Source organism: Ascaphus truei, unplaced genomic scaffold, assembly GCF_040206685.1.
Source record: "Ascaphus truei isolate aAscTru1 unplaced genomic scaffold, aAscTru1.hap1 HAP1_SCAFFOLD_81, whole genome shotgun sequence".
In the NCBI taxonomy this organism is placed as follows: Eukaryota; Metazoa; Chordata; class Amphibia; order Anura; family Ascaphidae; genus Ascaphus; species Ascaphus truei.
Genome location: NW_027457145.1, coordinates 1,086,112 through 1,151,484, shown reverse-complemented (window position 1 = coordinate 1,151,484; position 65,373 = coordinate 1,086,112).

Below are 65,373 nucleotides of genomic sequence, written 5' to 3'. Positions count from 1 at the left end.
AGAGAGAGAAAGAGCGCAGAGAGAGAGAAAGAGCACAGAGAGAGAGAAAGAGCACAGAGAGAGAGAAAGAAAGAGCGCAGAGAGAGAAAGAGCGCAGAGAGAGAAAGAAAGAGCGCAGAGAGAGAGAAAGAAAGAGCGCAGAGAGAGTGCGCATAGAGAGAGAGAAAGAGCGCAGAGAGAGAAATAAAGAGCGCAGAGAGAGAAAAAAAGAGCGCAGAGAGAGAAATAAAGAGCGCAGAGAGAGAAATAAAGAGTGCAGAGAAAGAAAGAGCGCAGAGAGAGAAAGAAAGAGCGCAGAGAGAGAAAGAAAGAGCGCAAAGAGAGAAAAAAAGAGCGCAAAGAGAGAAAAAAAGAGCGCAGAGAGAAAGAAAGAAAGAGCGCAGAGAGAAAGAAAGAGCGCAGAGAGAGAGAGCGCAGAGAGAGAAAGAGAAAGAAAGAGCGCAGAGAGAGAGAGAGAGAAAGAGCGCCGAGAGAGAGAAAGAGCGCAGAGAGAGAGAAAGAGAAAGAAAGAGCGCAGAGAGAGAGAGAGAAAGAGCGCAGAGAGAGAGAAAGAGCGCAGAGAAAGAAAGAGAAAGAAAGAGCGCAGAGAAAGAAAGAGCGCAGAGAGAGAAAGAGCGCAGGGAGAGAGAGAGCGCAGAGAGAGAAAGAGCGCAGAGAAAGAAAGAGAAAGAAAGAGCGCAGAGAGAGAAAGAGAGAGCGCAGAGAGAGAAAGAAAGAGCGCAAAGAGAGAAAAAAAGAGCGCAGAAAGAAAGAAAGAGCGAGAGAGAAAGAAAGAAAGAGCGCAGAGAGAGAGAAAGAGCGCAGAGAAAGAAAGAGAAAGAAAGAGCGCAGAGAGAGAAAGAGCGCAGAGAGAGAAAGAGCGCAGGGAGAGAGAGAGCGCAGAGAGAGAAAGAGCGCAGAGAGAGAAAGTGCGCAGAGAGAGAGAAAGAGCGCAGAGAGAGAGAGAAAGAGCGCAGAGAGAGAGAGAGAGAAAGAGCGCAGAGAGAGAAATAAAGAGCGCAGAGAGAGAAATAAAGAGCGCAGAGAGAGAAATAAAGAGCGCAGAGAGAGAAATAAAGAGAGCAGAGAGAGAAATAAAGAGTGCAGAGAAAGAAAGAGCGCAGAGAGAGAGAAAGAAAGAGCGCAGAGAGAGAGAAAGAGCGCAGAGAGAGAAAGACAAAGTAAGAGCGCAGTGAGAGAGAGAGAAAGAGCGCAGAGAGAGAGAGAAAGAGCGCAGAGAGAGAGAAAGAGCGCAGAGAAAGAAAGAGAAAGAAAGAGTTTAGAGAGAGAAAGAGTGCAGAGAGAGAAAGAGCGCAGAGAGAGAAAGAGCGCAGAGAGAGAAAGAGCGCAGAGAGAGAGCGCAGAGAGAGAGCGCAGAGAGAGAAAGAGCGCAGAGAGAGAGAAAGAGCGCAGAGAGAGAGAGAAAGAGCGCAGAAAGAGAGAGAAAGAGCGCAGAGAGAGAAATAAAGAGCGCAGAGAGAGAAATAAAGAGCGCAGAGAGAGAAATAAAGAGCGCAGAGAGAGAAATAAAGAGCGCAGAGAGAGAAATAAAGAGTGCAGAGAAAGAAAGAGCGCAGAGAGAGAGAAAGAAAGAGCGCAGAGAGAGAAAGAAAGAGCGCAAAGAGAGAAAAAAAGAGCGCAAAGAGAGAAAAAAAGAGCGCAGAGAGAAAGAAAGAAAGAGCGCAGAGATAAAGAAAGAGCGCAGAGAGAGAGAGCGCAGAGAGAGAAAGAGAAAGAAAGAGCGCAGAGAGAGAGAGAAAGAGCGCCGAGAGAGAGAAAGAGCGCAGAGAGAGAGAAAGAGAAAGAAAGAGCGCAGAGAGAGAGAGAGAAAGAACGCAGAGAGAGAGAAAGAGCGCAGAGAAAGAAAGAGAAAGAAAGAGCGCAGAGAGAGAAAGAGCGCAGAGAGAGAAAGAGCGCAGGGAGAGAGAGAGCGCAGAGAGAGAAAGAGCGCAGAGAAAGAAAGAGAAAGAAAGAGCGCAGAGAGAGAAAGAGAGAGCGCAGAGAGAGAAAGAAAGAGCGCAAAGAGAGAAAGAAAGAGCGCAGAAAGAAAGAAAGAGCGCAGAGAGAGAAAGAGCGCAGAGAGAGAGAAAGAGCGCAGAGAAAGAAAGAGAAAGAAAGAGCGCAGAGAGAGAAAGAAAGAGCTCAGAAAGAAAGAAAGAGCGCAGAGAGAAAGAAAGAAAGAGCGCAGAGAGAGAGAAAGAGCGCAGAGAGAGAAAGAGAAAGTAAGAGCGCAGAGAGAGAGAGAGAGAAAGAGCGCAGAGAGAGAAAGAGCGCAGAGAGAGAGAAAGAGCGCAGAGAAAGAAAGAGAAAGAAAGAGTGCAGAGAGAGAAAGAGCGCAGAGAGAGAAAGAGCGCAGAGAGAGAAAGAGCGCAGAGAGAGAGAAAGAGCGCAGAGAGAGAGAAAGAGCGCAGAGAAAGAAAGAGAAAGAAAGAGTGCAGAGAGAGAAAGAGCGCAGAGAGAGAAAGAGCGCAGAGAGAGAAAGAGCGCAGAGAGAGAAAGAGCGCAGAGAGAGAAAGAGCGCAGAGAGAGAAAGAGCGCAGAGAGAGAGCGCAGAGAGAGAAAGAGCGCAGAGAGAGAGAGAAAGAGCGCAGAGAGAGAGAAAAAGCGCAGAGAGATAGAAAGAGCACAGAGAGAGAGAAAGAGCGCAGAGAGAGAAAGAAAGAGCGCAGAGAGAGAAAGAAAGAGCGCAGAGAGAGAAAGAAAGAGCGCAGAGAGTGAGAGAGAAAGAGCACAGAGAGAAAGAAAGAGCGCAGAGAGAGAGAGAAAGAAAGAGCGCAGAGAGAGAGAGAAAGAAAGAGCGCAGAGAGAGAAAGAGCGCAGAGAGAGAGAGAGGAAGAAAGAGCGCAGAGAGAGAAAGAAAGAGTGCAGAGAGAGAGAAAGAGCGCAGAGAGAGAGAAAGAAAGAGCACAGAGAGAGAAAGAAAGAGAGCAGAGAGAGAAAGAAAGAGTGCAAAGAGAGAAAAAAAGAGCGCAGAGAGAAAGAAAGAAAGAGCGCAGAGAGAAAGATAGAGCGCAGAGAGAGAGAGCGCAGAGAGAGAAAGAGAAAGAAAGAGCGCAGAGAGAGAAAGAGAAAGAAAGAGCGCAGAGAGAGAGAGAGAAAGAGCGCAGAGAGAGAGAGAAAGAGCGCAGAGAGAGAGAAAGAGAAAGAAAGAGCGCAGAGAGAGAAAGAAAGAGCGCAGAGAGAGAAAGAAAGAGCGCAGAGAGAGAGAAAGAGCGCAGAGAGAGAGAAAGAGCGCAGAGAGAGAGAAAGAAAGTGCGCAGAGAGAAAGAAAGAGCGCAGAGAGAGAGAAAGAGCGCAGAGAGAGAAAGAAGGAGCGCAGAGAGAGAAAGAAAGAGCGCAGAGAGAGAAAGAAAGAGCGCAGAGAGAGAAAGAAAGAGCGCAGAGAGTGAGAGAGAAAGAGCACAGAGAAAAAGAAAGAGCGCAGAGAGATAGAGAAAGAAAGAGCGCAGAGAGAGAAAGAAAGAGCGCAGAGAGAGAAAGAAAGAGCGCAAAGAGAGAAAAAAAGAGCGCAGAGAGAAAGAAAGAAAGAGCGCAGAGAGAAAGATAGAGCGCAGAGAGAGAGAGCGCAGAGAGAGAAAGAGAAAGAAAGAGCGCAGAGAGAGAAAGAGAAAGAAAGAGCGCAGAGAGAGAGAGAGAAAGAGCGCAGAGAGAGAGAGAAAGAGCGCAGAGAGAGAGAAAGAGAAAGAAAGAGCGCAGAGAGAGAAAGAAAGAGCGCAGAGAGAGAAAGAAAGAGCGCAGAGAGAGAGAAAGAGCGCAGAGAGAGAGAAAGAGCGCAGAGAGAGAGAAAGAGCGCAGAGAGAGAGAAAGAAAGTGCGCAGAGAGAAAGAAAGAGCGCAGGAGAGAGAAAGAGCGCAGAGAGAGAAAGAAAGAGCGCAGAGAGAGAAAGAAAGAGCGCAGAGAGAGAAAGAAAGAGCGCAGAGAGAGAAAGAAAGAGCGCAGAGAGTGAGAAAGAAAGAGCACAGAGAAAAAGAAAGAGCGCAGAGAGAGAGAGAGAGAAAGAGCGCAGAGAGAGAAAGAAAGAGCGCAGAGAGAGAAAGAAATAGCGCAGAGAGAGAGAAAGAGCGCAGAGAGAGAGAGAGGAAGAAAGAGCGCAGAGAGAGAGAAAGAAAGAGCGCAGAGAGAAAGAAAGAGCACATAGAGAGAGAAAGAGCGCAGAGAGAGAGAGAGAAAGAGCGCAGAGAGAGAGAGAAAGAGCGCAGAGAAAGAAAGAGAAAGAAAGAGCGCAGAGAGAGAAAGAGAGAGCGCAGAGAGAGAAAGAAAGAGCGCAAAGAGAGAAAAAAAGAGCGCAGAAAGAAAGAAAGAGCGCAGAGAGAAAGAAAGAAAGAGCGCAGAGAGAGAGAAAGAGCGCAGAGAGAGAAAGAGAAAGTAAGAGCGCAGAGAGAGAGAGAGAGAAAGAGCGCAGAGAGAGAAAGAGCGCAGAGAGAGAGAAAGAGCGCAGAGAAAGAAAGAGAAAGAAAGAGTGCAGAGAGAGAAAGAGCGCAGAGAGAGAAAGAGCGCAGAGAGAGAGCGCAGAGAGAGAAAGAGCGCAGAGAGAGAGAAAGAGCGCAGAGAGAGAGAAAGAGCGCAGAGAGAGAGAAAGAGCGCAGAGAGAGAGAAAGAGCGCAGAGAGAGAGAAAGAGCGCAGAGAGAGAGAAAGAGCGCAGAGAGAGAAAGAAAGAGCGCAGAGAGAGAAAGAAAGAGCGCAGAGAGAGAAAGAAAGAGCGCAGAGAGAGAAAGAAAGAGCACAGAGAGTGAGAGAGAAAGAGCACAGAGAGAAAGAAAGAGCGCAGAGAGAGAGAGAAAGAAAGAGCGCAGAGAGAGAGAGAAAGAAAGAGCGCAGAGAGAGAAAGAGCGCAGAGAGAGAGAGAGGAAGAAAGAGCGCAGAGAGAGAGAAAGAAAGAGTGCAGAGAGAGAGAAAGAGCGCAGAGAGAGAGAAAGAAAGAGCACAGAGAGAGAAAGAAAGAGAGCAGAGAGAGAAAGAAAGAGCGCAAAGAGAGAAAAAAAGAGCGCAGAGAGAAAGAAAGAAAGAGCGCAGAGAGAAAGATAGAGCGCAGAGAGAGAGAGCGCAGAGAGAGAAAGAGAAAGAAAGAGCGCAGAGAGAGAAAGAGAAAGAAAGAGCGCAGAGAGAGAGAGAGAAAGAGCGCAGAGAGAGAGAGAAAGAGCGCAGAGAGAGAGAAAGAGAAAGAAAGAGCGCAGAGAGAGAAAGAAAGAGCGCAGAGAGAGAAAGAAAGAGCGCAGAGAGAGAGAAAGAGCGCAGAGAGAGAGAAAGAGCGCAGAGAGAGAGAAAGAAAGTGCGCAGAGAGAAAGAAAGAGCGCAGAGAGAGAGAAAGAGCGCAGAGAGAGAAAGAAGGAGCGCAGAGAGAGAAAGAAAGAGCGCAGAGAGAGAAAGAAAGAGCGCAGAGAGAGAAAGAAAGAGCGCAGAGAGTGAGAGAGAAAGAGCACAGAGAAAATGAAAGAGCGCAGAGAGATAGAGAAAGAAAGAGCGCAGAGAGAGAAAGAAAGAGCGCAGAGAGAGAAAGAAATAGCGCAGAGAGAGAGAAAGAGCGCAGAGAGAGAGAGAGGAAGAAAGAGCGCAGAGAGAGAGAAAGAAAGAGCGCAGAGAGAAAGAAAGAGCACATAGAGAGAGAAAGAGCGCAGAGAGAGAGAGAAAGAGCGCAGAGAGAGAGAGAAAGAGCGCAGAGAGAGAGAGAAAGAGCGCAGAGAGAGAGAGAAAGAGCGCAGAGAGAGAGAGAAAGAGCGCAGAGAGAGAAATAAAGAGCGCAGAGAGAGAAAGAAAGAGCGCAGAGAAAGAAAGAGCGCAGAGAGAGAAAGAAAGAGCGCAGAGAGAGAAAGAAAGAGAGCAGAGAGAGAAAGAAAGAGAGCAGAGAGAGAAAGAAAAAGCGCAAAGAGAGAAAAAAGGAGCGCAGAGAGAAAGAAAGAAAGAGCGCAGAGAGAAAGAAAGAGCGCAGAGAGAGAGAGAGCGCAGAGAGAGAAAGAGAAAGAAAGAGCGCAGAGAGAGAGAGAGAAAGAGCGCAGAGAGAGAGAGAAAGAGCGCAGAGAGAGAGAAAGAGAAAGAAAGAGCACAAAGAGAGAAAAAAAGAGCGCAGAGAGAAAGAAAGAAAGAGCGCAGAGAGAAAGATAGAGCGCAGAGAGAGAGAGCGCAGAGAGAGAAAGAGAAAGAAAGAGCGCAGAGAGAGAAAGAGAAAGAAAGAGCGCAGAGAGAGAGAGAGAAAGAGCGCAGAGAGAGAGAGAAAGAGCGCAGAGAGAGAGAAAGAGAAAGAAAGAGCGCAGAGAGAGAAAGAAAGAGCGCAGAGAGAGAAAGAAAGAGCGCAGAGAGAGAGAAAGAGCGCAGAGAGAGAGAAAGAGCGCAGAGAGAGAGAAAGAAAGTGCGCAGAGAGAAAGAAAGAGCGCAGAGAGAGAGAAAGAGCGCAGAGAGAGAAAGAAGGAGCGCAGAGAGAGAAAGAAAGAGCGCAGAGAGAGAAAGAAAGAGCGCAGAGAGAGAAAGAAAGAGCGCAGAGAGTGAGAGAGAAAGAGCACAGAGAAAATGAAAGAGCGCAGAGAGATAGAGAAAGAAAGAGCGCAGAGAGAGAAAGAAAGAGCGCAGAGAGAGAAAGAAATAGCGCAGAGAGAGAGAAAGAGCGCAGAGAGAGAGAGAGGAAGAAAGAGCGCAGAGAGAGAGAAAGAAAGAGCGCAGAGAGAAAGAAAGAGCACATAGAGAGAGAAAGAGCGCAGAGAGAGAGAGAAAGAGCGCAGAGAGAGAGAGAAAGAGCGCAGAGAGAGAGAGAAAGAGCGCAGAGAGAGAGAGAAAGAGCGCAGAGAGAGAGAGAAAGAGCGCAGAGAGAGAAATAAAGAGCGCAGAGAGAGAAAGAAAGAGCGCAGAGAAAGAAAGAGCGCAGAGAGAGAAAGAAAGAGCGCAGAGAGAGAAAGAAAGAGAGCAGAGAGAGAAAGAAAGAGAGCAGAGAGAGAAAGAAAAAGCGCAAAGAGAGAAAAAAGGAGCGCAGAGAGAAAGAAAGAAAGAGCGCAGAGAGAAAGAAAGAGCGCAGAGAGAGAGAGAGAGCGCAGAGAGAGAAAGAGAAAGAAAGAGCGCAGAGAGAGAGAGAGAAAGAGCGCAGAGAGAGAGAGAAAGAGCGCAGAGAGAGAGAAAGAGAAAGAAAGAGCACAGAGAGAGAAAGAAAGAGCTCAGAGAGAGAAAGAAAGAGCGCAGAGAGAGAGAAAGAGCGCAGAGAGAGAGAAAGAAAGAGCGCAGAGAGAGAAAGAGCGCAGAGAGAGAAAGAAAGAGCGCAGAGAGAGAGAAAGAAAGAGCGCAGAGAGAGAGCGCAGAGAGAGAAAAAAAGAGCGCAGAGAGAGAAATAAAGAGCGCAGAGAAAGAAAGAGCGCAGAGAGAGAGAGAAAGAAAGAGCGCAGAGAGAGAAAGAAAGAGCGCAGAGAGAGAAAGAAAGAGCGCAAAGAGAGAAAAAAAGAGCGCAGAGAGAAAGAAAGAAAGAGCGCAGAGAGAAAGAAAGAGCGCAGAGAGAAAGAAAGAGCGCAGAGAGAGAGAGAGAGCGCAGAGAGAGAGAGAAAGAGAAAGAAAGAGCGCAGAGAGAGAAAGTGCGCAGAGAGAGAAAGTGCGCAGAGAGAGAAAGAGCGCAGAGAGAAAGAAAGAGCACAGAGAGAGAGAGAGAAAGAGCGCAAAGAGAGAAAAAAAGAGCGCAGAAAGAAAGAAACAGCGCAGAGAGAAAGAAAGAGCGCAGAGAGAAAGAAAGAAAGAGCGCAGAGAGAGAGAAAGAGCGCAGAGAGAGAGAGAGAAAGAAAAAGCGAAGAGAAAGAAAGAGCGCAGAGAGAGGAAGAAAGAGCGCAGAGAGAGAGAGAAAGAAAGAGCGCAGAGAGAGAGAGAAAGAAAGAGTGCAGAGAGAGAGAAAGAGCGCAGAGAGAGAGAAAGAAAGAGCACAGAGAGAGAAAGAAAGAGAGCAGAGAGAGAAAGAAAGAGCGCAAAGAGAGAAAAAAAGAGCGCAGAGAGAAAGAAAGAAAGAGCGCAGAGAGAAAGATAGAGCGCAGAGAGAGAGAGCGCAGAGAGAGAAAGAGAAAGAGCGCAGAGAGAGAAAGAGAAAGAAAGAGCGCAGAGAGAGAGAGAGAAAGAGCGCAGAGAGAGAGAGAAAGAGCGCAGAGAGAGAAAGAGAAAGAAAGAGCGCAGAGAGAGAAAGAAAGAGCGCAGAGAGAGAAAGAAAGAGTGCAGAGAGAGAGAAAGAGCGCAGAGAGAGAGAAAGAGCGCAGAGAGAGAGAAAGAGCACAGAGAGAGAGAAAGAGCACAGAGAGAGAGAAAGAAAGAGCGCAGAGAGAGAAAGAGCGCAGAGAGAGAAAGAAAGAGCGCAGAGAGAGAGAAAGAAAGAGCGCAGAGAGAGAAAGAGCGCAGAGAGAGAAAGAAAGAGCGCAGAGAGAGAGAAAGAAAGAGCGCAGAGTGAGAGCGCATAGAGAGAGAGAAAGAGCGCAGAGAGAGAAATAAAGAGCGCAGAGAGAGAAATAAAGAGCGCAGAGAGAGAAATAAAGAGCGCAGAGAGAGAAATAAAGAGCGCAGAGAGAGAAATAAAGAGTGCAGAGAAAGAAAGAGCGCAGAGAGAGAGAGAAAGAAAGAGCGCAGAGAGAGAAAGAAAGAGCGCAAAGAGAGAAAAAAAGAGCGCAAAGAGAGAAAAAAAGAGCGCAGAGAGAAAGAAAGAAAGAGCGCAGAGAGAAAGAAAGAGCACAGAGAGAGAGAGAGAGAAAGAGCGCCGAGAGAGAGAAAGAGCGCAGAGAGAGAGAAAGAGAAACAAAGAGCGCAGAGAGAGAGAGAGAAAGAGCGCAGAGAGAGAGAAAGAGCGCAGAGAAAGAAAGAGAAAGAAAGAGCGCAGAGAGAGAAAGAGCGCAGAGAGAGAAAGAGCGCAGGGAGAGTGAGAGCGCAGAGAGAGAAAGAGCGCAGAGAAAGAAAGAGAAAGAGAGAGCGCAGAGAGAGAAAGAGAGAGCGCAGAGAGAGAAAGAGAGAGCGCAGAGAGAGAAAGAAAGAGCGCAAAGAGAGAAAAAAAGAGCGCAGAGAGAAAGAAAGAAAGAGCGCAGAGAGAAAGATAGAGCGCAGAGAGAGAGAGCGCAGAGAGAGAAAGAGAAAGAGCGCAGAGAGAGAAAGAGAAAGAAAGAGCGCAGAGAGAGAGAGAGAGAAAGAGCGCAGAGAGAGAGAGAAAGAGCGCAGAGAGAGAAAGAGAAAGAAAGAGCGCAGAGAGAGAAAGAAAGAGCGCAGAGAGAGAAAGAAAGAGCGCAGAGAGAGAGAAAGAGCGCAGAGAGAGAGAAAGAGCGCAGAGAGAGAGAAAGAGCACAGAGAGAGAGAAAGAAAGAGCGCAGAGAGAGAAAGAGCGCAGAGAGAGAAAGAAAGAGCGCAGAGAGAGAGAAAGAAAGAGCACAGAGAGAGAGCGCATAGAGAGAGAGAAAGAGCGCAGAGAGAGAAATAAAGAGCGCAGAGAGAGAAATAAAGAGCGCAGAGAGAGAAATAAAGAGCGCAGAGAGAGAAATAAAGAGCGCAGAGAGAGAAATAAAGAGCACAGAGAGAGAAATAAAGAGTGCAGAGAAAGAAAGAGCGCAGAGAGAGAGAGAAAGAAAGAGCGCAGAGAGAGAAAGAAAGAGCGCAAAGAGAGAAAAAAAGAGCGCAAAGAGAGAAAAAAAGAGCGCAGAGAGAAAGAAAGAAAGAGCGCAGAGAGAAAGAAAGAGCGCAGAGAGAGAGAGAGAGAAAGAGCGCCGAGAGAGAGAAAGAGCGCAGAGAGAGAGAAAGAGAAAGAAAGAGCGCAGAGAGAGAGAGAGAAAGAGCGCAGAGAGAGAGAAAGAGCGCAGAGAAAGAAAGAGAAAGAAAGAGCGCAGAGAGAGAAAGAGCGCAGAGAGAGAAAGAGCGCAGGGAGAGTGAGAGCGCAGAGAGAGAAAGAGCGCAGAGAAAGAAAGAGAAAGAGAGAGCGCAGAGAGAGAAAGAGAGAGCGCAGAGAGAGAAAGAAAGAGCGCAAAGAGAGAAAAAAAGAGCGCAGAGAGAAAGAAAGAAAGAGCGCAGAGAGAAAGATAGAGCGCAGAGAGAGAGAGCGCAGAGAGAGAAAGAGAAAGAGCGCAGAGAGAGAAAGAGAAAGAAAGAGCGCAGAGAGAGAGAGAGAGAAAGAGCGCAGAGAGAGAGAGAAAGAGCGCAGAGAGAGAAAGAGAAAGAAAGAGCGCAGAGAGAGAAAGAAAGAGCGCAGAGAGAGAAAGAAAGAGCGCAGAGAGAGAGAAAGAGCGCAGAGAGAGAGAAAGAGCGCAGAGAGAGAGAAAGAGCACAGAGAGAGAGAAAGAGCACAGAGAGAGAGAAAGAAAGAGCGCAGAGAGAGAAAGAGCGCAGAGAGAGAAAGAAAGAGCGCAGAGAGAGAGAAAGAAAGAGCACAGAGAGAGAGCGCATAGAGAGAGAGAAAGAGCGCAGAGAGAGAAATAAAGAGCGCAGAGAGAGAAATAAAGAGCGCAGAGAGAGAAATAAAGAGCGCAGAGAGAGAAATAAAGAGCGCAGAGAGAGAAATAAAGAGCACAGAGAGAGAAATAAAGAGTGCAGAGAAAGAAAGAGCGCAGAGAGAGAGAAAGAAAGAGCGCAGAGAGAGAAAGAAAGAGCGCAAAGAGAGAAAAAAAGAGCGCAAAGAGAGAAAAAAAGAGCGCAGAGAGAAAGAAAGAAAGAGCGCAGAGAGAAAGAAAGAGCGCAGAGAGAGAGAGAGAGAAAGAGCGCCGAGAGAGAGAAAGAGCGCAGAGAGAGAGAAAGAGAAAGAAAGAGCGCAGAGAGAGAGAGAGAAAGAGCGCAGAGAGAGAGAAAGAGCGCAGAGAAAGAAAGAGAAAGAAAGAGCGCAGAGAGAGAAAGAGCGCAGAGAGAGAAAGAGCGCAGGGAGAGAGAGAGCGCAGAGAGAGAAAGAGCGCAGAGAAAGAAAGAGAAAGAGAGAGCGCAGAGAGAGAAAGAGAGAGCGCAGAGAGAGAAAGAAAGAGCGCAAAGAGAGAAAAAAAGAGCGCAGAAAGAAAGAAAGAGCGAGAGAGAAAGAAAGAAAGAGCGCAGAGAGAGAGAAAGAAAGAGCGCAGAGAGAGAGAAAGAAAGAGCGCAGAGAGAGAAAGAGAGAAAGAGCGCCGAGAGAGAGAAAGAGCGCAGAGAGAGAGAAAGAGAAAGAAAGAGCGCAGAGAGAGAGAGAGAAAGAGCGCAGAGAGAGAGAAAGAGCGCAGAGAAAGAAAGAGAAAGAAAGAGCGCAGAGAGAGAAAGAGAGAGCGCAGAGAGAGAAAGAAAGAGCGCAAAGAGAGAAAAAAAGAGCGCAGAAAGAAAGAAAGAGCGAGAGAGAAAGAAAGAAAGAGCGCAGAGAGAGAGAAAGAAAGAGCGCAGAGAGAGAGAAAGAAAGAGCGCAGAGAGAGAGAAAGAAAGAGCGCAGAGAGAGAGAGAGAGAAAGAGCGCCGAGAGAGATAAAGAGCGCAGAGAGAGAGAAAGAGAAAGAAAGAGCACAGAGAGAGAGAGAGAAAGAGCGCAGAGAGAGAGAAAGAGCGCAGAGAAAGAAAGAGAAAGAAAGAGCGCAGAGAGAGAAAGAGCGCAGATTGAGAAAGAGCGCAGGGAGAGAAAGAGAGAGCGCAGAGAGAGAAAGAAAGAGCGCAAAGAGAGAAAAAAAGAGCGCAGAAAGAAAGAAAGAGCGCAGAGAGAGAGAAAGAGCGCAGAGAGAGAAAGAGAAAGTAAGAGCGCAGAGAGAGAGAGAGAAAGAGCGCAGAGAGAGAGAGAAAGAGCGCAGAGAGAGAGAAAGAGCGCAGAGAAAGAAAGAGAAAGAAAGAGCGCAGAGAGAGAAAGAGAGAGCGCAGAGAGAGAAAGAAAGAGCGCAAAGAGAGAAAAAAAGAGCGCAGAAAGAAAGAAAGAGCGAGAGAGAAAGAAAGAAAGAGCGCAGAGAGAGAGAAAGAGCGCAGAGAAAGAAAGAGAAAGAAAGAGCGCAGAGAGAGAAAGAGAGAGCGCAGAGAGAGAGAAAGAGCGCAGAGAAAGAAAGAGAAAGAAAGAGTGCAGAGAGAGAAAGAGTGCAGAGAGAGAAAGAGTGCAGAGAGAGAAAGAGCGCAGAGAGAGAGCGCAGAGAGAGAAAGAGCGCAGAGAGAGAGAAAGAGCGCAGAGAGAGAGAAAGAGCGCAGAGAGAGAGAGAAAGAGCGCAGAGAGAGAAATAAAGAGCGCAGAGAGAGAAATAAAGAGCGCAGAGAGAGAAATAAAGAGCGCAGAGAGAGAAATAAAGAGTGCAGAGAAAGAAAGAGCGCAGAGAGAGAGAAAGAAAGAGCGCAGAGAGAGAAAGAAAGAGCGCAAAGAGAGAATAAAAGAGAGCAAAGAGAGAAAAAAAGAGCGCAGAGAGAAAGAAAGAAAGAGCGCAGAGAGAAAGAAAGAGCGCAGAGAGAGAGAGAGCGCAGAGAGAGAAAGAGAAAGAAAGAGCGCAGAGAGAGAGAGAGAGAAAGAGCGCCGAGAGAGAGAAAGAGCGCAGAGAGAGAGAAAGAGAAAGAAAGAGCGCAGAGAGAGAGAAAGAGAAAGAAAGAGCGCAGAGAGAGAGAGAAAGAGCGCAGAGAGAGAAAGAGCGCAGAGAAATAAAGAGAAAGAAAGAGCGCAGAGAGAGAAAGAGCGCAGAGAGAGAAAGAGCGCAGGGAGAGAGCGCAGAGAGAGAAAGAGCGCAGAGAAAGAAAGAGAAAGAAAGAGCGCAGAGAGAGAAAGAGAGAGCGCAGAGAGAGAAAGAAAGAGCGCAAAGAGAGAAAAAAAGAGCAAAGAAAGAAAGAGCGCAGAGAGAAAGAAAGAAAGAGCGCAGAGAGAGAGAAAGAAAGAGCGCAGAGAGAGAGAAAGAAAGAGCACAGAGAGAGAGAAAGAAAGAGCGCAGAGAGAGAGAGAGAAAGAGCGCCGAGAGAGAGAAAGAGCGCAGAGAGAGAGAAAGAGAAAGAAAGAGCGCAGAGAGAGAGAGAGAAAGAGCGCAGAGAGAGAGAAAGAGCGCAGAGAAAGAAAGAGAAAGAAAGAGCGCAGAGAGAGAAAGAGCGCAGAGAGAGAAAGAGTGCAGGGAGAGAGAGAGCGCAGAGAGAGAAAGAGCGCAGAGAAAGAAAGAGAAAGAAAGAGCGCAGAGAGAGAAAGAGAGAGCGCAGAGAGAGAAAGAAAGAGCGCAAAGAGAGAAAAAAAGAGCGCAGAAAGAAAGAAAGAGCGCAGAGAGAAAGAAAGAAAGAGCGCAGAGAGAGAGAAAGAGCGCAGAGAGAGAAAGAGAAAGTAAGAGCGCAGAGAGAGAGAGAGAGAAAGAGCGCAGAGAGAGAAAGAGCGCAGAGAGAGAGAAAGAGCGCAGAGAAAGAAAGAGAAAGAAAGAGTGCAGAGAGAGAAAGAGCGCAGAGAGAGAAAGAGCGCAGAGAGAGAGCGCAGAGAGAGAGCGCAGAGAGAGAAAGAGCGCAGAGAGAGAGAAAGAGCGCAGAGAGAGAGAGAAAGAGCGCAGAGAGAGAGAAAGAGCGCAGAGAAAGAAAGAGAAAGAAAGAGTGCAGAGAGAGAAAGAGCACAGAGAGAGAAAGAGCGCAGAGAGAGAAAGAGCGCAGAGAGAGAAAGAGCGCAGAGAGAGAGCGCAGAGAGAGAGCGCAGAGAGAGAGAAAGAGCGCAGAGAGAGAGAAAGAGCGCAGAGAGAGAGAAAGAGCGCAGAGAGAGAGAAAGAGCGCAGAGAGAGAGAAAGAGCGCAGAGAGAGAGAAAGAGCGCAGAGAGAAAGAAAGAGCGCAGAGAGAGAAAGAAAGAGCGCAGAGAGAGAAAGAAAGAGCACAGAGAGAGAAAGAAAGAGCGCAGAGAGTGAGAGAGAAAGAGCACAGAGAGAAAGAAAGAGCGCAGAGAGAGAGAGAAAGAAAGAGCGCAGAGAGAGAGAGAAAGAAAGAGCACAGAGAGAGAGAGAGGAAGAAAGAGCGCAGAGAGAGAGAAAGAAAGAGTGCAGAGAGAGAGAAAGAGCGCAGAGAGAGAGAAAGAAAGAGCACAGAGAAAGAAAGAAAGAGAGCAGAGAGAGAAAGAAAGAATGCAAAGAGAGAAAAAAAGAGCGCAGAGAGAAAGAAAGAAAGAGCGCAGAGAGAAAGATAGAGCGCAGAGAGAGAGAGCGCAGAGAGAGAAAGAGAAAGAAAGAGCGCAGAGAGAGAGAGAGAAAGAGCGCAGAGAGAGAGAGAGAAAGAGCGCAGAGAGAGAGAGAAAGAGCGCAGAGAGAGAGAAAGAGAAAGAAAGAGCGCAGAGAGAGAAAGAAAGAGCGCAGAGAGAGAGAAAGAGCGCAGAGAGAGAGAAAGAGCGCAGAGAGAGAGAAAGAGCGCAGAGAGAGAGAAAGAGCGCAGAGAGAGAGAAAGAGCGCAGAGAGAGAGAAAGAGCACAGAGAGAGAGAAAGAGCACAGAGAGAGAGAAAGAGCGCAGAGAGAGAAAGAGTGCAGAGAGAGAAAGAAAGAGCGCAGAGAGAGAGAAAGAAAGAGCGCAGAGAGAGAGCGCATAGAGAGAGAGAAAGAGCGCAGAGAGAGAAATAAAGAGCGCAGAGAGAGAAATAAAGAGCGCAGAGAGAGAAATAAAGAGCGCAGAGAGAAAGAAAGAAAGAGCGCAGAGAGAAAGAAAGAGCGCAGAGAGAGAGAGCGCAGAGAGAGAAAGAGAAAGAAAGAGCGCAGAGAGAGAGAGAGAGAAAGAGCGCCGAGAGAGAGAAAGAGCGCAGAGAGAGAGAAAGAGCGCAGAGAGAGAGAAAGAGCACAGACAGAGAGAAAGAGCACAGAGAGAGAGAAAGAAAGAGAGCAGAGAGAGAAAGAGCGCAGAGAGAGAAAGAAAGAGCGCAGAGAGAGAGAAAGAAAGAGCGCAGAGAGAGACCGCAGAGAGAGAGAGAAAGAGCGCAGAGAGAGAGAAAGAGCACAGAGAGAGAGAAAGAAAGAGCGCAGAGAGAGAAAGAAAGAGCGCAGAGAGAGAGAAAGAAAGAGCGTAGAGAGAGAGAGAGAAAGAGCGCAGAGAGAGAGAAAGAGCGCAGAGAAAGAAAGAGAAAGAAAGAGCGCAGAGAGAGAAAGAGCGCAGAGAGAGAAAGAGTGCAGGGAGAGAGAGAGCGCAGAGAGAGAAAGAGCGCAGAGAAAGAAAGAGAAAGAAAGAGCGCAGAGAGAGAAAGAGAGAGCGCAGAGAGAGAAAGAAAGAGCGCAAAGAGAGAAAAAAAGAGCGCAGAAAGAAAGAAAGAGCGCAGAGAGAAAGAAAGAAAGAGCGCAGAGAGAGAGAAAGAGCGCAGAGAGAGAAAGAGAAAGTAAGAGCGCAGAGAGAGAGAGAGAGAAAGAGCGCAGAGAGAGAAAGAGCGCAGAGAGATAGAAAGAGCGCAGAGAAAGAAAGAGAAAGAAAGAGTGCAGAGAGAGAAAGAGCGCAGAGAGAGAAAGAGCGCAGAGAGAGAAAGAGCGCAGAGAGAGAGCGCAGAGAGAGAAAGAGCGCAGAGAGAGAAAGAGCGCAGAGAGAGAAAGAGTGCAGGGAGAGAGAGAGCGCAGAGAGAGAAAGAGCGCAGAGAAAGAAAGAGAAAGAAAGAGCGCAGAGAGAGAAAGAGAGAGCGCAGAGAGAGAAAGAAAGAGCGCAAAGAGAGAAAAAAAGAGCGCAGAAAGAAAGAAAGAGCGCAGAGAGAAAGAAAGAAAGAGCGCAGAGAGAGAGAAAGAGCGCAGAGAGAGAAAGAGAAAGTAAGAGCGCAGAGAGAGAGAGAGAGAAAGAGCGCAGAGTGAGAAAGAGCGCAGAGAGAGAAAGAGCGCAGAGAGAGAAAGAGCGCAGAGAGAGAGCGCAGAGAGAGAGCGCAGAGAGAGAGAAAGAGCGCAGAGAGAGAAAGAGCGCAGAGAGAGAGAAAGAGCGCAGAGAAAGAAAGAGTGCAGAGAGAGAGAGAGAAAGAACGCAGAGAGAGAGAAAGAGCGCAGAGAAAGAAAGAGAAAGAAAGAGCGCAGAGAGAGAAAGAGCGCAGAGAGAGAAAGAGCGCAGGGAGAGAGAGAGCGCAGAGAGAGAAAGAGCGCAGAGAAAGAAAGAGAAAGAAAGAGCGCAGAGAGAGAAAGAGAGAGCGCAGAGAGAGAAAGAAAGAGCGCAAAGAGAGAAAGAAAGAGCGCAGAAAGAAAGAAAGAGCGCAGAGAGAGAAAGAGCGCAGAGAGAGAGAAAGAGCGCAGAGAAAGAAAGAGAAAGAAAGAGCGCAGAGAGAGAAAGAAAGAGCGCAGAAAGAAAGAAAGTGCGCAGAGAGAAAGAAAGAAAGAGCGCAGAGAGAGAGAAAGAGCGCAGAGAGAGAAAGAGAAAGAAAGAGCGCAGAGAGAGAGAGAGAGAGAAAGAGCGCCGAGAGAGAGAAAGAGCGCAGAGAGAGAGAAAGAGAAAGAAAGAGCGCAGAGAGAGAGAGAGAAAGAACGCAGAGAGAGAGAAAGAGCGCAGAGAAAGAAAGAGAGAGAAAGAGCGCAGAGAGAGAAAGAGCGCAGAGAGAGAAAGAGCGCAGGGAGAGAGAGAGCGCAGAGAGAGAAAGAGCGCAGAGAAAGAAAGAGAAAGAAAGAGCGCAGAGAGAGAAAGAGAGAGCGCAGAGAGAGAAAGAAAGAGCGCAAAGAGAGAAAGAAAGAGCGCAGAAAGAAAGAAAGAGCGCAGAGAGAGAAAGAGCGCAGAGAGAGAGAAAGAGCGCAGAGAAAGAAAGAGAAAGAAAGAGCGCAGAGAGAGAAAGAAAGAGCGCAGAAAGAAAGAAAGAGCGCAGAGAGAAAGAAAGAAAGAGCGCAGAGAGAGAGAAAGAGCGCAGAGAGAGAAAGAGAAAGTAAGAGCGCAGAGAGAGAGAGAGAGAAAGAGCGCAGAGAGAGAAAGAGCGCAGAGAGAGAGAAAGAGCGCAGAGAAAGAAAGAGAAAGAAAGAGTGCAGAGAGAGAAAGAGCGCAGAGAGAGAAAGAGCGCAGAGAGAGAAAGAGCGCAGAGAGAGAGAAAGAGCGCAGAGAAAGAAAGAGAAAGAAAGAGTGCAGAGAGAGAAAGAGCGCAGAGAGAGAAAGAGCGCAGAGAGAGAAAGAGCGCAGAGAGAGAGCGCAGAGAGAGAGAAAGAGCGCAGAGAGAGAGAGAAAGAGCGCAGAGAGAGAGAAAGAAAGAGTGCAGAGAGAGAAAGAGCGCAGAGAGAGAAAGAGCGCAGAGAGAGAAAGAGCGCAGAGAGAGAGCGCAGAGAGAGAGCGCAGAGAGAGAGCGCAGAGAGAGAAAGAGCGCAGAGAGAGAGAAAGAGCGCAGAGAGAGAGAAAGAGCGCAGAGAGAGAGAAAGAGCGCAGAGAGAGAGAAAGAGCGCAGAGAGAGAAAGAAAGAGCGCAGAGAGAGAAAGAAAGAGCACAGAGAGAGAAAGAAAGAGCGCAGAGAGTGAGAGAGAAAGAGCACAGAGAGAAAGAAAGAGCGCAGAGAGAGAGAGAAAGAAAGAGTGCAGAGAGAGAGAGAAAGAAAGAGCGCAGAGAGAGAAAGAGCACAGAGAGAGAGAGAGGAAGAAAGAGCGCAGAGAGAGAGAAAGAAAGAGTGCAGAGAGAGAGAAAGAGCGCAGAGAGAGAGAAAGAAAGAGCACAGAGAAAGAAAGAAAGAGAGCAGAGAGAGAAAGAAAGAGTGCAAAGAGAGAGAAAAAGAGCGCAGAGAGAAAGAAAGAAAGAGCGCAGAGAGAAAGATAGAGCGCAGAGAGAGAGAGCGCAGAGAGAGAAAGAGAAAGAAAGAGCGCAGAGAGAGAGAAAGAGCGCAGAGAGAGAGAGAGAAAGAGCGCAGAGAGAGAGAGAAAGAGCGCAGAGAGAGAGAAAGAGAAAGAAAGAGCGCAGAGAGAGAAAGAAAGAGCGCAGAGAGAGAAAGAAAGAGCGCAGAGAGAGAGAAAGAGCGCAGAGAGAGAGAAAGAGCGCAGAGAGAGAGAAAGAGCGCCGAGAGAGAGAAAGAGCGCAGAGAGAGAGAAAGAGCACAGAGAGAGAGAAAGAGCACAGAGAGAGAGAAAGAAAGAGCGCAGAGAGAGAAAGAGTGCAGAGAGAGAAAGAAAGAGCGCAGAGAGAGAGAAAGAAAGAGCGCAGAGAGAGAGCGCATAGAGAGAGAGAAAGAGCGCAGAGAGAGAAATAAAGAGCGCAGAGAGAGAAATAAAGAGCGCAGAGAGAGAAATAAAGAGCGCAGAGAAAGAAAGAGCGCAGAGAGAAAGAAAGAGCGCAGAGAGAGAAAGAAAGAGCGCAAAGAGAGAAAAAAAGAGCGCAAAGAGAGAAAAAAAGAGCTTAGAGAGAAAGAAAGAAAGAGCGCAGAGAGAAAGAAAGAGCGCAGAGAGAGAGAGCGCAGAGAGAGAAAGAGAAAGAAAGAGCGCAGAGAGAGAGAGAGAGAAAGAGCGCAGAGAGAGAGAAAGAGCGCAGAGAGAGAGAAAGAGCGCAGAGAGAGAGAAAGAGCACAGACAGAGAGAAAGAGCACAGAGAGAGAGAAAGAAAGAGAGCAGAGAGAGAAAGAGCGCAGAGAGAGAAAGAAAGAGCGCAGAGAGAGAGAAAGAAAGAGCGCAGAGAGAGACCGCAGAGAGAGAGAGAAAGAGCGCAGAGAGAGAGAAAGAGCACAGAGAGAGAGAAAGAAAGAGCGCAGAGAGAGAAAGAGCGCAGAGAGAGAAAGAAAGAGCGCAGAGAGAGAGAAAGAAAGAGCGCAGAGAGAGAGAAAGAGCGCAGAGAGAGAAAGAGAAAGTAAGAGCGCAGAGAGAGAGAGAGAAAGAGCGCAGAGAGAGAGAGAAAGAGCGCAGAGAGAGAGAAAGAGCGCAGAGAAAGAAAGAGAAAGAAAGAGTGCAGAGAGAGAAAGAGTGCAGAGAGAGAAAGAGTGCAGAGAGAGAAAGAGTGCAGAGAGAGAAAGAGCGCAGAGAGTGAAAGAGCGCAGAGAGAGAAAGAGCGCAGAGAGAGAAAGAGCGCAGAGAGAGAGCGCAGAGAGAGAGCGCAGAGAGAGAAAGAGCGCAGAGAGAGAGAAAGAGCGCAGAGAGAGAGAAAGAGCGCAGAGAGAGAGAGAAAGAGCGCAGAGAGAGAAATAAAGAGCGCAGAGAGAGAAATAAAGAGCGCAGAGAGAGAAATAAAGAGTGCAGAGAAAGAAAGAGCGCAGAGAGAGAGAAAGAAAGAGCGCAGAGAGAGAGAAAGAAAGAGCGCAGAGAGAGAAAGAAAGAGCGCAAAGAGAGAAAAAAAGAGCGCAAAGAGAGAAAAAAAGAGCGCAGAGAGAAAGAAAGAAAGAGCGCAGAGAGAAAGAAAGAGCGCAGAGAGAGAGAGCGCAGAGAGAGAAAGAGAAAGAAAGAGCGCAGAGAGAGAGAGAGAGAAAGAGCGCCGAGAGAGAGAAAGAGCGCAGAGAGAGAGAAAGAGAAAGAAAGAGCGCAGAGAGAGAGAAAGAGAAAGAAAGAGCGCAGAGAGAGAGAGAGAAAGAGCGCAGAGAGAGAAAGAGCGCAGAGAAATAAAGAGAAAGAAAGAGCGCAGAGAGAGAGAAAGAGAAAGAAAGAGCGCAGAGAGAGAGAGAGAAAGAGCGCAGAGAGAGAAAGAGCGCAGAGAAATAAAGAGAAAGAAAGAGCGCAGAGAGAGAAAGAGCGCAGGGAGAGAGAGAGCGCAGAGAGAGAAAGAGCGCAGAGAAAGAAAGAGAAAGAAAGAGCGCAGAGAGAGAAAGAGAGAGCGCAGAGAGAGAAAGAAAGAGCGCAAAGAGAGAAAAAAAGAGCCCAGAAAGAAAGAAAGAGCGCAGAGAGAAAGAAAGAAAGAGCGCAGAGAGAGAGAAAGAAAGAGCGCAGAGAGAGAGAAAGAAAGAGCGCAGAGAGAGAGAAAGAAAGAGCGCAGAGAGAGAGAGAGAGAGAAAGAGCGCCGAGAGAGAGAAAGAGCGCAGAGAGAGAGAAAGAGAAAGAAAGAGCGCAGAGAGAGAGAGAGAAAGAGCGCAGAGAGAGAGAAAGAGCGCAGAGAAAGAAAGAGAAAGAAAGAGCGCAGAGAGAGAAAGAGTGCAGGGAGAGAGAGAGCGCAGAGAGAGAAAGAGCGCAGAGAAAGAAAGAGAAAGAAAGAGCGCAGAGAGAGAAAGAGAGAGCGCAGAGAGAGAAAGAAAGAGCGCAAAGAGAGAAAAAAAGAGCGCAGAAAGAAAGAAAGAGCGCAGAGAGAAAGAAAGAAAGAGCGCAGAGAGAGAGAAAGAGCGCAGAGAGAGAAAGAGAAAGAAAGAGTGCAGAGAGAGAAAGAGCGCAGACAGAGAGAAAGAGCGCAGAGAAAGAAAGAGAAAGAAAGAGTGCAGAGAGAGAAAGAGCGCAGAGAGAGAAAGAGCGCAGAGAGAGAGCGCAGAGAGAGAGCGCAGAGAGAGAAAGAGCGCAGAGAGAGAGAAAGAGCGCAGAGAGAGAGAAAGAGCGCAGAGAGAGAGAAAGAGCGCAGAGAAAGAAAGAGAAAGAAAGAGTGCAGAGAGAGAAAGAGCGCAGAGAGAGAGCGCAGAGAGAGAAAGAGCGCAGAGAGAGAGAAAGAGCGCAGAGAGAGAGAAAGAGCGCAGAGAGAGAGAAAGAGCGCAGAGAGAGAGAAAGAGCGCAGAGAGAGAGAAAGAGCGCAGAGAGAGAGAAAGAGCGCAGAGAGAGAGAAAGAGCGCAGAGAGAGAGAAAGAGCGCAGAGAGAGAAAGAAAGAGCGCAGAGAGAGAAAGAAAGAGCACAGAGAGAGAAAGAAAGAGCGCAGAGAGTGAGAGAGAAAGAGCACAGAGAGAAAGAAAGAGCGCAGAGAGAGAGAGAAAGAAAGAGCGCAGAGAGAGAGAGAAAGAAAGAGCACAGAGAGAGAAAGAGCACAGAGAGAGAGAGAGGAAGAAAGAGCGCAGAGAGAGAGAAAGAAAGAGTGCAGAGAGAGAGAAAGAGCGCAGAGAGAGAGAAAGAAAGAGCACAGAGAAAGAAAGAAAAAGAGCAGAGAGAGAAAGAAAGAGTGCAAAGAGAGAAAAAAAGAGCGCAGAGAGAAAGAAAGAAAGAGCGCAGAGAGAAAGATAGAGCGCAGAGAGAGAGAGCGCAGAGAGAGAAAGAGAAAGAAAGAGCGCAGAGAGAGAGAGAGAAAGAGCGCAGAGAGAGAGAGAGAAAGAGCGCAGAGAGAGAGAGAAAGAGCGCAGAGAGAGAGAAAGAGAAAGAAAGAGCGCAGAGAGAGAAAGAAAGAGCGCAGAGAGAGAAAGAAAGAGCGCAGAGAGAGAGAAAGAGCGCAGAGAGAGAGAAAGAGCGCAGAGAGAGAGAAAGAGCGCAGAGAGAGAGAAAGAGCGCAGAGAGAGAGAAAGAGCACAGAGAGAGAGAAAGAGCTCAGAGAGAGAGAAAGAAAGAGCGCAGAGAGAGAAAGAGTGCAGAGAGAGAAAGAAAGAGCGCAGAGAGAGAGAAAGAAAGAGCGCAGAGAGAGAGAAAGAAAGAGCGCAGAGAGAGAGAGCGCATAGAGAGAGAGAAAGAGCGCATAGAGAGAGAGAAAGAGCGCAGAGAGAGAAATAAAGAGCGCAGAGAGAGGAATAAAGAGCGCAGAGAGAGAAATAAAGAGCGCAGAGAGAAAGAAAGAGCGCAGAGAGAGAAAGAAAGAGCGTAAAGAGAGAAAAAAAGAGCGCAAAGAGAGAAAAAAAGAGCGCAGAGAGAATGAAAGAAAGAGCGCAGAGAGAAAGAAAGAGCGCAGAGAGAGAGAGAGCGCAGAGAGAGAAAGAGAAAGAAAGAGCGCAGAGAGAGAGAGAGAGAGAGAAAGAGCGCCGAGAGAGAGAAAGAGCGCAGAGAGAGAGAAAGAGCGCAGAGAGAGAGAAAGAGCACAGACAGAGAGAAAGAGCACAGAGAGAGAGAAAGAAAGAGAGCAGAGAGAGAAAGAGCGCAGAGAGAGAAAGAAAGAGCGCAGAGAGAGAGAAAGAAAGAGCGCAGAGAGAGACCGCAGAGAGAGAGAGAAAGAGCGCAGAGAGAGAAAGAGCACAGAGAGAGAGAAAGAAAGAGCGCAGAGAGAGAAAGAGCGCAGAGAGAGAAAGAAAGAGTGCAGAGAGAGAGAAAGAAAGAGCGCAGAGAGAGAGCGCAGAGAGAGAGAGAAAGAGCGCAGAGAGAGAAATAAAGAGCGCAGAGAGAGAAATAAAGAGCGCAGAGAGAGAAATAAAGAGCGCAGAGAGAGAAATAAAGAGCGCAGAGAGAGAAATAAAGAGCGCAGAGAAAGAAAGAGCGCAGAGAGAGAGAAAGAAAGAGCGCAGAGAGAGAAAGAAAGAGCGCAAAGAGAGAAAAAAGAGCGCAAAGAGAGAAAAAAAAGAGCGCAGAGAGAAAGAAAGAAAGAGCGCAGAGAGAAAGAAAGAGCGCAGAGAGAGAAAGAGAAAGAAAGTGCGCAGAGAGAGAGAGAGAGAAAGAGCGCCGAGAGAGAGAAAGAGCGCAGAGAGAGAAAGAAATAGCGCAGAGAGAGAGAAAGAGCGCAGAGAGAGAGAAAGAGCGCAGAGAGAGAGAGGAAGAAAGAGCGCAGAGAGAGAGAACAAAAGAGCGCAGAGAGAAAGAAAGAGCACATAGATAGAGAAAGAGCGCAGAGAGAGAGAAAAAGCACAGAGAGAGAAATAAAGAGCGCAGAGAGAGAAAGAAAGAGCGCAGAGAAAGAAAGAGCGCAAAGAGAGAAAGAAAGAGCGCAAAGAGAGAAAGAAATAGTGCAGAGAGAAAGAAAGAGTGCAGAGAGAAAGAAAGAGCGCAGAGAGAGAGAGCGCAGAGAGAGAAAGAGAAAGAAAGAGCGCAGAGAGAGAAAGAGAAAGAAAGAGCGCAGAGAGAGAGAGAGAAAGAGCGCAGAGAGAGAGAGAAAGAGCGCAGAGAGAGAGAAAGAGAAAGAAAGAGCGCAGAGAGAGAAAGAAAGAGCGCAGAGAGAGAAAGAAAGAGCGCAGAGAGAGAGAAAGAGCGCAGAGAGAGAGAAAGAGCACAGAGAGAGAGAAAGAGCACAGAGAGAGAGAAAGAAAGAGCGCAGAGAGAGAAAGAGCGCAGAGAGAGAAAGAGCGCAGAGAGAGAGAAAGAGCGCAGAGAGAGAGAAAGAGCGCAGAGAGAGAGAAAGAGCGCAGAGAGAGAGAAAGAGCGCAGAGAGAGAGAAAGAGCGCAGAGAGAGAGAAAAAAAGAGCGCAGAGAGAGAGAAAGAAAAAGCGCAGAGAGAGAGAAAGAAAGAGCGCAGAGAGAGAAAGAAAGAGCGCAGAGAGAGAAAGAAAGAGCGCAGAGAGTGAGAGAGAAAGAGCACAGAGAGAAAGAAAGAGCGCAGAGAGAGAGAGAAAGAAAGAGCGCAGAGAGAGAGAGAAAGAGCGAGCGCAGAGAGAGAAAGAAATAGCGCAGAGAGAGAGAAAGAGCGCAGAGAGAGAGAAAGAGCGCAGAGAGAGAGAGGAAGAAAGAGCGCAGAGAGAGAGAAAGAAAGAGCGCAGAGAGAAAGAAAGAGCACATAGAGAGAGAAAGAGCGCAGAGAGAGAGAAAAAGCGCAGAGAGAGAAATAAAGAGCGCAGAGAAAGAAAGAGCGCAGAGAGAGAGAAAGAAAGAGCGCAGAGAGAGAAAGAAAGAGAGCAGAGAGAGAAAGAAAGAGCGCAAAGAGAGATAAAATGAGTGCAAAGAGAGAAAAAAAGAGCGCAGAGAGAAAGAAAGAAAGAGCGCAGAGAGAAAGAAAGAGCGCAGAGAGAGAGAGCGCAGAGAGAGAAAGAGAAAGAAAGAGCGCAGAGAGAGAGAGAAAGAGCGCAGAGAGAGAGAAAGAGAAAGAAAGAGCACAGAGAGAGAAAGAAAGAGCGCAGAGAGAGAAAGAAAGAGCACAGAGAGAGAGAAAGAGCGCAGAGAGAGAGAGAGAGCGCAGAGAGAGGGAAAGAGCACAGAGAGAGAGAAAGAAAGAGCGCAGAGAGAGAAAGAAAGAGCGCAGAGAGAAAGAAAGAGCGCAGAGAGAGAGCGCAGAGAGAGAGAGAAAGAGCGCCGAGAGAGAGAAAGAGCGCAGAGAGAGAGAAAGAGAAAGAAAGAGCGCAGAGAGAGAGAGAGAAAGAGCGCAGAGAGAGAGAAAGAGCGCAGAGAGAGAAATAAAGAGCGCAGAGAAAGAAAGAGCGCAGAGAAAGAAAGAGCGCATATAGAGAGAAAGAAAGAGCGCAGAGAGAGAAAGAAAGAGAGCAGAGAGAGAAAGAAAGAGCGCAAAGAGAGAAAAAAAGAGCGCAAAGAGAGAAAAAAAGAGCGCAGAGAGAAAGAAAGAAAGAGCGCAGAGAGAAAGAAAGAGCGCAGACAGAGAGAGCGCAGAGAGAGAAAGAGAAAGAAAGAGCGCAGAGAGAGAGAGAAAGAGCGCAGAGAGAGAGAAAGAGAAAGAAAGAGCACAGAGAGAGAAAGAAAGAGCGCAGAGAGAGAAAGAAAGAGCGCAGAGAGAGAGAAAGAGTGCAGAGAGAGAGAAAGAGCGCAGAGAGAGAGAAAGAGCGCAGAGAGAGAGAAAGAGCACAGAGAGAGAGAAAGAGCACAGAGAGAGAGAAAGAAAGAGCGCAGAGAGAGAAAGAGCGCAGAGAGAGAAAGAAAGAGCGCAGAGAGAGAAATAAAGAGCGCAGAGAGAGAAATAAAGAGCGCAGAGAGAGAAATAAAGAGCGCAGAGAAAGAAATAAAGAGCGCAGAGAAAGAAAGAGCGCAGAGAGAGAGAAAGAAAGAGCGCAGAGAGAGAGAGAAAGAAAGAGCGCAGAGAGAGAGAGAAAGAAAGAGCGCAGAGAGAGAAAGAAATAGCGCAGAGAGAGAGAAAGAGCGCAGAGAGAGAAATAAAGAGCGCAGAGATAGAAAGAGCACAGAGAAAGAAAGAGCGCAGAGAGAGAGAAAGAAAGAGAGCAGAGAGAGAAAGAAAGAGCGCAAAGAGAGATAAAAAGAGCGCAAAGAGAGAAAAAAAGAGCGTAGAGAGAAAGAAAGAAAGAGCGCAGAGAGAAAGAAAGAGCGCAGAGAGAGAGAGCGCAGAGAGAGAAAGAGAAAGAAAGAGCGCAGAGAGTGAAAGAAAGAGCGCAGAGAGAGAAAGAAAGAGCGCAGAGAGAGAGCGCAGAGAGAGAGAGAAAGAGCGCAGAGAGAGAGAGAAAGAGCGCAGAGAGAGAAATAAAGAGCGCAGAGAGAGAAATAAAGAGCGCAGAGAGAGAAATAAAGAGCGCAGAGAGAGAGAGCGCAGAGAGAGAAAGAGAAAGAAAGAGCGCAGAGAGATAGAGAGAGAGAAAGAGCGCCGAGAGAGAGAAAGAGCGCAGAGAGAGAGAAAGAGAAAGAAAGAGCGCAGAGAGAGAAAGAAAGAGCGCAGAGAGAGAAATAAAGAGCGCAGAGAGAGAAATAAAGAGCGCAGAGAGAGAAATAAAGAGCGCAGAGAAAGAAATAAAGAGCGCAGAGAAAGAAAGAGCGCAGAGAGAGAGAAAGAAAGAGCGCAGAGAGAGAGAGAAAGAAAGAGCGCAGAGAGAGAGAGAAAGAAAGAGCGCAGAGAGAGAAAGAAATAGCGCAGAGAGAGAGAAAGAGCGCAGAGAGAGAAATAAAGAGCGCAGAGATAGAAAGAGCGCAGAGAAAGAAAGAGCGCAGAGAGAGAGAAAGAAAGAGAGCAGAGAGAGAAAGAAAGAGCGCAAAGAGAGATAAAAAGAGCGCAAAGAGAGAAAAAAAGAGCGCAGAGAGAAAGAAAGAAAGAGCGCAGAGAGAAAGAAAGAGCGCAGAGAGAGAGAGCGCAGAGAGAGAAAGAGAAAGAAAGAGCGCAGAGAGAGAGAGAAAGAGCGCAGAGAGAGAGAGAGAAAGAGAAAGAAAGAGCACAGAGAGAGAAAGAAAGAGCGCAGAGAGAGAAAGAAAGAGCGCAGAGAGAGAGAAAGAGCGCAGAGAGAGAGAAAGAGCGCAGAGAGAGAGAAAGAGCGCAGAGAGAGAGAAAGAGCGCAGAGAGAGAGAAAGAGCACAGAGAGAGAGAAAGAGCACAGAGAGAGAGAAAGAAAGAGCGCAGAGAGAGAAAGAGCGCAGAGAGAGAAAGAAAGAGCGCAGAGAGAGAGAAAGAAAGAGCGCAGAGAGAGAGCGCAGAGAGAGAGAGAAAGAGCGCAGAGAGAGAAATAGAGAGCGCAGAGAGAGAAATAAAGAGCGCAGAGAGAGAAATAAAGAGCGCAGAGAGAGAGAGCGCAGAGAGAGAAAGAGAAAGAAAGAGCGCAGAGAGAGAGAGAGAGAGAAAGAGCGCCGAGAGAGAGAAAGAGCGCAGAGAGAGAGAAAGAGAAAGAAAGAGCGCAGAGAGAGAAAGAAAGAGCGCAGAGAGAGAAATAAAGAGCGCAGAGAGAGAAATAAAGAGCGCAGAGAGAGAAATAAAGAGCGCAGAGAGAGAAATAAAGAGCGCAGAGAGAGAAATAAAGAGCGCAGAGAGAGAAATAAAGAGCGCAGAGAGAGAAATAAAGAGCGCAGAGAGAGAAATAAAGAGCGCAGAGAAAGAAATAAAGAGCGCAGAGAAAGAAAGAGCGCAGAGAGAGAGAAAGAAAGAGCGCAGAGAGAGAAAGAAAGAGCGCAAAGAGAGAAAAAAAGAGCGCAGAGAGAGAGAAAAAAAGAGCGCAGAGAGAAAGAAAGAAAGAGCGCAGAGAGAAAGAAAGAGCGCAGAGAGAGAGCGCAGAGAGAGAAAGAGAAAGAAAGAGCGCAGAGAGAGAGAGAGAGAAAGAGCGCCGAGAGAGAGAAAGAGCGCAGAGAGAGAGAGAAAGAGAAAGAAAGAGCGCAGAGAGAGAGAAAGAGCGCAGAGAAAGAAAGAGAAAGAAAGAGCGCAGAGAGAGAAAGAGCGCAGAGAGAGAAAGAGCGCAGAGAGAGAGAGAGCGCAGAGAGAGAAAGAGCGCAGAGAAAGAAAGAGAAAGAAAGAGCGCAGAGAGAGAAAGAGAGAGCGCAGAGAGAGAAAGAAAGAGCGCAAAGAGAGAAAAAAAGAGCGCAGAAAGAAAGAAAGAGCGCAGAGAGAAAGAAAGAAAGAGCGCAGAGAGAGAGAAAGAGCGCAGAGAGAGAAAGAGAAAGAAAGAGCGCAGAGAGAGAGAGAGAAAGAGCGCAGAGAGAGAGAGAAAGAGCGCAGAGAGAGAGAAAGAGCGCAGAGAAAGAAAGAGAAAGAAAGAGCGCAGAGAGAGAAAGAGCGCAGAGAGAGAAAGAGCGCAGAGAGAGAAAGAGCGCAGAGAGAGAGCGCAGAGAGAGAAAGAGCGCAGAGAGAAAGAAAGAGCGCAGAGAGAGAGAAAGAGCGCAGAGAGAGAGAGAAAGAGCGCAGAGAGAGAGAAAGAGCGCAGAGAGAGAGAAAGAGCGCAGAGAGAGAGAAAGAGCGCAGAGAGAGAGAAAGAGCGCAGAGAGAGAGAAAGAGCGCAGAGAGAGAGAAAGAGCGCAGAGAGAGAGAAAGAAAGAGCGCAGAGAGAGAAAGAAAGAGCGCAGAGAGAGAAAGAAAGAGCGCAGAGAGAGAGAGACAGAAAGAGCGCAGAGAGAAAGAAAGAGCGCAGAGAGAGAGAGAAAGAACGAGCGCAGAGAGAGAGAGAAAGAAAGAGCGCAGAGAGAGAAAGAAATAGCGCAGAGAGAGAGAAAGAGTGCAGAGAGAGAGAGAGGAAGAAAGAGAGCAGAGAGAGAGAAAGAAAGAGCGCAGAGAGAAAGAAAGAGCACATAGAGAGAGAAAGAGCGCAGAGAGAGAGAAAGAAAGAGCGCAGAAAGAGAGAGAAAGAGCGCAGAGAGAGAGAGAAAGAGCGCAGAGAGAGAAATAAAGAGCGCAGAGAGAGAAATAAAGAGCTCAGAGAGAGAAAGAGCGCAGAGAGAGAAAGAAAGAGCGCAGAGAGAGAAAGAAAGAGCGCAGAGAGAGAAAGAAAGAGAGCAGAGAGAGAAAGAAAGAGAGCAGAGAGAGAAAGAAAGAGAGCAGAGAGAGAAAGAAAGAGAGCAGAGAGAGAAAGAAAGAGAGCAGAGAGAGAAGAAAGAGCGCAGAGAGAAAGAAAGAAAGAGCGCAGAGAGAAAGAAAGAGCGCAGAGAGAGAGAGAGCGCAGAGAGAGAAAGAGAAAGAAAGAGCGCAGAGAGAGAGAGAGAGAAAGAGCACAGAGAGAGAGAAAGAGCGCAGAGAGAGAGAAAGAGCGCAGAGAGAGAGAGAAAGAGCGCAGAGAGAGAGAAAGAGCGCAGAGAGAGAGAAAGAGCGCAGAGAGAGAGAAAGAGCGCAGAGAGAGAGAAAGAGCGCAGAGAGAGAGAAAGAGCGCAGAGAGAGAGAAAGAGCGCAGAGAGAGAGAAAGAGCGCAGAGAGAGAGAAAGAAAGAGCGCAGAGAGAGAAAGAAAGAGCGCAGAGAGAGAAAGAAAGAGCGCAGAGAGAGAAAGAAAGAGCGCAGAGAGTGAGAGAGAAAGAGCACAGAGAGAAAGAAAGAGCGCAGAGAGTGAGAGAAAGAACGAGCGCAGAGAGAGAGAAAGAAAGAGCGCAGAGAGAAAGAAAGAGCACATAGAGAGAGAAAGAGCGCAGAGAGAGAGAAAGAAAGAGCGCAGAAAGAGAGAGAAAGAGCGCAGAGAGAGAGAGAAAGAGCGCAGAGAGAGAGAGAAAGAGCGCAGAGAGAGAAAGAAAGAGCGCAGAGAGAGAAAGAAAGAGCGCAGAGAGAGAAAGAAAGAGAGCAGAGAGAGAAAGAAAGAGCGCAGAGAGAGAAAGAAAGAGAGCAGAGAGAGAAAGAAAGAGAGCAGAGAGAGAAAGAAAGAGAGCAGAGAGAGAAGAAAGAGCGCAGAGAGAAAGAAAGAAAGAGCGCAGAGAGAAAGAAATAGCGCAGAGAGAGAGAGAGAGAGCGCAGAGAGAGAAAGAGAAAGAAAGAGCGCAGAGAGAGAGAGAGAAAGAGCGCAAAGAGAGAGATAAAGAGCGCAGAGAGAGAGAATGAGAAAGAAAGAGCACAGAGAGAGAAAGAAAGAGCGCAGAGAGAGAGAAAGAGCACAGAGAGAGAGAAAGAGCGCAGAGAGAGAGAAAGAAAGAGCGCAGAGAGAGAAAGAGCGCAGAGAGAGAAAGAAAGAGCGCAGAGAGAGAGAAAGAAAGAGCGCAGAGAGAGAGCGCAGAGAGAGAAAAAAAGAGCGCAGAGAGAGAAATAAAGAGCGCAGAGAAAGAAAGAGCGCAGAGAGAGAGAGAAAGAAAGAGCGCAGAGAGAGAAAGAAAGAGCGCAGAGAGAGAAAGAAAGAGCGCAAAGAGAGAAAAAAAGAGCGCAAAGAGAGAAAAAAAGAGCGCAGTAAGAAAGAAAGAAAGAAAGAGCGCAGAGAGAAAGAAAGAGCGCAGAGAGAGAGAGAGAGCGCAGAGAGAGAAAGTGAAAGAAAGAGCACAGAGAGAGAGAGAGAGAGAGAGAGAGAGAGAAAGAGCGCCGAGAGAGAGAGAGCGCAGAGAGAGAGAGAAAGAGAAAGAAAGAGCGCAGAGAGAGAAAGTGCGCAGAGAGAGAAAGAGCGCAGAGAGAAAGAAAGAGCGCAGAGAGAGAGAGAGAAAGAGCGCAAAGAGAGAAAAAAAGAGCGCAGAAAGAAAGAAACAGCGCAGAGAGAAAGAAAGAAAGAGCGCAGAGAGAAAGAAAGAGCGCAGAGAGAGAGAAAGAGCGCAGAGAGAGAGAGAAAGAAAGAGCGCAGAGAGAGGAAGAAAGAGCGCAGAGAGAGAGAGAAAGAAAGAGCGCAGAGAGAGAGAGAAAGAAAGAGCGCAGAGAGAGAGAAAGAGCGCAGAGAGAGAGAAAGAAAGAGCACAGAGAGAGAAAGAAAGAGCACAGAGAGAGAAAGAAAGAGCGCAGAGAGAGAAAGAAAGAGCGCAGAGAGAGAAATAAAGAGCGCAGAGAGAGAAATAAAGAGCGCAGAGAGAGAAATAAAGAGCGCAGAGAAAGAAATAAAGAGCGCAGAGAAAGAAAGAGCGCAGAGAGAGAGAAAGAAAGAGCGCAGAGAGAGAGAGAAAGAAAGAGCGCAGAGAGAGAGAGAAAGAAAGAGCGCAGAGAGAGAAAGAAATAGCGCAGAGAGAGAGAAAGAGCGCAGAGAGAGAAATAAAGAGCGCAGAGATAGAAAGAGCGCAGAGAAAGAAAGAGCGCAGAGAGAGAGAAAGAAAGAGAGCAGAGAGAGAAAGAAAGAGCGCAAAGAGAGATAAAAAGAGCGCAAAGAGAGAAAAAAAGAGCGCAGAGAGAAAGAAAGAAAGAGCGCAGAGAGAAAGAAAGAGCGCAGAGAGAGAGAGCGCAGAGAGAGAAAGAGAAAGAAAGAGCGCAGAGAGAGAGAGAAAGAGCGCAGAGAGAGAGAGAGAAAGAGAAAGAAAGAGCACAGAGAGAGAAAGAAAGAGCGCAGAGAGAGAAAGAAAGAGCGCAGAGAGAGAGAAAGAGCGCAGAGAGAGAGAAAGAGCGCAGAGAGAGAGAAAGAGCGCAGAGAGAGAGAAAGAGCGCAGAGAGAGAGAAAGAGCACAGAGAGAGAGAAAGAGCACAGAGAGAGAGAAAGAAAGAGCGCAGAGAGAGAAAGAGCGCAGAGAGAGAAAGAAAGAGCGCAGAGAGAGAGAAAGAAAGAGCGCAGAGAGAGAGCGCAGAGAGAGAGAGAAAGAGCGCAGAGAGAGAAATAGAGAGCGCAGAGAGAGAAATAAAGAGCGCAGAGAGAGAAATAAAGAGCGCAGAGAGAGAGAGCGCAGAGAGAGAAAGAGAAAGAAAGAGCGCAGAGAGAGAGAGAGAGAGAAAGAGCGCCGAGAGAGAGAAAGAGCGCAGAGAGAGAGAAAGAGAAAGAAAGAGCGCAGAGAGAGAAAGAAAGAGCGCAGAGAGAGAAATAAAGAGCGCAGAGAGAGAAATAAAGAGCGCAGAGAGAGAAATAAAGAGCGCAGAGAGAGAAATAAAGAGCGCAGAGAGAGAAATAAAGAGCGCAGAGAGAGAAATAAAGAGCGCAGAGAGAGAAATAAAGAGCGCAGAGAGAGAAATAAAGAGCGCAGAGAAAGAAATAAAGAGCGCAGAGAAAGAAAGAGCGCAGAGAGAGAGAAAGAAAGAGCGCAGAGAGAGAAAGAAAGAGCGCAAAGAGAGAAAAAAAGAGCGCAGAGAGAGAGAAAAAAAGAGCGCAGAGAGAAAGAAAGAAAGAGCGCAGAGAGAAAGAAAGAGCGCAGAGAGAGAGCGCAGAGAGAGAAAGAGAAAGAAAGAGCGCAGAGAGAGAGAGAGAGAAAGAGCGCCGAGAGAGAGAAAGAGCGCAGAGAGAGAGAGAAAGAGAAAGAAAGAGCGCAGAGAGAGAGAAAGAGCGCAGAGAAAGAAAGAGAAAGAAAGAGCGCAGAGAGAGAAAGAGCGCAGAGAGAGAAAGAGCGCAGAGAGAGAGAGAGCGCAGAGAGAGAAAGAGCGCAGAGAAAGAAAGAGAAAGAAAGAGCGCAGAGAGAGAAAGAGAGAGCGCAGAGAGAGAAAGAAAGAGCGCAAAGAGAGAAAAAAAGAGCGCAGAAAGAAAGAAAGAGCGCAGAGAGAAAGAAAGAAAGAGCGCAGAGAGAGAGAAAGAGCGCAGAGAGAGAAAGAGAAAGAAAGAGCGCAGAGAGAGAGAGAGAAAGAGCGCAGAGAGAGAGAGAAAGAGCGCAGAGAGAGAGAAAGAGCGCAGAGAAAGAAAGAGAAAGAAAGAGCGCAGAGAGAGAAAGAGCGCAGAGAGAGAAAGAGCGCAGAGAGAGAAAGAGCGCAGAGAGAGAGCGCAGAGAGAGAAAGAGCGCAGAGAGAAAGAAAGAGCGCAGAGAGAGAGAAAGAGCGCAGAGAGAGAGAGAAAGAGCGCAGAGAGAGAGAAAGAGCGCAGAGAGAGAGAAAGAGCGCAGAGAGAGAGAAAGAGCGCAGAGAGAGAGAAAGAGCGCAGAGAGAGAGAAAGAGCGCAGAGAGAGAGAAAGAGCGCAGAGAGAGAGAAAGAAAGAGCGCAGAGAGAGAAAGAAAGAGCGCAGAGAGAGAAAGAAAGAGCGCAGAGAGAGAGAGACAGAAAGAGCGCAGAGAGAAAGAAAGAGCGCAGAGAGAGAGAGAAAGAACGAGCGCAGAGAGAGAGAGAAAGAAAGAGCGCAGAGAGAGAAAGAAATAGCGCAGAGAGAGAGAAAGAGTGCAGAGAGAGAGAGAGGAAGAAAGAGAGCAGAGAGAGAGAAAGAAAGAGCGCAGAGAGAAAGAAAGAGCACATAGAGAGAGAAAGAGCGCAGAGAGAGAGAAAGAAAGAGCGCAGAAAGAGAGAGAAAGAGCGCAGAGAGAGAGAGAAAGAGCGCAGAGAGAGAAATAAAGAGCGCAGAGAGAGAAATAAAGAGCTCAGAGAGAGAAAGAGCGCAGAGAGAGAAAGAAAGAGCGCAGAGAGAGAAAGAAAGAGCGCAGAGAGAGAAAGAAAGAGAGCAGAGAGAGAAAGAAAGAGAGCAGAGAGAGAAAGAAAGAGAGCAGAGAGAGAAAGAAAGAGAGCAGAGAGAGAAAGAAAGAGAGCAGAGAGAGAAGAAAGAGCGCAGAGAGAAAGAAAGAAAGAGCGCAGAGAGAAAGAAAGAGCGCAGAGAGAGAGAGAGCGCAGAGAGAGAAAGAGAAAGAAAGAGCGCAGAGAGAGAGAGAGAGAAAGAGCACAGAGAGAGAGAAAGAGCGCAGAGAGAGAGAAAGAGCGCAGAGAGAGAGAGAAAGAGCGCAGAGAGAGAGAAAGAGCGCAGAGAGAGAGAAAGAGCGCAGAGAGAGAGAAAGAGCGCAGAGAGAGAGAAAGAGCGCAGAGAGAGAGAAAGAGCGCAGAGAGAGAGAAAGAGCGCAGAGAGAGAGAAAGAGCGCAGAGAGAGAGAAAGAAAGAGCGCAGAGAGAGAAAGAAAGAGCGCAGAGAGAGAAAGAAAGAGCGCAGAGAGAGAAAGAAAGAGCGCAGAGAGTGAGAGAGAAAGAGCACAGAGAGAAAGAAAGAGCGCAGAGAGTGAGAGAAAGAACGAGCGCAGAGAGAGAGAAAGAAAGAGCGCAGAGAGAAAGAAAGAGCACATAGAGAGAGAAAGAGCGCAGAGAGAGAGAAAGAAAGAGCGCAGAAAGAGAGAGAAAGAGCGCAGAGAGAGAGAGAAAGAGCGCAGAGAGAGAGAGAAAGAGCGCAGAGAGAGAAAGAAAGAGCGCAGAGAGAGAAAGAAAGAGCGCAGAGAGAGAAAGAAAGAGAGCAGAGAGAGAAAGAAAGAGCGCAGAGAGAGAAAGAAAGAGAGCAGAGAGAGAAAGAAAGAGAGCAGAGAGAGAAAGAAAGAGAGCAGAGAGAGAAGAAAGAGCGCAGAGAGAAAGAAAGAAAGAGCGCAGAGAGAAAGAAATAGCGCAGAGAGAGAGAGAGAGAGCGCAGAGAGAGAAAGAGAAAGAAAGAGCGCAGAGAGAGAGAGAGAAAGAGCGCAAAGAGAGAGATAAAGAGCGCAGAGAGAGAGAATGAGAAAGAAAGAGCACAGAGAGAGAAAGAAAGAGCGCAGAGAGAGAGAAAGAGCACAGAGAGAGAGAAAGAGCGCAGAGAGAGAGAAAGAAAGAGCGCAGAGAGAGAAAGAGCGCAGAGAGAGAAAGAAAGAGCGCAGAGAGAGAGAAAGAAAGAGCGCAGAGAGAGAGCGCAGAGAGAGAAAAAAAGAGCGCAGAGAGAGAAATAAAGAGCGCAGAGAAAGAAAGAGCGCAGAGAGAGAGAGAAAGAAAGAGCGCAGAGAGAGAAAGAAAGAGCGCAGAGAGAGAAAGAAAGAGCGCAAAGAGAGAAAAAAAGAGCGCAAAGAGAGAAAAAAAGAGCGCAGTAAGAAAGAAAGAAAGAAAGAGCGCAGAGAGAAAGAAAGAGCGCAGAGAGAGAGAGAGAGCGCAGAGAGAGAAAGTGAAAGAAAGAGCACAGAGAGAGAGAGAGAGAGAGAGAGAGAGAGAAAGAGCGCCGAGAGAGAGAGAGCGCAGAGAGAGAGAGAAAGAGAAAGAAAGAGCGCAGAGAGAGAAAGTGCGCAGAGAGAGAAAGAGCGCAGAGAGAAAGAAAGAGCGCAGAGAGAGAGAGAGAAAGAGCGCAAAGAGAGAAAAAAAGAGCGCAGAAAGAAAGAAACAGCGCAGAGAGAAAGAAAGAAAGAGCGCAGAGAGAAAGAAAGAGCGCAGAGAGAGAGAAAGAGCGCAGAGAGAGAGAGAAAGAAAGAGCGCAGAGAGAGGAAGAAAGAGCGCAGAGAGAGAGAGAAAGAAAGAGCGCAGAGAGAGAGAGAAAGAAAGAGCGCAGAGAGAGAGAAAGAGCGCAGAGAGAGAGAAAGAAAGAGCACAGAGAGAGAAAGAAAGAGCACAGAGAGAGAAAGAAAGAGAGCAGAAAGAGAAAGAAAGAGCGCAAAGAGAGAAAAAAAGAGCGCAGAGAGAAAGAAAGAAAGAGCGCAGAGAGAAAGAAAGAGCGCAGAGAGAGAGAGCGCAGAGAGAGAAAGAGAAAGAAAGAGCGCAGAGAGAGAAAGAGAAAGAAAGAGCGCAGAGAGAGAGAGAGAAAGAGCGCAGAGAGAGAGAGAAAGAGCGCAGAGAGAGAGAAAGAGAAAGAAAGAGCGCAGAGAGAGAAAGAAAGAGCGCAGAGAGAGAAAGAAAGCGCGCAGAGAGAGAGAAAGAGCGCAGAGAGAGAGAAAGAGCGCAGAGAGAGAGAAAGAGCGCAGAGAGAGAGAAAGAGCGCAGAGAGAGAGAAAGAGCGCAGAGAGAGAGAAAGAGCACAGAGAGAGAGAAAGAGCACAGAGAGAGAGAAAGAAAGAGCGCAGAGAGAGAAAGAGCGCAGAGAGAGAAAGAAAGAGCGCAGAGAGAGAGAAAGAAAGAGCGCAGAGAGAGAGAAAGAAAGAGCGCAGAGAGAGAGCGCATAGAGAGAGAGAAAGAGCGCAGAGAGAGAAATAAAGAGCGCAGAGAGAGAAATAAAGAGCGCAGAGAGAGAAATATAGAGCGCAGAGAGAGAAATAAAGAGCGCAGAGAGAGAAATAAAGAGCGCAGAGAAAGAAAGAGCGCAGAGAGAGAGAAAGAAAGAGCGCAGAGAGAGAAAGAAAGAGCGCAAAGAGAGAAAAAAAGAGCGCAAAGAGAGAAAAAAAGAGCGCAGAGAGAAAGAAAGAAAGAGCGCAGAGAGAGAGAGCGCAGAGAGAGAGAGCGCAGAGAGAGAAAGAGAAAGAAAGAGCGCAGAGAGAGAGAGAGAAAGAGCGCAGAGAGAGAGAAAGAGCGCAGAGAAAGAAAGAGAAAGAAAGAGCGCAGAGAGAGAAAGAGCGCAGGGAGAGAAAGAGCGCAGGGAGAGAGAGAGCGCAGAGAGAGAAAGAGCGCAGAGAAAGAAAGAGAAAGAAAGAGCGCAGAGAGAGAAGGAGAGAGCGCAGAGAGAGAAAGAAAGAGCGCAAAGAGTGAAAAAAAGAGCGCAGAAAGAAAGAAAGAGCGCAGAGAGAGAAAGAAAGAGCGCAGAGAGAGAGAAAGAGCGCAGAGAGAGAAAGAGAAAGTAAGAGCGCAGAGAGAGAGAGAGAAAGAGCGCAGAGAGAGAGTTAGAAAGAGCGCAGAGAGAGAGAAAGAGCGCAGAGAAAGAAAGAGAAAGAAAGAGTGCAGAGAGAGAAAGAGCGCAGAGAGAGAAAGAGCGCAGAGAGAGAAAGAGCGCAGAGAGAGAAAGAGCGCAGAGAGAGAAAGAGCGCAGAGAGAGAAAGAGCGCAGAGAGAGAGCGCAGAGAGAGAGCGCAGAGAGAGAAAGAGCGCAGAGAGAGAGAAAGAGCGCAGAGAGAGAGAAAGAGCGCAAAGAGAGAGAAAGAGCGCAGAGAGAGAGAAAGAGCGCAGAGAGAGAGAAAGAGCGCAGAGAGAATGAAAGAGCGCAGAGAGAGAGAGAAAGAAAGAGCGCAGAGAGAGAGAGAAAGAAAGAGCGCAGAGAGAGAAAGAGCGCAGAGAGAGAGAGAGGAAGAAAGAGCGCAGAGAGAGAGAAAGAAAGAGCGCAGAGAGAGAGAAAGAGCGCAGAGAGAGAGAAAGAAAGAGCACAGAGAGAGAAAGAAAGAGAGCAGAGAGAGAAAGAAAGAGCGCAAAGAGAGAAAAAAAGAGCGCAGAGAGAAAGAAAGAAAGAGCGCAGAGAGAAAGATAGAGCGCAGAGAGAGAGAGAGAGCGCAGAGAGAGAAAGAGAAAGAAAGAGCGCAGAGAGAGAAAGAGAAAGAAAGAGCGCAGAGAGAGAGAGAGAAAGAGCGCAGAGAGAGAGAGAAAGAGCGCAGAGAGAGAGAAAGAGAAAGAAAGAGCGCAGAGAGAGAAAGAAAGAGCGCAGAGAGAGAAAGAAAGAGAGCAAAGAGAGAGAGAAAGAGCGCAGAGAGAGAGAAAGAGCACAGAGAGAGAGAAAGAAAGAGCGCAGAGAGAGAAAGAGCGCAGAGAGAGAAAGAAAGAGCGCAGAGAGAGAGAGAGAAAGAGCGCAGAGAGAGAGCGCATAGAGAGAGAGAAATAGCGCAGAGAGAGAAATAAAGAGCGCAGAGAGAGAAATAAAGAGGGCAGAGAGAGAAATAAAGAGCGCAGAGAAAGAAAGAGCGCAGAGAGAGAGAAAGAAAGAGCGCAGAGAGAGAAAGAAAGAGCGCAAAGAGAGAAAAAAAGAGCGCAAAGAGAGAAAAAAAGAGCGCAGAGAGAAAGAAAGAAAGAGCGCAGAGAGAAAGAAAGAGCGCAGAGAGAGAGAGCGCAGAGAGAGAAAGAGAAAGAAAGAGCGCAGAGAGAGAGAGAGAAAGAGCGCCGAGAGAGAGAAAGAGCGCAGAGAGAGAGAAAGAGAAAGAAAGAGCGCAGAGAGAGAGAGAGAAAGAGCGCAGAGAGAGAGAAAGAGCGCAGAGAAAGAAAGAGAAAGAAAGAGCGCAGAGAGAGAAAGAGCGCAGAGAGAGAAAGAGCGCAGGGAGAGAGAGAGCGCAGAGAGAGAAAGAGCGCAGAGAAAGAAAGAGAAAGAAAGAGCGCAGAGAGAGAAAGAGAGAGCGCAGAGAGAGAAAGAGCGCAGAGATAGAAAGAAAGAAAGAGCGCAGAGAGAGAAAGAAAGAGCGCAGAGAGAGAGAAAGAGCGCAGAGAGAGAAAGAGAAAGTAAGAGCGCAGAGAGAGAGAGAGAAAGAGCGCAGAGAGAGAGAGAAAGAGCGCAGAGAGAGAGAAAGAGCGCAGAGAGAGAGAAAGAGCGCAGAGAAAGAAAGAGAAAGAAAGAGTGCAGAGAGAGAAAGAGCGCAGAGAGAGAAAGAGCGCAGAGAGAGAGCGCAGAGAGAGAGCGCAGAGAGAGAAAGAGCGCAGAGAGAGAGAAAGAGCGCAGAGAGAGAGAAAGAGAGCAAAGAGAGAGAAAGAGCGCAGAGAGAGAGAAAGAGCGCAGAGAGAGAGAAAGAGCGCAGAGAGAGAGAAAGAGCGCAGAGAGAGAGAAAGAGCGCAGAGAGAGAGAAAGAAAGAGCGCAGAGAGAGAAAGAAAGAGCGCAGAGAGAGAAAGAAAGAGCGCAGAGAGTGAGAGAGAAAGAGCACAGAGAGAAAGAAAGAGCGCAGAGAGATAGAGAAAGAAAGAGCGCAGAGAGAGAGAGAAAGAAAGAGCGCAGAGAGAGAAAGAGCGCAGAGAGAGAGAGGAAGAAAGAGCGCAGAGAGAGAGAAAGAAAGAGCGCAGAGAGAAAGAAAGAGCACATAGAGAGAGAAAGAGCGCAGAGAGAGAGAAAGAAAGAGCGCAGAGAGAGAGAAAGAGCGCAGAGAGAGAGAGAAAGAGCGCAGAGAGAGAAATAAAGAGCGCAGAGCGAGAAAGAAAGAGCGCAGAGAAAGAAAGAGCGCAGAGAGAGAGAAAGAAAGAGCGCAGAGAGAGAAAGAAAGAGAGCAGAGAGAGAAAGAAAGAGAGCAGAGAGAGAAAGAAAGAGCGCAGAGAGAAAGAAAGAAAGAGCGCAGAGAGAAAGAAAGAGCGCAGAGAGAGAGAGAGCGCAGAGAGAAAGAGAAAGAAAGAGCGCAGAGAGAGAGAGAGAAAGAGCGCAGAGAGAGAGAAAGAGAAAGAAAGAGCACAGAGAGAGAGAGAGAGAAAGAGCGCCGAGAGAGAGAGAGAGAGCGCAGAGAGAGAGAAAGAAAGAGCGCAGAGAGAGAAAGTGCGCAGAGAGAGAAAGTGCGCAGAGAGAGAAAGAGTGCAGAGAGAAAGAAAGAGCGCAGAGAGAGAGAGAGAGAAAGAGCGCAAAGAGAGAAAAAAAGAGCGCAGAAAGAAAGAAACAGCGCAGAGAGAAAGAAAGAAAGAGCGCAGAGAGTGAGAGAGAAAGAGCACAGAGAGAAAGAAAGAGCGCAGAGAGAGAGAGAAAGAAAGAGCGCAGAGAGAGAGAAAGAGAAAGAAATAGCGCAGAGAGAGAGAGAGAAAGAGCGCAGAGAGAGAGAAAGAGCGCAGAGAAAGAAAGAGAAAGAAAGAGCGCAGAGAGAGAAAGAGCGCAGGGAGAGAAAGAGCGCAGGGAGAGAGAGAGCGCAGAGAGAGAAAGAGCGCAGAGAAAGAAAGAGAAAGAAAGAGCGCAGAGAGAGAAAGAGAGAGCGCAGAGAGAGAAAGAAAGAGCGCAAAGAGAGAAAAAAGAGCGCAGAAAGAAAGAAAGAGCGCAGAGAGAAAGAAAGAAAGAGCGCAGAGAGAGAGAAAGAGCGCAGAGAGAGAAAGAGAAAGTAAGAGCGCAGAGAGAGAGAAAGAGCGCAGAGAGAGAGAGAGAAAGAGCGCAGAGAGAGAGAAAGAGCGCAGAGAAAGAAAGAGAAAGAAAGAGTGCAGAGAGAGAAAGAGCGCAGAGAGAGAAAGAGCGCAGAGAGAGAAAGAGCGCAGAGAGAGAAAGAGCGCAGAGAGAGAAAGAGCGCAGAGAGAGAAAGAGCGCAGAGAGAGAAAGAGCGCAGAGAGAGAAAGAGCGCAGAGAGAGAGCGCAGAGAGAGAGCGCAGAGAGAGAGAAAAAGCGCAGAGAGAGAGAAAGAGCGCAAAGAGAGAGAAAGAGCGCAGAGAGAGAGAAAGAGCGCAGAGAGAGAGAAAGAGCGCAGAGAGAGAGAAAGAGCGCAGAGAGAGAGAAAGAGCGCAGAGAGAGAGAAAGAAAGAGCGCAGAGAGAGAGAAAGAAAGAGCGCAGAGAGAGAAAGAAAGAGCGCAGAGAGAGAAAGAAAGAGCGCAGAGAGAGAAAGAAAGAGCGCAGAGAGAGAAAGAAAGAGCGCAGAGAGAGAAAGAAAGAGCGCAGAGAGTGAGAGAAAGAGCACAGAGAGAAAGAAAGAGCGCAGAGAGAGAGAGAAAGAAAGAGCGCAGAGAGAGAGAGAAAGAAAGAGCGCAGAGAGAGAAAGAGCGCAGAGAGAGAGAGAGGAAGAAAGAGCGCAGAGAGAGAGAAAGAGCGCAGAGAGAGAGAAAGAAAGAGCACAGAGTGAGAAAGAAAGAGAGCAGAGAGAGAAAGAAAGAGCGCAAAGAGAGAAAAAAAGAGCGCAGAGAGAAAGAAAGAAAGAGCGCAGAGAGAAAGATAGAGCGCAGAGAGACAGAGCGCAGAGAGAGAAAGAAAAAGAAAGAGCGCAGAGAGAGAAAGAGAAAGAAAGAGCGCAGAGAGAGAGAGAGAAAGAGCGCAGAGAGAGAGAGAAAGAGCGCAGAGAGAGAGAAAGAGAAAGAAAGAGCGCAGAGAGAGAAAGAAAGAGCGCAGAGAGAGAAAGAAAGAGCGCAGAGAGAGAGAAAGAGCACAGAGAGAGAGAGAAAGAGCACAGAGAGAGAGAAAGAGCACAGAGAGAGAGAAAGAAAGAGCACAGAGAGAGAAAGAAAGAGCGCAGAGAGAGAGAGAGAAAGAGCGCAGAGAGAGAGAGAAAGAGCGCAGAGAGAGAGAAAGAGAAAGAAAGAGCGCAGAGAGAGAAAGAAAGAGCGCAGAGAGAGAAAGAAAGAGCGCAGAGAGAGAGAAAGAGCACAGAGAGAGAGAGAAAGAGCACAGAGAGAGAGAAAGAGCACAGAGAGAGAGAAAGAAAGAGCACAGAGAGAGAAAGAAAGAGCGCAGAGAGAGAGAAAGAAAGAGCGCAGAGAGAGAGCGCATAGAGAGAGAGAAAGAGCGCAGAGAGAGAAATAAAGAGCGCAGAGAGAGAAATAAAGAGGGCAGAGAGAGAAATAAAGAGCGCAGAGAAAGAAAGAGCGCAGAGAGAGAGAAAGAAAGAGCGCAGAGAGAGAAAGAAAGAGCGCAAAGAGAGAAAAAAAGAGCGCAAAGAGAGAAAAAAAGAGCGCAGAGAGAAAGAAAGAAAGAGCGCAGAGAGAAAGAAAGAGCGCAGAGAGAGAGAGCGCAGAGAGAGAAAGAGAAAGAAAGAGCGCAGAGAGAGAGAGAGAAAGAGCGCCGAGAGAGAGAAAGAGCGCAGAGAGAGAGAAAGAGAAAGAAAGAGCGCAGAGAGAGAGAGAGAAAGAGCGCAAAGAGAGAGAAAGAGCGCAGAGAAAGAAAGAGAAAGAAAGAGCGCAGAGAGAGAAAGAGCGCTGAGAGAGAAAGAGCGCAGGGAGAGAGAGAGCGCAGAGAGAGAAAGAGCGCAGAGAAAGAAAGAGAAAGAAAGAGCGCAGAGAGAGAAAGAGAGAGCGCAGAGAGAGAAAGAGCGCAGAGATAGAAAGAAAGAAAGAGCGCAGAGAGAGAAAGAAAGAGCGCAGAGAGAGAGAAAGAGCGCAGAGAGAGAAAGAGAAAGTAAGAGCGCAGAGAGAGAGAGAGAAAGAGCGCAGAGAGAGAGAGAAAGAGCGCAGAGAGAGAGAAAGAGCGCAGAGAGAGAGAAAGAGCGCAGAGAAAGAAAGAGAAAGAAAGAGTGCAGAGAGAGAAAGAGCGCAGAGAGAGAAAGAGCGCAGAGAGAGAGCGCAGAGAGAGAGCGCAGAGAGAGAAAGAGCGCAGAGAGAGAGAAAGAGCGCAGAGAGAGAGAGAAAGAGAGCAAAGAGAGAGAAAGAGCGCAGAGAGAGAGAAAGAGCGCAGAGAGAGAGAAAGAGCGCAGAGAGAGAGAAAGAGCGCAGAGAGAGAGAAAGAAAGAGCGCAGAGAGAGAAAGAAAGAGCGCAGAGAGAGAAAGAAAGAGCGCAGAGAGAGAAAGAAAGAGCGCAGAGAGAGAAAGAAAGAGCGCAGAGAGAGAAAGAAAGAGCGCAGAGAGAGAAAGAAAGAGCGCAGAGAGTGAGAGAGGAAGAGCACAGAGAGAAAGAAAGAGCGCAGAGAGATAGAGAAAGAAAGAGCGCAGAGAGAGAGAGAAAGAAAGAGCGCAGAGAGAGAAAGAGCGCAGAGAGAGAAAGAGCGCAGAGAGAGAGAGGAAGAAAGAGTGCAGAGAGAGAGAAAGAAAGAGCGCAGAGAGAAAGAAAGAGCACATAGAGAGAGAAAGAGCGCAGAGAGAGAGAAAGAAAGAGCGCAGAGAGAGAGAAAGAGCGCAGAGAGAGAGAGAAAGAGCGCAGAGAGAGAAATAAAGAGCGCAGAGAGAGAAAGAAAGAGCGCAGAGAAAGAAAGAGCGCAGAGAGAGAGAAAGAAAGAGCGCAGAGAGAGAAAGAAAGAGAGCAGAGAGAGAAAGAAAGAGAGCAGAGAGAGAAAGAAAGAGCACAAAGAGAGAAAAAAAGAGCGCAGAGAGAAAGAAAGAAAGAGTGCAGAGAGAAAGAAAGAGCGCAGAGAGAGAGAGAGAGCGCAGAGAGAAAGAGAAAGAAAGAGTGCAGAGAGAGAGAGAGAAAGAGCGCAGAGAGAGAGAAAGAGAAAGAAAGAGCACAGAGAGAGAGAGAGAGAGAAAGAGCGCCGAGAGAGAGAGAGAGAGTGCAGAGAGAGAGAAAGAAAGAGCGCAGAGAGAGAAAGTGCGCAGAGAGAGAAAGTGCGCAGAGAGAGAAAGAGTGCAGAGAGAAAGAAAGAGCGCAGAGAGAGAGAGAGAGAAAGAGCGCAAAGAGAGAAAAAAAGAGCGCAGAAAGAAAGAAACAGCGCAGAGAGAAAGAAAGAAAGAGCGCAGAGAGAGAGAAAGAGCGCAGAGAGAGAGAGAGAAAGAAAAAACGCAGAGAAAGAAAGAGCGCAGAGAGAAGAAGAAAGAGCGCAGAGAGAGAGAGAAAGAGCGCAGAGAGAGAGAAAGAGCGCAGAGAAAGAAAGAGAAAGAAAGAGCGCAGAGAGAGAAAGAGCGCAGAGAGAGAAAGAGCGCAGAGAGAGAAAGAGCGCAGAGAGAGAGAAAGAGCGCAGAGAGAGAGAAAGAGCGCAGAGAGAGAGAAAGAGCGCAGAGAGAGAGAAAGAGCGCAGAGACAGAGAAAGAGCGCAGAGAGAGAAAGAAAGAGCGCAGAGAGAGAAAGAAAGAGCGCAGAGAGAGAAAGAAAGAGCGCAGAGAGAGAAAGAAAGAGCGCAGAGAGAGAAAGAAAGAGCGCAGAGAGAGAGAGAAAGAGCACAGAGAGAAAGAAAGAGCGCAGAGAGAGAGAGAAAGAAAGAGCGCAGAGAGAGAGAAAGAAAGAGCGCAGAGAGAGAGAGAAAGAAAGAGCGCAGAGAGAGAAAGAGCGCAGAGAGAGAGAGGAAGAAAGAGCGCAGAGAGAGAGAAAGAAAGAGCGCAGAGAGAAAGAAAGAGCACATAGAGAGAGAAAGAGCGCAGAGAGAGAGAAAGAAAGAGCGCAGAGAGAGAGAAAGAGCGCAGAGAGAGAGAGAAAGAGCGCAGAGAGAGAAATAAAGAGCACAGAGAGAGAAAGAAAGAGCGCAGAGAAAGAAAGAGCGCAGAGAGAGAGAAAGAAAGAGCGTAGAGAGAGAAAGAAAGAGCGCAGAGAGAAAGAAAGAAAGAGCGCAGAGAGAAAGAAAGAGCGCAGAGAGAGAGAGAGAGCGCAGAGAGAAAGAGAAAGAAAGAGCGCAGAGAGAGAGAGAGAAAGAGCGCCGAGAGAGAGAGAGAGAGCGCAGAGAGAGAGAAAGAGAAAGAAAGAGCGCAGAGAGAGAAAGTGCGCAGAGAGAGAAAGAGCGCAGAGAGAAAGAAAGAGCGCAGAGAGAGAGAGAGAAAGAAAAAGCGCAGAGAAAGAAAGAGCGCAGAGAGAGGAAGAAAGAGCGCAGAGAGAGAGAGAAAGAAAGAGCGCAGAGAGAGAGAAAGAGCGCAGAGAGAGAGAGAAAGAACGCAGAGAGAGAGAAAGAGCGCAGAGAGAAAGAAAGTGCGCAGAGAGAGAGAAAGAGCGCAGAGAGAGAGAGAGAAAGAAAAAGCGCAGAGAAAGAAAGAGCGCAGAGAGAGGAAGAAAGAGCGCAGAGAGAGAGAGAAAGAAAGAGCGCAGAGAGAGAGAAAGAGCGCAGAGAGAGAGAGAAAGAACGCAGAGAGAGAAAGAAAGAGCGCAGAGAGAGAGAGAGCACAGAGAAAGAGAAAGAGCGCAGAGAGAGAGAAAGAGCGCAGAGAGAGAGAGAGAGCGCAGAGAAAGAGAAAGAGCGCAGAGAGAGAGAAAGAGCGCAGAGAGAGAAATAAAGAGCGCAGAGAGAGAAATAAAGAGCGCAGAGAGAGAAATAAAGAGCGCAGAGAGAGAAATAAAGAGCGCAGAGAAATAAAGAGCGCAGAGAAAGAAAGAGCGCAGAGAGAGAGAAAGAAAGAGCGCAGAGAGAGAAAAAAGAGCGCAAAGAGAGAAAAAAAGAGCGCAAAGAGAGAAAAAAAGAGCGCAAAGAGAAAGAAAGAAAGAGCGCAGAGAGAAAGAAAGAGCGCAGATAGAGAGCGCAGAGAGAGAAAGAGAAAGAAAGAGCGCAGAGAGAGAGAGAGAGAAAGAGCGCCGAGAGAGAGAAAGAGCGCAGAGAGAGAAAGAGCGCAGAGAGAGAGAAAGAGCGCAGAGAGAGAGAAAGAGCGCAGAGAGAGAGAAAGAGCGCAGAGACAGAGAAAGAGCGCAGAGAGAGAAAGAAAGAGCGCAGAGAGAGAAAGAAAGAGCGCAGAGAGAGAAAGAAAGAGCGCAGAGAGAGAAAGAAAGAGCGCAGAGAGAGAAAGAAAGAGCGCAGAGAGAGAAAGAAAGAGCGCAGAGAGAGAGAGAAAGAGCACAGAGAGAAAGAAAGAGCGCAGAGAGAGAGAGAAAGAAAGAGCGCAGAGAGAGAGAGAAAGAAAGAGCGCAGAGAGAGAGAGAAAGAAAGAGCGCAGAGAGAGAAAGAGCGCAGAGAGAGAGAGGAAGAAAGAGCGCAGAGAGAGAGAAAGAAAGAGCGCAGAGAGAAAGAAAGAGCACATAGAGAGAGAAAGAGCGCAGAGAGAGAGAAAGAAAGAGCGCAGAGAGAGAGAAAGAGCGCAGAGAGAGAGAGAAAGAGCGCAGAGAGAGAAATAAAGAGCACAGAGAGAGAAAGAAAGAGCGCAGAGAAAGAAAGAGCGCAGAGAGAGAGAAAGAAAGAGCGCAGAGAGAAAGAAAGAAAGAGCGCAGAGAGAAAGAAAGAAAGAGCGCAGAGAGAAAGAAAGAGCGCAGAGAGAGAGAGAGAGCGCAGAGAGAAAGAGAAAGAAAGAGCGCAGAGAGAGAGAGAGAAAGAGCGCCGAGAGAGAGAGAGAGAGCGCAGAGAGAGAGAAAGAGAAAGAAAGAGCGCCGAGAGAGAAAGTGCGCAGAGAGAGAAAGAGCGCAGAGAGAAAGAAAGAGCGCAGAGAGAGAGAGAGAAAGAAAAAGCGCAGAGAAAGAAAGAGCGCAGAGAGAGGAAGAAAGAGCGCAGAGAGAGAGAGAAAGAAAGAGCGCAGAGAGAGAGAAAGAGCGCAGAGAGAGAGAGAAAGAACGCAGAGAGAGATAAAGAGCGCAGAGAGAAAGAAAGTGCGCAGAGAGAGAGAAAGAGCGCAGAGAGAGAGAGAGAAAGAAAAAGCGCAGAGAAAGAAAGAGCGCAGAGAGAGGAAGAAAGAGCGCAGAGAGAGAGAGAAAGAAAGAGCGCAGAGAGAGAGAAAGAGCGCAGAGAGAGAGAGAAAGAACGCAGAGAGAGAAAGAAAGAGCGCAGAGAGAGAGAGAGCACAGAGAAAGAGAAAGAGCGCAGAGAGAGAGAAAGAGCGCAGAGAGAGAGAGAGAGCGCAGAGAAAGAGAAAGAGCGCAGAGAGAGAGAAAGAGCGCAGAGAGAGAAATAAAGAGCGCAGAGAGAGAAATAAAGAGCGCAGAGAGAGAAATAAAGAGCGCAGAGAGAGAAATAAAGAGCGCAGAGAAATAAAGAGCGCAGAGAAAGAAAGAGCGCAGAGAGAGAGAAAGAAAGAGCGCAGAGAGAGAAAAAAGAGCGCAAAGAGAGAAAAAAAGAGCGCAAAGAGAGAAAAAAAGAGCGCAAAGAGAAAGAAAGAAAGAGCGCAGAGAGAAAGAAAGAGCGCAGATAGAGAGCGCAGAGAGAGAAAGAGAAAGAAAGAGCGCAGAGAGAGAGAGAGAGAAAGAGCGCCGAGAGAGAGAAAGAGCGCAGAGAGAGAGAAAGAGAAAGAAAGAGCGCAGAGAGAGAGAGAGAAAGAGCGCAGAGAGAGAGAAAGAGCGCAGAGAAAGAAAGAGAAAGAAAGAGCGCAGAGAGAGAAAGAGCGCAGAGAGAGAGAGAGCGCAGAGAGAGAAAGAGCGCAGAGAAAGAAAGAGAAAGAAAGAGCGCAGAGAGAGAAAGAGAGAGCGCAGAGAGAGAAAGAAAGAGCGCAGAAAGAAAGAAAGAGCGCAGAGAGAGAGAAAGAAAGAGCGCAGAGAGAGAGAAAGAAAGAGCGCAGAGAGAGAGAGAAAGAGCGCAGAGAGAGAGAAAGAGCGCAGAGAGAGAGAAAGAGCGCAGAGAGAGAGAAAGAGCGCAGAGAGAGAGAAAGAGCGCAGAGAGAGAGAAAGAGCGCAGAGAGAGAGAAAGAGCGCAGAGAGAGAAATAAAGAGCGCAGAGAGAGAAATAAAGAGCGCAGAGAGAGAAATAAAGAGCGCAGAGAGAGAAATAAAGAGCGCAGAGAAATAAAGAGCGCAGAGAAAGAAAGAGCGCAGAGAGAGAAAGAAAGAGCGCAGAGAGAGAAAGAAAGAGCGCAAAGAGAGAAAAAAAGAGCGCAAAGAGAGAAAAAAAGAGCGCAGAGAGAAAGAAAGAAAGAGCGCAGAGAGAAAGAAAGAGCGCAGATAGAGAGCGCAGAGAGAGAAAGAGAAAGAAAGAGCGCAGAGAGAGAGAGAGAGAAAGAGCGCCGAGAGAGAGAAAGAGCGCAGAGAGAGAGAAAGAGAAAGAAAGAGCGCAGAGAGAGAGAGAGAGAAAGAGCGCAGAGAGAGAGAAAGAGCGCAGAGAAAGAAAGAGAAAGAAAGAGCGCAGAGAGAGAAAGAGCGCAGAGAGAGAGAGAGCGCAGAGAGAGAAAGAGCGCAGAGAAAGAAAGAGAAAGAAAGAGCTCAGAGAGAGAAAGAAAGAGCGCAGAAAGAAAGAAAGAGCGCAGAGAGAAAGAAAGAAAGAGCGCAGAGAGAGAGAAAGAGCGCAGAGAGAGAAAGAGAAAGAAAGAGCGCAGAGAGAGAGAGAGAAAGAGCGCAGAGAGAGAGAGAAAGAGCGCAGAGAGAGAGAAAGAGCGCAGATAAAGAAAGAGAAAGAAAGAGCGCAGAGAGAGAAAGAGCGCAGAGAGAGAAAGAGCGCAGAGAGAGAGAGCGCAGAGAGAGAAAGAGCGCAGAGAGAAAGAAAGAGCGCAGAGAGAGAGAGAATGAGCGCAGAGAGAGAGCGCAGAGAGAGAGAAAGAGCGCAGAGAGAGAGAAAGAGCGCAGAGAGAGAGAGAAAGAGCGCAGAGAGAGAAAGAGCGCAGAGAGAGAGAAAGAGCGCAGAGAGAAAGAAAGAGCGCAGAGAGAGAGCGCAGAGAGAGAGCGCAGAGAGAGAGAGAAAGAGCGCAGAGAGAGAGAGAAAGAGCGCAGAGAGAGAAATAAAGAGCGCAGAGAGAGAAATAAAGAGCGCAGAGAGAGAAATAAAGAGCGCAGAGAAAGAAAGAGCGCAGAGAGAGAGAAAGAAAGAGCGCAGAGAGAGAAAGAAAGAGCGCAAAGAGAGAAAAAAAGAGCGCAAAGAGAGAAAAAAAGAGCGCAGAGAGAAAGAAAGAAAGAGCGCAGAGAGAAAGAAAGAGCGCAGAGAGAGAGAGCGCAGAGAGAGAAAGAGAAAGAAAGAGCGCAGAGAGAGAGAGAAAGAGCGCCGAGAGAGAGAAAGAGCGCAGAGAGAGAGAAAGAGAAAGAAAGAGCGCAGAGAGAGAAAGTGCGCAGAGAGAGAAAGAGCGCAGAGAGAAAGAAAGAGCGCAGAGAGAGAGAAAAAGCGCAGAGAGAAAGAAAGAAAGAGCGCAGAGAGAGAGAAAGAGCGCAGAGAGAGAAAGAGAAAGAAATAGCGCAGAGAGAGAGAGAGAAAGAGCGCAGAGAGAGAGAGAAAGAGCGCAGAGAGAGAGCGCGCAGAGAAAGAAAGAGAAAGAAAGAGCGCAGAGAGAGAAAGAGCGCAGAGAGAGAAAGAGCGCAGATAGAGAAAGAGCGCAGAGAAAGAAAGAGCGCAGAGAGAGAGAGAGCGCAGAGAGAGAAAGAGTGCAGAGAGAGAAAAAAAGAGCGCAGAAAGAAAGAAAAAGCGCAGAGAGAAAGAAAGAAAGAGCGCAGAGAGAGAAAAAAAGAGCGCAGAAAGAAAGAAAAAGCGCAGAGAGAAAGAAAGAAAGAGCGCAGAGAGAGAGAAAGAGCGCAGAGAGAGAAAGAGAAAGAAAGAGCGCAGAGAGAGAGAGAGAAAGAGCGCAGAGAGAGAGAGAAAGAGCGCAGAGAGAGAGCGCGCAGAGAAAGAAAGAGAAAGAAAGAGCGCAGAGAGAGAAAGAGCGCAGAGAGAGAAAGAGCGCAGATAGAGAAAGAGCGCAGAGAGAGAAAGAGCGCAGAGAGAGAGAGAGCGCAGAGAGAGAAAGAGTGCAGAGAGAGAGAGAAAGAGCGCAGAGAGAGAGAGAAAGAGCGCAGAGAGAGAGAGAAAGAGCGCAGAGAGAGAGAGAAAGAGCGCAGAGAGAAAGAAAGAGCGCAGAGAGAGAGAGCGCAGAGAGAGAAAGAGAAAGAAAGAGCGCAGAGAGAGAGAGAGAGAGAAAGAGCGCAGAGAGAGAGAAAGAGCGCAGAGAGAGAGAAAGAGAAAGAAAGAGCGCAGAGAGAGAGAGAGAAAGAGCGCAGAGAGAGAGAAAGAGCGCAGAGAAAGAAAGAGAAAGAAAGAGCGCAGAGAGAGAGAGAAAGAAAGAGCGCAGAGAGAGAGAAAGAGAAAGAAAGAGCGCAGAGAGAGAGAGAGAAAGAGCGCAGAGAGAGAGAAAGAGCGCAGAGAAAGAAAGAGAAAGAAAGAGCGCAGAGAGAGAAAGAGCGCAGGGAGAGAGAGAGCGCAGAGAGAGAAAGAGCGCAGAGAAAGAAAGAGAAAGAAAGAGCGCAGAGAGAGAAAGAGAGAGCGCAGAGAGAGAAAGAAAGAGCGCAAAGAGAGAAAAAAAGAGCGCAGAAAGAAAGAAAGAGCGCAGAGAGAAAGAAAGAAAGAGCGCAGAGAGAGAGAAAGAGCGCAGAGAGAGAAAGAGAAAGTAAGAGCACAGAGAGAGAGAGAGAAAGAGCGCAGAGAGAGAGAGAGAAAGAGCGCAGAGAGAGAGAAAGAGCACAGAGAAAGAAAGAGAAAGAAAGAGTGCAGAGAGAGATAGAGCGCAGAGAGAGAAAGAGCGCAGAGAGAGAAAGAGCGCAGAGAGAGAAAGAGCGCAGAGAGAGAAAGAGCGCAGAGAGAGAGAAAAAGCGCAGAGAGAGAGAAAGAGCGCAAAGAGAGAGAAAGAGCGCAGAGAGAGAGAAAGAGCGCAGAGAGAGAGAAAGAGCGCAGAGAGAGAGAAAGAGCGCAGAGAGAGAGAAAGAAAGAGCGCAGAGAGAGAAAGAAAGAGCGCAGAGAGAGAAAGAAAGAGCGCAGAGAGAGAAAGAAAGAGCGCAGAGAGAGAAAGAAAGAGCGCAGAGAGAGAAAGAAAGAGCGCAGAGAGTGAGAGAAAGAGCACAGAGAGAAAGAAAGAGCGCAGAGAGAGAGAGAAAGAAAGAGCGCAGAGAGAGAGAGAAAGAAAGAGCGCAGAGAGAGAAAGAGCGCAGAGAGAGAGAGAGGAAGAAAGAGCGCAGAGAGAGAGAAAGAAAGAGCGCAGAGAGAGAGAAAGAGCGCAGACAGAGAAAGAAAGAGCGCAGAGAGAGAGAAAGAGCGCAGAGAGAGAGAAAGAGCGCAGAGAGAGAGAAAGAGCGCAGAGAGAGAGAAAGAGCGCAGAGAGAGAAAGAGTGCAGAGAGAGAAAGAGCGCAGAGAGAGAGAGAGCGCAGAGAGAGAGCGCAGAGAGAGAGCGCAGAGAGAAAGAAAGAGCGCAGAGAGAGAGAAAGAGCGCAGAGAGAGAGAAAGTGCGCAGAGAGAGAGAAAGAGCGCAGAGAGAGAGAAAGAGCGCAGAGAGAGAGAAAGAGCGCAGAGAGAGAGAAAGAGCGCAGAGAGAGAGAAAGAGCGCAGAGAGAGAAAGAAAGAGCGCAGAGAGAGAAAGAAAGAGCGCAGAGAGAGAAAGAAAGAGCGCAGAGAGAGAAAGAAAGAGCGCAGAGAGAGAAAGAAAGAGCGCAGAGAGAGAGAAAGAAAGAGCGCAGAGAGAGAGAGAGAGAGAGAGAAAGAGCGCAGAGAGAGAAAGAAAGAGCGCAGAGAGAGAAAGAAAGAGCGCAGAGAGAGAAAGAAAAAGCGCAGAGAAAGAAAGAGCGCAGAGAGAGGAAGAAAGAGCGCAGAGAGAGAGAGAGAAAGAAAGAGCGCAGAGAGAGAGAGAAAGAAAGAGCGCAGAGAGAGAGAGAAAGAAAGAGCGCAGAGAGAGAGAGAAAGAAAGAGCGCAGAGAGAGAAAGAGCGCAGAGAGAGAGAGGAAGAAAGAGCGCAGAGAGAGAGAAAGAAAGAGCGCAGAGAGAAAGAAAGAGCACATAGAGAGAGAAAGAGCGCAGAGAGAGAGAAAGAAAGAGCGCAGAGAGAGAGAAAGAGCGCAGAGAGAGAGAAAGAGCGCAGAGAGAGAAATAAAGAGCGCAGAGAGAGAAATAAAGAGCGCAGAGAGAGAAATAAAGAGCGCAGAGAGAGAAATAAAGAGCGCAGAGAAATAAAGAGCGCAGAGAAAGAAAGAGCGCAGAGAGAGAAAGAAAGAGCGCAGAGAGAGAAAGAAAGAGCGCAAAGAGAGAAAAAAAGAGCGCAAAGAGAGAAAAAAAGAGCGCAGAGAGAAAGAAAGAAAGAGCGCAGAGAGAAAGAAAGAGCGCAGATAGAGAGCGCAGAGAGAGAAAGAGAAAGAAAGAGCGCAGAGAGAGAGAGAGAGAAAGAGCGCCGAGAGAGAGAAAGAGCGCAGAGAGAGAGAAAGAGAAAGAAAGAGCGCAGAGAGAGAGAGAGAGAAAGAGCGCAGAGAGAGAGAAAGAGCGCAGAGAAAGAAAGAGAAAGAAAGAGCGCAGAGAGAGAAAGAGCGCAGAGAGAGAGAGAGCGCAGAGAGAGAAAGAGCGCAGAGAAAGAAAGAGAAAGAAAGAGCTCAGAGAGAGAAAGAAAGAGCGCAGAAAGAAAGAAAGAGCGCAGAGAGAAAGAAAGAAAGAGCGCAGAGAGAGAGAAAGAGCGCAGAGAGAGAAAGAGAAAGAAAGAGCGCAGAGAGAGAGAGAGAAAGAGCGCAGAGAGAGAGAGAAAGAGCGCAGAGAGAGAGAAAGAGCGCAGATAAAGAAAGAGAAAGAAAGAGCGCAGAGAGAGAAAGAGCGCAGAGAGAGAAAGAGCGCAGAGAGAGAGAGCGCAGAGAGAGAAAGAGCGCAGAGAGAAAGAAAGAGCGCAGAGAGAGAGAGAATGAGCGCAGAGAGAGAGCGCAGAGAGAGAGAAAGAGCGCAGAGAGAGAGAAAGAGCGCAGAGAGAGAGAGAAAGAGCGCAGAGAGAGAAAGAGCGCAGAGAGAGAGAAAGAGCGCAGAGAGAAAGAAAGAGCGCAGAGAGAGAGCGCAGAGAGAGAGCGCAGAGAGAGAGAGAAAGAGCGCAGAGAGAGAGAGAAAGAGCGCAGAGAGAGAAATAAAGAGCGCAGAGAGAGAAATAAAGAGCGCAGAGAGAGAAATAAAGAGCGCAGAGAAAGAAAGAGCGCAGAGAGAGAGAAAGAAAGAGCGCAGAGAGAGAAAGAAAGAGCGCAAAGAGAGAAAAAAAGAGCGCAAAGAGAGAAAAAAAGAGCGCAGAGAGAAAGAAAGAAAGAGCGCAGAGAGAAAGAAAGAGCGCAGAGAGAGAGAGCGCAGAGAGAGAAAGAGAAAGAAAGAGCGCAGAGAGAGAGAGAAAGAGCGCCGAGAGAGAGAAAGAGCGCAGAGAGAGAGAAAGAGAAAGAAAGAGCGCAGAGAGAGAAAGTGCGCAGAGAGAGAAAGAGCGCAGAGAGAAAGAAAGAGCGCAGAGAGAGAGAAAAAGCGCAGAGAGAAAGAAAGAAAGAGCGCAGAGAGAGAGAAAGAGCGCAGAGAGAGAAAGAGAAAGAAATAGCGCAGAGAGAGAGAGAGAAAGAGCGCAGAGAGAGAGAGAAAGAGCGCAGAGAGAGAGCGCGCAGAGAAAGAAAGAGAAAGAAAGAGCGCAGAGAGAGAAAGAGCGCAGAGAGAGAAAGAGCGCAGATAGAGAAAGAGCGCAGAGAAAGAAAGAGCGCAGAGAGAGAGAGAGCGCAGAGAGAGAAAGAGTGCAGAGAGAGAAAAAAAGAGCGCAGAAAGAAAGAAAAAGCGCAGAGAGAAAGAAAGAAAGAGCGCAGAGAGAGAAAAAAAGAGCGCAGAAAGAAAGAAAAAGCGCAGAGAGAAAGAAAGAAAGAGCGCAGAGAGAGAGAAAGAGCGCAGAGAGAGAAAGAGAAAGAAAGAGCGCAGAGAGAGAGAGAGAAAGAGCGCAGAGAGAGAGAGAAAGAGCGCAGAGAGAGAGCGCGCAGAGAAAGAAAGAGAAAGAAAGAGCGCAGAGAGAGAAAGAGCGCAGAGAGAGAAAGAGCGCAGATAGAGAAAGAGCGCAGAGAGAGAAAGAGCGCAGAGAGAGAGAGAGCGCAGAGAGAGAAAGAGTGCAGAGAGAGAGAGAAAGAGCGCAGAGAGAGAGAGAAAGAGCGCAGAGAGAGAGAGAAAGAGCGCAGAGAGAGAGAGAAAGAGCGCAGAGAGAAAGAAAGAGCGCAGAGAGAGAGAGCGCAGAGAGAGAAAGAGAAAGAAAGAGCGCAGAGAGAGAGAGAGAGAGAAAGAGCGCAGAGAGAGAGAAAGAGCGCAGAGAGAGAGAAAGAGAAAGAAAGAGCGCAGAGAGAGAGAGAGAAAGAGCGCAGAGAGAGAGAAAGAGCGCAGAGAAAGAAAGAGAAAGAAAGAGCGCAGAGAGAGAGAGAAAGAAAGAGCGCAGAGAGAGAGAAAGAGAAAGAAAGAGCGCAGAGAGAGAGAGAGAAAGAGCGCAGAGAGAGAGAAAGAGCGCAGAGAAAGAAAGAGAAAGAAAGAGCGCAGAGAGAGAAAGAGCGCAGGGAGAGAGAGAGCGCAGAGAGAGAAAGAGCGCAGAGAAAGAAAGAGAAAGAAAGAGCGCAGAGAGAGAAAGAGAGAGCGCAGAGAGAGAAAGAAAGAGCGCAAAGAGAGAAAAAAAGAGCGCAGAAAGAAAGAAAGAGCGCAGAGAGAAAGAAAGAAAGAGCGCAGAGAGAGAGAAAGAGCGCAGAGAGAGAAAGAGAAAGTAAGAGCACAGAGAGAGAGAGAGAAAGAGCGCAGAGAGAGAGAGAGAAAGAGCGCAGAGAGAGAGAAAGAGCACAGAGAAAGAAAGAGAAAGAAAGAGTGCAGAGAGAGATAGAGCGCAGAGAGAGAAAGAGCGCAGAGAGAGAAAGAGCGCAGAGAGAGAAAGAGCGCAGAGAGAGAAAGAGCGCAGAGAGAGAGAAAAAGCGCAGAGAGAGAGAAAGAGCGCAAAGAGAGAGAAAGAGCGCAGAGAGAGAGAAAGAGCGCAGAGAGAGAGAAAGAGCGCAGAGAGAGAGAAAGAGCGCAGAGAGAGAGAAAGAAAGAGCGCAGAGAGAGAAAGAAAGAGCGCAGAGAGAGAAAGAAAGAGCGCAGAGAGAGAAAGAAAGAGCGCAGAGAGAGAAAGAAAGAGCGCAGAGAGAGAAAGAAAGAGCGCAGAGAGTGAGAGAAAGAGCACAGAGAGAAAGAAAGAGCGCAGAGAGAGAGAGAAAGAAAGAGCGCAGAGAGAGAGAGAAAGAAAGAGCGCAGAGAGAGAAAGAGCGCAGAGAGAGAGAGAGGAAGAAAGAGCGCAGAGAGAGAGAAAGAAAGAGCGCAGAGAGAGAGAAAGAGCGCAGACAGAGAAAGAAAGAGCGCAGAGAGAGAGAAAGAGCGCAGAGAGAGAGAAAGAGCGCAGAGAGAGAGAAAGAGCGCAGAGAGAGAGAAAGAGCGCAGAGAGAGAAAGAGTGCAGAGAGAGAAAGAGCGCAGAGAGAGAGAGAGCGCAGAGAGAGAGCGCAGAGAGAGAGCGCAGAGAGAAAGAAAGAGCGCAGAGAGAGAGAAAGAGCGCAGAGAGAGAGAAAGTGCGCAGAGAGAGAGAAAGAGCGCAGAGAGAGAGAAAGAGCGCAGAGAGAGAGAAAGAGCGCAGAGAGAGAGAAAGAGCGCAGAGAGAGAGAAAGAGCGCAGAGAGAGAAAGAAAGAGCGCAGAGAGAGAAAGAAAGAGCGCAGAGAGAGAAAGAAAGAGCGCAGAGAGAGAAAGAAAGAGCGCAGAGAGAGAAAGAAAGAGCGCAGAGAGAGAGAAAGAAAGAGCGCAGAGAGAGAGAGAGAGAGAGAAAGAGCGCAGAGAGAGAAAGAAAGAGCGCAGAGAGAGAAAGAAAGAGCGCAGAGAGAGAAAGAAAAAGCGCAGAGAAAGAAAGAGCGCAGAGAGAGGAAGAAAGAGCGCAGAGAGAGAGAGAGAAAGAAAGAGAGCAGAGAGAGAGAGAAAGAAAGAGCGCAGAGAGAGAGAGAAAGAAAGAGCGCAGAGAGAGAGAGAAAGAAAGAGCGCAGAGAGAGAAAGAGCGCAGAGAGAGAGAGGAAGAAAGAGCGCAGAGAGAGAGAAAGAAAGAGCGCAGAGAGAAAGAAAGAGCACATAGAGAGAGAAAGAGCGCAGAGAGAGAGAAAGAAAGAGCGCAGAGAGAGAGAAAGAGCGCAGAGAGAGAGAGAAAGAGCGCAGAGAGAGAAATAAAGATCACAGAGAGAGAAAGAAAGAGCGCAGAGAAAGAAAGAGCGCAGAGAGAGAGAAAGAAAGAGCGCAGAGAGAGAAAGAAAGAGAGCAGAGAGAGAAAGAAAGAGAGCAGAGAGAGAAAGAAAGAGCGCAAAGAGAGAAAAAAAGAGCGCAGAGAGAAAGAAAGAAAGAGCGCAGAGAGAAAGAAAGAGCGCAGAGAGAGAGAGAGAGCGCAGAGAGAAAGAGAAAGAAAGAGCGCAGAGAGAGAGAGAGAAAGAGCGCCGAGAGAGAGAGAGAGAGAGAGCGCAGAGAGAGAGAAAGAGAAAGAAAGAGCGCAGAGAGAGAAAGTGCGCAGAGAGAGAAAGAGCGCAGAGAGAAAGAAAGAGCGCAGAGAGAGAGAGAGAAAGAAAAAGCGCAGAGAAAGAAAGAGCGCAGAGAGAGGAAGAAAGAGCGCAGAGAGAGAGAGAAAGAAAGAGCGCAGAGAGAGAGAAAGAGCGCAGAGAGAGAGAGAAAGAACGCAGAGAGAGAGAAAGAGCGCAGAGAGAAAGAAAGTGCGCAGAGAGAGAGAAAGAGCGCAGAGAGAGAGAGAGAAAGAAAAAGCGCAGAGAAAGAAAGAGCGCAGAGAGAGGAAGAAAGAGCGCAGAGAGAGAGAGAAAGAAAGAGCGCAGAGAGAGAGAAAGAGCGCAGAGAGAGAGAGAAAGAACGCAGAGAGAGAGAAAGAGTGCAGAGAGAGAGAAAGAGCGCAGAGAGAGAGAAAGAGCGCAGAGAGAGAGAAAGAGCGCAGAGAGAGAGAGAGAGCGCAGAGAAAGAGAAAGAGCGCAGAGAGAGAGAAAGAGCGCAGAGAGAGAAATAAAGAGCGCAGAGAGAGAAATAAAGAGCGCAGAGAGAGAAATAAAGAGCGCAGAGAGAGAAATAAAGAGCGCAGAGAAATAAAGAGCGCAGAGAAAGAAAGAGCGCAGAGAGAGAGAAAGAAAGAGCGCAGAGAGAGAAAAAAGAGCGCAAAGAGAGAAAAAAAGAGCGCAAAGAGAGAAAAAAAGAGCGCAAAGAGAAAGAAAGAAAGAGCGCAGAGAGAAAGAAAGAGCGCAGATAGAGAGCGCAGAGAGAGAAAGAGAAAGAAAGAGTGCAGAGAGAGAGAGAGAGAAAGAGCGCCGAGAGAGAGAAAGAGCGCAGAGAGAGAGAAAGAGAAAGAAAGAGCGCAGAGAGAGAGAGAGAAAGAGCGCAGAGAGAGAGAAAGAGCGCAGAGAAAGAAAGAGAAAGAAAGAGCGCAGAGAGAGAAAGAGCGCAGAGAGAGAGAGAGCGCAGAGAGAGAAAGAGCGCAGAGAAAGAAAGAGAAAGAAAGAGCGCAGAGAGAGAAAGAGAGAGCGCAGAGAGAGAAAGAAAGAGCGCAGAAAGAAAGAAAGAGCGCAGAAAGAGAGAAAGAAAGAGCGCAGAGAGAGAGAAAGAAAGAGCGCAGAGAGAGAGAGAAAGAACGCAGAGAGAGAGAAAGAGCGCAGAGAGAGAGAAAGAGCGCAGAGAGAGAGAAAGAGCGCAGAGAGAGAGAAAGAGCGCAGAGAGAGAAATAAAGAGCGCAGAGAGAGAAATAAAGAGCGCAGAGAGAGAAATAAAGAGCGCAGAGAGAGAAATAAAGAGCGCAGAGAAATAAAGAGCGCAGAGAAAGAAAGAGCGCAGAGAGAGAAAGAAAGAGCGCAGAGAGAGAAAGAAAGAGCGCAAAGAGAGAAAAAAAGAGCGCAAAGAGAGAAAAAAAGAGCGCAGAGAGAAAGAAAGAAAGAGCGCAGAGAGAAAGAAAGAGCGCAGATAGAGAGCGCAGAGAGAGAAAGAGAAAGAAAGAGCGCAGAGAGAGAGAGAGAGAAAGAGCGCCGAGAGAGAGAAAGAGCGCAGAGAGAGAGAAAGAGAAAGAAAGAGCGCAGAGAGAGAGAGAGAGAAAGAGCGCAGAGAGAGAGAAAGAGCGCAGAGAAAGAAAGAGAAAGAAAGAGCGCAGAGAGAGAAAGAGCGCAGAGAGAGAGAGAGCGCAGAGAGAGAAAGAGCGCAGAGAAAGAAAGAGAAAGAAAGAGCGCAGAGAGAGAAAGAAAGAGCGCAGAAAGAAAGAAAGAGCGCAGAGAGAAAGAAAGAAAGAGCGCAGAGAGAGAGAAAGAGTGCAGAGAGAGAAAGAGAAAGAAAGAGCGCAGAGAGAGAGAGAGAAAGAGCGCAGAGAGAGAGAGAAAGAGCGCAGAGAGAAAGAAAGAGCGCAGAGAGAGAGAGAGAAAGAGCGCAGAGAGAGAGAGAAAGAGCGCAGAGAGAGAGAAAGAGCGCAGATAAAGAAAGAGAAAGAAAGAGCGCAGAGAGAGAAAGAGCGCAGAGAGAGAAAGAGCGCAGAGAGAGAAAGAGCGCAGAGAGAGAGAGCGCAGAGAGAGAAAGAGCGCAGAGAGAAAGAAAGAGCGCAGAGAGAGAGAGAATGAGCGCAGAGAGAGAGAGAATGAGCGCAGAGAGAGAGAGAGAGCGCAGAGAGAGAGAAAGAGCGCAGAGAGAGAGAGAAAGAGCGCAGAGAGAGAGAAAGAGCGCAGAGAGAGAGAAAGAGCGCAGAGAGAAAGAAAGAGCGCAGAGAGAGAGCGCAGAGAGAGAGAGAAAGAGCGCAGAGAGAGAGAGAAAGAGCGCAGAGAGAGAAATAAAGAGCGCAGAGAGAGAAATAAAGAGCGCAGAGAGAGAAATAAAGAGCGCAGAGAAAGAAAGAGCGCAGAGAGAGAGAAAGAAAGAGCGCAGAGAGAGAAAGAAAGAGCGCAAAGAGAGAAAAAAAGAGCGCAAATAGAGAAAAAAAGAGCGCAGAAAGAAAGAAAAAGCGCAGAGAGAAAGAAAGAAAGAGCGCAGAGAGAGAGAAAGAGCGCAGAGAGAGAGAGCGCAGAGAGAGAAAGAGAAAGAAAGAGCGCAGAGAGAGAGAGAAAGAAAGAGCGCAGAGAGAGAAAGAAAGAGCGCAAAGAGAGAAAAAAAGAGCGCAAATAGAGAAAAAAAGAGCGCAGAAAGAAAAAAAGAGCGCAGAGAGAAAGAAAGAAAGAGCGCAGAGAGAAAGAAAGAGCGCAGAGAGAGAGAGCGCAGAGAGAGAAAGAGAAAGAAAGAGCGCAGAGAGAGAGAGAAAGAGCGCCGAGAGAGAGAAAGAGCGCAGAGAGAGAGAAAGAGAAAGAAAGAGCGCAGAGAGAGAAAGTGCGCAGAGAGTGAAAGAGCGCAGAGAGAAAGAAAGAGCGCAGAGAGAGAGAGAGAGAGAGCGCAGAGAGAGAAAGAAAGAGCGCAAAGAGAGAAAAAAAGAGCGCAGAAAGAAAGAAAAAGCGCAGAGAGAAAGAAAGAAAGAGCGCAGAGAGAGAGAAAGAGCGCAGAGAGAGAAAGAGAAAGAAAGAGCGCAGAGAGAGAGAGAGAAAGAGCGCAGAGAGAGAGAGAAAGAGCGCAGAGAGAGAGAGCGCAGAGAAAGAAAGAGAAAGAAAGAGCGCAGAGAGAGAAAGAGCGCAGAGAGAGAAAGAGCGCAGAGAGAGAAAGAGCGCAGAGAGAGAAAGAGCGCAGAGAGAGAGAGAGCGCAGAGAGAGAAAGAGTGCAGAGAGAGAGAGAAAGAGCGCAGAGAGAGAGAGAAAGAGCGCAGAGAGAGAGAGAAAGAGCGCAGAGAGAGAGAAAGAGCGCAGAGAGAGAGAAAGAGCACAGAGAGAAAGAGCGCAGAGAGAGCGAAAGAGCGCCGAGAAAGAGAAATTGCGCAGAGAGAGAGAAAGAGCGCAGAGAGAGAAATAAAGAGCGCAGAGAGAGAAATAAAGAGCGCAGAGAGAGAAATAAAGAGCGCAGAGAGAGAAATAAAGAGCGCAGAGAGAGAAAGAAGAGCGCAAAGAGAGAAAAAAAGAGCGCAAAGAGAGAAAAAAAGAGCGCAGAGAGAAAGAAAGAAAGAGCGCAGAGAGAAAGAAAGAGCGCAGAGAGAGAGAGCGCAGAGAGAGAAAGAGAAAGAAAGAGCGCAGAGAGAGAGAGAGAGAGAAAGAGCGCCGAGAGAGAGAAAGAGCGCAGAGAGAGAGAAAGAGAAAGAAAGAGCGCAGAGAGAGAGAGAGAAAGAGCGCAGAGAGAGAGAAAGAGCGCAGAGAAAGAAAGAGAAAGAAAGAGCGCAGAGAGAGAGAGAGCGCAGAGAGAGAAAGAGCGCAGAGAAAGAAAGAGAAAGAAAGAGCGCAGAGAGAGAAAGAGAGAGCGCAGAGAGAGAAAGAAAGAGCGCAGAAAGAAAGAAAGAGCGCAGAGAGAAAGAAAGAAAGAGCGCAGAGAGAGAGAAAGAGCGCAGAGAGAGAAAGAGAAAGAAAGAGCGCAGAGAGAGAGAGAGAAAGAGCGCAGAGAGAGAGAGAAAGAGTGCAGAGAGAGAGAAAGAGCGCAGAGAAAGAAAGAGAAAGAAAGAGCGCAGAGAGAGAAAGAGCGCAGAGAGAGATAGAGCGCAGAGAGAGAGAGAGCGCAGAGAGAGAAAGAGCGCAGAGAGAAAGAAAGAGCGCAGAGAGAGAGAGAAAGAGCGCAGAGAGAGAGAAAGAGCGCAGAGAGAGAGAAAGAGCGCAGAGAGAAAGAAATAGCGCTGAGAGAAAGAAATAGCGCAGAGAGAGAGAGGAAGAAAGAGCGCAGAGAGAGAGAAAGAAAGAGCGCAGAGAGAAAAAAAGAGCACATAGAGAGAGAAAGAGCGCAGAGAGAGAGAAAGAAAGAGCACAGAGAGAGAGAGAAAGAGCGCAGAGAGAGAGAGAAAGAGCGCAGAGAGAGAAATAAAGAGCGCAGAGAGAGAAAGAAAGAGCGCAGAGAAAGAAAGAGCGCAGAGAGAGAGAAAAAAAGAGCGCAGAGAGAGAAAGAAAGAGAGCAGAGAGAGAGAGAAAGAGCGCAGAGAGAGAGAGAAAGAGCGCAGAGAGAGAGAAAGAGAAAGAAAGAGCACAGAGAGAGAAAGAAAGAGCACAGAGAGAGAGAAAGAGCGCAGAGAGAGAGAAAGAAAGAGCGCAGAGAGAGAAAGAGCGCAGAGAGAGAAAGAAAGAGCGCAGAGAGAGAGAAAGAAAGAGCGCAGAGAGAGAGCGCAGAGAGAGAAATAAAGAGCGCAGAGAGAGAAATAAAGAGCGCAGAGAAAGAAAGAGCGCAGAGAGAGAGAGAAAGAAAGAGCGCAGAGAGAGAAAGAAAGAGCGCAGGGAGAGAAAGAAAGAGCGCAAAGAGAGAAAAAAAGAGCGCAAAGAGAGAAAAAAAGAGCGCAGAGAAAAAGAAAGAAAGAGCGCAGAGAGAAAGAAAGAGCGCAGAGAGAGAGAGAGAGCGCAGAGAGAGAAAGAGAAAGAAAGAGCACAGAGAGAGAGAGAGAGATAGAGCGCCGAGAGAGAGAGAGAGAGAGAGAGCGCAGAGAGAGAGAAAGAGAAAGAAAGAGCGCAGAGAGAGAAAGTGCGCAGAGAGAGAAAGTGCGCAGAGAGAGAAAGAGCGCAGAGAGAAAGAAAGAGCGCAGAGAGAGAGAGAGAAAGAGCGCAAAGAGAGAAAAAAAGAGCGCAGAAAGAAAGAAACAGCGCAGAGAGAAAGAAAGAAAGAGCGCAGAGAGAGAGAAAGAGCGCAGAGAGAGAAAGAGAAAGAAAGAGCGCAGAGAGAGAGAGAAAGAGCACAGAGAGAGAGAGAAAGAGCGCAATGAGAGAGAAAGAGCGCAGAGAGAGAAAGAGAAAGAAAGAGCGCAGAGAGAGAAAGAGCGCAGAGAGAGAAAGAGCACAGAGAGAGAAAGAGCGCAGAGAGAGAAAGAGCGCAGAGAGAGAAAGAGCGCAGAGAGAGAAAGAGCGCAGAGAGAAAGAAGAGCGCAGAGAGAGAAAGAGCGCAGAGAGAAAGAAAGAGCGCAGAGAGAAAGAAAGAGCGCAGAGAGAGAGAGTGTTAGGTCCAGTCTACCTGACCAGACCTTAGAGCAGGCAACTTCTTCTACTCGACCCGGGGAGATTCATCACGCAGCTGCTATATGCTTCTGGTCTCAGATATGATAGTCGAGCTCGGAGAAGCAAAGATTCAATGCACATAATGCACAATGATTTCTTTCCTCTGTTTAATATGTCATCAAGGCAGTTCTTTTATACCCAAGACAAGGACAATACATCGTGTGTCAATTTCATACATCTGTTACAAATTCAGTTCCCATGTATAGATCATACATCTAAAATGACATATATCATCTGGCCTAAATTAGTAGAAATATGGATCAAAGGTCAATAACTACTAATGGGGTCAGAAACAAGACTAGAGGTCTTGTTTCTTATAATCTTGTTTCTTATGTAATAGATATCCTGGGACAGCTGGTCTAAAGCTGAAATACTTTTACCATCTAGTCTTTTTGCGAAAATAAAACTTGGCTGTTTTAACCTATTCAGGCCCTGAAAAGAACATAGCTGACAGATACAGTTTTTAACCTTACATTCCCTCCTTTTGTTCTGGAAGAACAATCCAATCGACCAGTCCCATTTATTCTTCTACACACCACTCAGGAGAGGAAAAACTCCAAGGGAGAAACCTCTAAGAGACCATGGGGATGCAGAAACCTATCTCTTTTAGGTACCTCGTTTGATAATCAGAGATGAACATATGGGTGGTTGACGAGTACCAAGACTATTGGTATTTCTCGCTCTCATTGTGGGAAACATATACATAACTGTAGAGCTAGAAGCAGAAGCAGCTTTCTTTTGGCAAAAATAGAGCTGATTACACTTTTAGCCATCTGAATTAACATATACACACAAAGTAATAAACTTGCGATTGCCATGATTCCATAAAGAATTTTCAATCCCAACGCACCTAGCCAATTTCCAAGACCAAATGTCCAATCGAACCCTTTTGGTTCCTCTCGCATTCTAGATTGAATTTCTGGTAGAGTGTCCATGTCATGATGTATACTTTTTGATTGGTCATCAATATAAACACAACATTCTTTACCTACTAACTTACAAACCCCTCCTTGTGCTGCCAACAGATAATCTAGTGCCATACAATTTTGCAATACTGTTGCTCTAATTTGTTGCTATTTGCTACTGAGTCTTAAAATAGCGTCTTTAGTATCGTTAAAAACGGCATCTATATTGACTACTAAAAAATCCCCTTTTGCATATAAATCATACATTCCTAAAAAGGTATTAGACCTCCCGCAACTCTCTTAACTGAGCTACTTTTAATAATTAATGCCTTTCAATTTCGTATTCTTTGCTTAGGTAGGGGGAACATTATTTAAATTCTATTTCTGAGCATAAGTGGGGGTTGGTGTGGGTTAATATTTCCTAGGAGCGACTGCCCAACACATACATCTTACATACTACATTTACTCAGAATATCGGAACAGACAAAATGGATGCCATAGTCAAAATGGCTGACTTGTGATCCTTTCCTTGTGGTTGACACACACCCTTCCCACCTTCCTCATATCCAATCTTCTCAGCCCCCTCGTATCCTTTAGAGACAGTCTTTTTAAAGAACGGTTAACCATATCATAGTCCTGCTGGACCAAAAAAATAGTCCCATAGTGCATAACTTGATTCCTTTCTGGCCATTGTATCGGCCCAGTTGATTTCTTTTTTGGTCTCTTCTTCTGGGGGACTGCTGACATTTTCATCACCAAAAAGAGACATAGCATCGGTGGGGGGGTTGCAACACACTTCTGGACCAAAGTATTGCTGTTCATAACACAGAGAGTAATGAGTAGGACAAACATACATACAAAAACATCCACTAGCTTCGCTCCCAGCGAAATAATCTAACCACCAAGTCCCAACAAATCCCAACCCTCATCTCTACCTTTAAACACTAAAATCACTTTCCCAAATAACATAACCTGGTCTAGTTGCAGGATAATACTTTATCTATCCTTCTATCACAGAGTCAATAACTTCCCTAGGGCAAAGTCGTATTTCTACTCCCTTCGTAACCAGTTTCTTTTATATATATATAGTTCTACAAATATCTTATAGCATCTTGTCTTTTTCCAAGGGGTTAAATATAACTCTCGTGTTCCTGGGGTGCAACTTATTGGGTATGGATAGTACATTGGGTTACATTGCACATAAGATGTGGGCTTTGTTTACCAGGATTCCATTATATAACAAGAAGGTGTGCATATATGCTATACACAGGACAATAAAACAAAAGACATATTATTAAACAAAATATTCCTGTTACTACCCTAACATCTTAATGTGAACACCACTTATATAAACCTAACAGCATAAACATTGTAATTAAAATAATAAAACCTGTAAAAAAGGTTATTAAAAAGTTCAAAGTTCATATATTGAGGTCCGGATTTCTGGTACGAACTTTTCTCCTTCTTTGGTTAGTGCCGGGTTTTATTGTGACCCAAAACACCAACTGAAAATAACTGTGTCTTTAGGCCTTCCCTTCTGTATTGAGGTTTAATTTTGAAGCGACTGTGGGTGCACTTGTGTAACATGGATCCAGGAAAATACTCTGACGGGGTAGCATCTGGAATGGGCCTCTCCACTTTAGATGAAAAGCGCTTTTGCGTCACCTTTATCTTCATCTAATTAGAAGGACTGCACCTGAACATGAGACACTCAAACAATTGCATTAGTTTCACACAATAGACGCTGATTAAAATCGTTTGTTTAGAGCATAATCATACAACATTAAATCTAAAATGTACCTGGGGTGACCATTGGTCTTCCCATGAGAAAAATTATTTCTGATTGTCACGGTAGGCCAGGCCAAATACACCTTTATATTTAAGGGATCAGTCACAAGGCAAAACAGGCAGAAAAATACATTGCGGTTTATTCGGATAGGACCTTGGAAACACACAGAAACACAAGAAACAGAGAATATACTTTGGGGGACCTTATACTTATTAGGGAAATAACTTGGGGGGATTTGGGCTCAAAATCAAGGAGTTTGGGGGACACAGGGAAGCCCTAGTGTAATTCACCCTGCGCACTGTCAAATCATGCCTGCTTGCTGGGGAAAATTAAGTGACTACCAGCACTTTGGACCCCCCAACTCCTGCAACCAAAATAATTATATTTCCACCCAAATATCCCCCTAAAACTGACACACAAGAAATTTCACAGTTCAAGGGCTAATGGAACATGACATAGGAAATAACAGGGTCAGTTCACTTTCAAGCACTCCATATCTGAGCTGGGGCATTGGAATGCTTATTCACATGCTAATTCACCAACCTGGGTTTAAATCACAGGACAAGCACAATGCATTGTATGTTTAAAACACATACAACCAACATGTAGACACAAGAGCTTGCACTCCACCATTTGCACCTATCATGTGGGGTTCTAAAACCCTTCTATTCTCTAAGACACCAGCTAAGAATACCTTGCTGACAGGCCAAAATATCCCCTCCGTTTTCTATCATGTGCCAGGAGACTGCTCTGCAGCTATTTCTCATAAGGGGCCACCCATACAAGGCAATCCACTTATAAACTCGCACAGACAGCTACAGTCCCATGAGGCAAAGGGAATACACAGAGAATGCATTAACTAGCCCACTGGTCTTACACAGTTAATCCCACATACACAGTTCCTAGCTTATACCCCTAAGGGGGACAGTATCAAAGGGAAAAATTATAGGCAACACAGTAAGGTAAAATATTATACCCAAGAGCTGACAATCTCAGCCCTTGCCATTCGGTTTCAGGGGCAGCCAGCAATAATAACAGCAATAACACCCTCCTTTTGTTCACTTTTATTACATGTGAACAATATCACATAAAGGATAACAGCATTTAAAGCATAACCTTAATGGAATTGCTTGACGTATAGCAAAACTAACCTGAAACCTTTGGGTATAAAATTTACATTAAAAATCTCAAAAAAACCCCTACTGAATATAAATATAATCTGCTATAGTCTTCTGACAGAAACTTTTAGAACACCAAATAACATCTGGTTTGCTGAAAGAACAACCTGTAGCATAAAAACCTCATAGACACAGATTTAAAGGTGGGACACATTTGAGAGAAAAAGATGGTTAAAAAATGATAAAATATTAAATATTTGATCAACTTTGCAGAAAAATAATTCCACATAGAACCCTCTAGTATACTGGCAGACCTGGCTAGGGTCCCTTTTCCATGTCTTTTTTTTTTTTTTACTGCTATTTCAGGGTCTGGACACTTATAAGAACCTCAGCACTAGAGTTTTTTTTTTTTTGTGCTGATTACATTGGACTAGTGGTTACTTTATCCACTTCACTGTTCGCACTGCAAGACACTAGTTTAGTGATTCTATGCAGTTAATCAGTGATCCAGAACATTACATTGTGCTCATACTATAGGTTCTGAGCATTTAATATCTGTTTTAATTCCCATCATTTTACACGGATATTAAAGATTTAAGTTTTAACCACTTTATTACCCACCCACCAGGTGTTTAGAGTGCTCATTCTAGGTTACTGTCCTCTGTTCATTTGAACTCTATATTAATCAATGTACAACTGTTTCCATTTCAAGCCATATAACAAGCTCAAATAACTTCTGGGCTTCCTGCCAAAACCTTGTAACAAAAAAAAGGTTAATTACTGGTTACTGCAATACAATTTAGGACAGCTTGAAATATGCAGCTCGTCACAGAGCCCGATAATGTTACTGGTATTCAAAAATTAAAACTGGATCTTTGTTTAACAGAATATTATAGACTTAATATATACTTTAGACAGTTTTAGTTACTGGTTATACACAAAAACAGCACAGAGTGCAGACACAAAACAAACAGAATTTTACGCTTCATTCACACATTCAACCAGTTTTTACAAAAATAACAGACACATATCTTCTCACCTATTCTAATAAATAGGAAAACAAAACAATTTGATCCTGCAGACTAAATTTATAAAGATATCCTTTTTTTTTTATATCATAATTAACTTTTTTAACTAATTTTAAAATGCTGAGCTTCTAGTTAGCTTTGTGTCTAGAATATATTTCGCCTGTTATTTCTATATAACATATTCACCTGATTTTATCTGTGGAGATTTAGAGAAAAAGAATTGTAATTCTGTTTAAGGAAATAAATCGCCTGGCCAGTACGATAAACATCCTTATTATTCCAGTGACAGAACTGTATACAAAAATAATTAATCCTTTCTTTATTCTTTTTTTCTCCACAGATACCCAAAACTTTCCCCTTTCCAGTATTAATTAGTTTATATTATAATGGGGGTGTACTCCTTTTAAAAATTAAATTTCAACATGAGCAATTAATTATATTCTTATTTTAGAAGCACTTGCCCTGAATAGTAATTTTGTATACATACAATAAACCGTTTTTCTTATTATTCAATGCAAATAACACTTTCATATGGATAGAATTCACTCAGATTCTTACAAGCACACACACAGGGATTACATACAATCAACCTTTTTATCATATTCATGCCTGAAAATGTAATAAAAACATTCTAATGGAAAAAGAAACCTATACCTGTTATAATCTTGTTTTTCCACTCAATTTTGTAATACATAAGACTCCTTGAACTTTTCAATTCAGACGGGAAAATATTATTAATTCAACTTAATATACACTCATACTTGGTTAATGTGGCACAAATAATTTGGGTTTGCATGTCTTAAAATTAAATTGGAAAAATTATATGTTTCTGTCTTTCTCTCTCCTAAGAGCTCTGCTGACTTGCTAACAACATTTCAACAAAAAGAAAACCATCTCTGTAACTCGTCCTATAAAACAAAATTCTTATTATTTCAACTTTCTAATTCTTGTCTCTCTTTTTTTCTTCTCTATCTGTCTTCAACATTCCTGTTCCTTTCCTGTGTAACAAATCACTGGGGGAAAAAAAGGTGGGGGCTAGAGCGGCTTATACATGCAGGCAACTTGAGAGGGAGACAGACAAAAAAAATCTTTTATCTTCCCAGCTTTGTTGCTGTGCTTGAGAGTTAATTGAGGCACCTATGCCACACTGCATTCATCCATAAGGGTTATTTTAACTCATCCTACAG